Below are 72,089 nucleotides of genomic sequence, written 5' to 3'. Positions count from 1 at the left end.
CAAACCTCTTTGCTGCTGAGCTGGTGAAGTTGATTCTGGAGAGTCTTTAGACTGTTCTATAGTAATTCCGTTAGATTCAGAATAGAAGCATTGATAAATCTACTGATATATATTTCTCCTCGTAGTATGCATTTCTCATAAAATGTACTTCTTCTAAGGTGATAAATGACAATATTTTACCAACATTTGTGACTACTTCTGGTTATCATCCATTTTTTCTTGTATCCGCATACTTCTCTTGGATGGAAAATTATTGAAGGAGAAGTAGGGCCAGCTCTTTTGGCCCTAATTCCCCCGTGGGTCACAGGAGTGCACTTAGTTCTGCACTCCTGTGACCCTCATTCAGCTGATAGCAGGGTAAAGTCTGCTGTCGGCTGTCACCACTCAGTCAGTCCAGACTCTGGTGATATCTTGACTTTAATCTATGATCCATTCAGATTCCTGGACCCACAGCTGGCTGACTCAGCATGGTATATAAACAAGTAAAGCTGCGCTAAGTGATAAATGTGATAAACACATATAAAAAAGGGGGGATATCCCTAAAGGTATCCAAATAAAAATAAATATAAATGATACAAGGTGATATCAAATACTTATGTGCTCTTGCAATTAAATAAAGTGACATCCAATAGTATCAAAAACATGAATCACAGTGTCCAACAAATTATGTAAATAAAGTCCAAAGATGAGTGTAACAGTGCTCAAAAGCAAGCCTCCACCGTTCAAAAATGCTATCACCGTGCTGGAAGTGAATCACGCTAATGCGCTTACCAGAACGCCATATATTTAGGCATATAGAACTCGGAGGGTGAATCAACCAGCTCAACCAGGACCTTAACAGCTCCACTTAGACCGGCAAGGTGGTTCCGCTCAGATCAGCCAGATAGTAGACCCCGAAAATCCGGACAATCCACGGTCCAGCAATGGTCATAAAGGAATGATAACCACCATAGTGAAGTACGTATAGGTAAACAATTTATTAAAAGGTAGAAAACTCACATGTGTATGCTAAACAGCGCTTATCGGCAGGATCCAAAAGAAAAACACACAGCCGCCCGACTTCCAGGTATTGCGTGGTGACGTCAGCACGCCTTCCCTATGCATTTCGTCACAAATGACGTCTTCCTGGGGACCTCAGCATGGTGCTAAGAGCCTGAGCCAGCCACACCCACCCCCTCCACATCCCAATACTCCAGTGAGCGCTGGAGTGGCAGAGCAGAGAGCTGGTGACTGACAGCCATCAGTTCTCTGCTCACTAGAGAATGAGAAATGAGCGATCAGCAATCTATGATCACTCGGTTCTCCATATTTGAGGTGGCAGGGGACAGATGCAGCAATAAATAAATAAATATATATAGAGAAAATGTGGAGCTGCGCTAATAAAAAGGTAAAGATGATATGACTCCAAGGGAGAGTAGTTAGAAGGTGTGCCAATGTAAAAAAGTCTGAAGGTAGTGGCAATAAATGAAATACAAATCCTAATGTAAAAGACAATACAAAAACATAAAAATAGGTGCAATCAAAAGTATCCAATACACATGTGCATCATTGCAAAATCAGGTGGTAGGAGTGATATTAACCACTTTACCACTAGAGGATTTTGCTGTCTTACGTCTGGGCCACTTTTTGTGATTCGGCGCTGTGCGACTTTAACAGACAATTACGCGGTCGTGCGATGCTGTACCCAAACAAAATTGACGTCCTTTTTTTCCCACAAACAGAGCTTTCTTTTGGTGGTATTTGATCACCTGTGCAATTTTTACTTTTTGCGCTATAAACAAAAATAGCATTTATTTTGAAAAAATAACAATATTTTTAACATTTTTTTATATGAAATTCCCCCCAAAAAAATGTAAAAATCTAAATTTTTTTAAATTTTTGGCCAATTTGTTTTCTGCTACCTATGTTTGGTAAAAAAAATCACAATAAGCGTATTTTGATTGGTTTGCGCAAAAGTTATTGCGTTTACTAACTAAGGGAAAGATTTTTGTAATTTTTGGTGTTTTTTTTTAACGAGTAATGGCGGCGATCTGCGATTTTTTTTGGCGGGACTGTGACATTGCGGCGGACAGATCGGACCCTTGACTGACATTTTTTACACTTTTGGGGGTACCAGTGACATTACTGCAGTAATCAGTGCTATATATATGCACTGTTACTGTAAAAATGACACTGGCAGGGAAGGGGTTAATTTTATTGGAGAGGGAGGGGTTAATGTATGCCTGGTGCTTACTGACGTGTGTGGGGGGAGGTGAATGAGTGAGTCAGGGACAGATCGGATGTTCAGCTATGCTGAACACTGCGATCTGTCACTCCCTGTCACTTAGGAGATCCAAACTCCAAACTAGATTCCCCGACGATCGGGGAAGAGCCCTGGCCCGACTCCCGCTGTGACTGAAAACAGCGGGAGCGCGCCTCCGGCGGCGCGCGAGCGCCGCCTACAGGGGGAGGAGTCTAGCGACGTAGTACTACGTCGCTAGACGATAATGAGCCACGTTGCTGCAGTATCAGCAACGTGAGCAGACGTTATGTGGTTAAAATAAATACACACCGTAACGATGTGGGAATAAACAGTGATCCATCCAAAAAACCTTGGAATTGTGTGAAACCCTGGTGTGGGGATCCAACACAAAAACCATGTTTTGGTTGAAAAGATCCAAGAGGTGGAGTTGGGAGACAGACACAAAAGGGATGAGAAAGCCTGGGAGTGGGGAAACCACAAACCAGAAAGAAGAGAAGGGGAAGAAATACAGGAAGAGAAAATAAGAAGGAATGTGAAGTTCCAAAAAGGGAGGACTGAGGGAAAAGGAGAACAAGGGAGGATGGAAGAAAAGGGAGGAAAGGGAAAAGAAAAGGGAAAGGGAGAAAAGGAAAGGAAGGGGGAGAGGGATAGGGGGAGGGAAAAAGAAAAAAGAGGAAAGAATAAAAATGGAAAGAAAAAAATAAAAGAGAGAGGAAAATAGAAAGGAAAAACTGAGCAGAAAAAGAATGATTGAGGGCTGATGGGATTTTATCGGTACTATAATCAGCGATGGAAGACCACCATATATAAAAATGTAAATTATTATATTACATTAAAATTGATTACATACAAAATAGAAAAGAGAAAATATAGAATAAAAATTGTACAGAGCAGATTACCATCATAATTTTGTCAATTGCATACAGTTGTAAACATTTCAGGCAGTATTAATGTTTTACAAGCTCCGGTAACCCCAAACCAAGGTACCGGGCATTAACCCAACATGTTTCGCGGGTTTCAACACTCCCCTTCTTCAGGGGTATAGAATTGTATGGTATATTGATTTGCCTTGGAGTTCCTGCATAATAGAGATATGTTATGAGAACAATATAATCAGCAATACTATACAGAGGAGTTATTCGCATGCACATTCACATACTAGTCCAGGGCTCCCACCACCATGAAGCATGCAAGGATGGCCACCCAGTGAACGCCTCACCCACGGATGTGGAGGGGGTCAGTCAGGTAGCGTGAATTAGATAAAATAATTGTGCGTGACTTTGTCACAATACCTGTATGTGCTAATACCGGTATCTAATAGCTCATAGAATGCCTACGGAGTTGTTTGGCCAGACAATATGGCACTTCTCTCTGTGGGACATAAAAATATTATGTAATGCCGTAGCTTGGAAGGCTCTGTGTGTACAGGGGTTAATGGCTCTATTGGAATTTGAGCTTACCACACTTCGGTTAGATATATGCAAGTGTAACTACGTCTGAATATCACAAAGGGTTCTTTTTTGGCTCCATATTTGCATGCGTAGCAGCAAAAGGAGGATAAATGGATTTTCCAGATGAGGACTCCCTTCAGGAAGGTGAGAGGCACTTGGATATCTGTATAGCAAAAGGCAGGTTGTATATGAATTAAGAGAGGTTTGTATAGGTGTATGTCGATCTATCTTATTCAAAGAATGCTCCACAGCGCTTACCTCGTGTCTTGTCTGATGGCGTACACCCCGGCAACTGCAGGGGTATCGCCCACACGCCACCTTATGAACATCCCCTCAACCCGGCGTGCGTACGCACATCCGGGCGGAAGTGACGAAAGCACGTCGGGTCAGATCCCTAACGGCGCTTGCCATGCGCAGGCGCGTGCCGTGCTGCGTGGTACTCAGCTGCGATCACAGCTGTACGCAGCCACATGATCAGACATGGGCGGGAACATGGGCCCGTATGTCTGTCAGTCCAGAGACCACACATCCGTTGGGAGTGCCGAGTGATGCCGCCCCCTGCCGTCAGATCGTGGGTAGCAGAGGACAGTAAATGTGCATGAAAACAACTCCAATGCAGAGATCAAAAGTAATTGGGAAGCAAATCCCTATATGCAATTCACAGACATTTTACAATGTGCAAAGATACATCACAATGTATATATACAAATATAAGACACCAGTGTGGGAAAAACATTTATAATAAAGCATATATTCAAAAATACATTGCATGGTCCCGGGATTGTTTCCAATCACAACGGTGCCAGCAGTGGCTAATAGTAGGCATCACAATAGAATATGTGTGGTCTATCAAATCAAATATTTGGCAACATAATCTAAACTTTGGTTGCTTGTCTAGAGTAGCAGATGAATATTAGCAGATCTAGGGAAAAAGAAAGAAAAAAGGGAAAAAAAGCCAAACATATAATATTTACAAAGTATATATGATAAAGCTATTTGAAGTAATCCCTCGCTTAAATACAAATCAAAGCGAGGGAAACTCTCATGGTCCAAATCAGTCCCATATGCATACGGACTGCAACTGTAACAAACGACCATATGGATCCATCCAGGGAAGTCCCAGGGAAGTTCAGGGGAGTCTAGCGACGTAGTACTACGTCGCTAGACGATAATGAGCCACGTTGCTGCAGTATCAGCAACGTGAGCAGACGTTATGTGGTTAAAATAAATACACACCGTAACGATGTGGGAATAAACAGTGATCCATAATATAGTGAGCCAAATTAAGTAAAGTGAATCAAAACAATTCTTTCATTAAAATAAAAAAAAGTGAACAATGTGATGAATTCTGAACCAGTGGTAGTGAAACACCCGATGGTGTTTGGTGGGGGGGCGTGGCTTGTGGAATGACCATAGAGACCTGTGATCCTATATAGAAGAATCACAGGAGCTCTGTGATCATTCCAGGGAGAAAAATGGTCAGCTGTGTTTACAACAGCTGCCCGCCCTTTTCTCTCAGCGGGGGAACGATCGCGGGTGTCAGACGGCAATCGGAGCCGCCTGACCTGTGCATTGGCTTCCCCGCTGACGAGTTACAGTAATAGTGCATATTTTTAGCACTGATTACTCTAGTAATTTCACTGGTCCCCCCAAAAGTGTCAAAAATGTCAGTCAGGGGTCCGATCTGTTCACCGCAATGTCGCAGTCCCGCAAAAAATTGCAGATCACCGCCATTACTAGTAAGAAAAAAACAATAAAAATGACTTAAATCTTTCCCGTAGTTAGTAGACGCAATAACTTTTGCGCAAACCAATCAAAATACGCTTATTGTGATTTTTTTTACCAAAAATATGTAGCAGAAAACAAATTGGCCTAAAATGTTAAAAAAATTTGGATTTTTACATTTTTTTTTTTTTTTGGGAATGTTATATAGCAGAATAACAGAATGCGAAAAATATTGTTTTTTTTTTTGTTTTGTTTTTTTCAGAATTGTCGCTCTTTTTTTGTTTATAGCGCAAAAAATAAAAATCTCACAGGTGATCAAATACCACCAAAATAAAGCTCTATTTGTGGGGAACAAAGGACATCAGTTTAATTTAGGTACAGCATCGCACAACCGCGCAATTGTCCGTTAAAATAACGCAGTACCCAATCGCAAAATATGGCCTGGTCATAAAGGGGGGAAATCTTCTGGTCCAGAAGATTACTGTTACTTGTTGTCTGCTTTGCAATATTTTTTCTTTAAATATTTTCTTACAGTCATTTTTTTTAAATTCTTTTGAAATTATTGTTTAAATCATAAAAATATGAATGCTTTAAATGAGAAATTAAATAACCCTTGCTTCTGTGAAGGCTATCAATTGTTAAAAGTACCAAATAAGGTTTGGTATTGCTAATATGTGTGGTTGTGAGTTGCATTGATTATGTGTATTGAAGAAAAGCATGATTTTTAAATACATTTCCACTTAAAGATTTACATTTACTGTTACATTTCCCTGAAGTATTCATAGGGTTCATTTAGCATCTCACGTATGTTTTCCTTTACTGAGTGTAACTTGATCACACACTAATTAGGATATGATGCGAAGTGATAATTACAAGGCTGCTACTACTAGACAGTTTACTAGCTATTTTTGAATCTTGGTCTTTTGTGTTAAAGCAGGTGATGCCGTATTTTAAACACATTGTTAACAGGGTAGACTAGAGTGTAAACCTTTTTTAACAGAAGCAGATCACAATCTCTGGTTCATCTCACTGCATTGCACTCTTCAGGGAACCACTTAACCCTTTATAGTAAGAAAAGACTGAGACTGAATCTGAGACCTTCCTAATTAATGTTAGATGGTTGGATATCACTTTTTTTTTTTTACCTGATTGTCAAGCACCTTTTTTGTTATCATATAATGCCCTTAAAAATAATCAAAGTCATCCTACATTTGAACATACAAAACTTCCCACCCAAGTTCAGATCAGTGATCATTCATCTCCTATTGGCAGCTAAACTCACGATTAAAAGACTTTGGAAATCCACGGAATCCCCTTCTCTAAAGGCCCGTACACACGAGTCAAAATTCGGCCGGGAATTTTCATCCGACGACCGATCTGCTGATTTTCGGCTTGTTAGTATGGTGCTCTCGACAACCGACTCTGACTTTTCGGCCGAAAAAATTCTGGTGTGCATAAAATTTTTGTCCACCGTCAAAACACGTCCGATTTTCGTGCAGTCAGTACAGATTTCGACAGGGAAAAATCTTATGAGCAAGACTGGGCATGCTCAGAGATGAAAGAACACAAACAAAGCAAACCAACACATGACATCACTTCTGAAGTAGAATTCTGTCATGCGGGAAAATTCGTGTGCAGTCTAGAGCACATTCCAAACAACAAACACCACTCTGGACAAAAGACGGACGACCGGTCGGCGGAAATTCGTTGCGTGTGTACGAGGCTTTAGCGACATTATTCTTACTATGAACCAACAATGTGAAATGGAACACATATTAGCTCGTACTTCTTTTCACACTGCACCCCTCTTTAGAAAATTGGATGCTTGGCTTTCACACCCTAAATGCACAGCCAAAATCTGAAATTGCCTTTGGATACATCTTCTAGTGATTTTACTGGTGGATGGAATCTCCATTTCTATCTTTCCTCTCCCCATCCCCTTAATCTATTTCCCACCCCTCTCTACCCCCTCCCCTCCTCCTGTGTCACTTTCTTCCCCCCCCCCTACTATTTCAAGGGGTCTACACACCCCAGCAGTGACGGTTCAACATACTGACCCAGATTGCTTTGTTGCTTTATTTGAACTTCCAATTAAGATGCCCTACCCCAGGCACAGTTTGCTTGCCACCTACCTACAGTACATTTACTGCAAGTGGGTGGCACAGCCAGGCTTGATCACGTACATGTATTTCTTCTAGCTTCTTCTGGGTTTAGGGTGTGCATGCGTTTGCCCCCTGCTGACCCGTGTTGTTACTGGCTGCAGCTTGATTTTGTCAGCAGGTCCCAGGCAATGATTTTGGCCATGGACTTGCTGATCTGCATTAGTACAGTTTAGTGTCAGTTTACAGTATTATATCTGATCATTGTATTAGTGTCGCAAGTGATGTCAGTGTCAGTTAGTGTACCTTCCAGTGTGGGTCTGTGTACCTTCCAGTGTACCTTCCAGTGAGGGTCTGTTAGTGCCAGATTGCCCACCACACTAACACAGTCCCACTTTAAGTCACTGATCACCACCATTACAGTATAGTATCTATAGCTGTGTAAATTCCAGTATATATGCCATAGTTTGTAGATACTTTTAACTTTCATGCAAACCAATAAATATACTTTTATTGGAATTTTTTTGTTTTCAAAAGACATGTAGCGGAATAAGTTTTGGCCTAAATTTATGAAGTTTTTTTTTTTTTTTTTTTGTCTTTACTGCATATTTTTATAACAGAAAGTAGAAAATATATATATATATTTTTTTTTAATTCTCTGTCTTTGTCATTGATATAACAAAAAATAAAAAACCCAGTGCTGATCAAATAACACCAAAAGAAAGCTGTATTTGTGTGAAAAATTTGTTTTATATTTTATTTGCGTACAGTATGCATGACTGTGCATTTGCCAGTTAAAATAGAGCTGTGCTCATTCTCAATAGTAAAAAAAGCTCTGGTCATGAAGGGTCAAGTGGGTACGTGACCTGGACTTTTATTATCCTTGGTAATTTAGCCAAAATAGTTAATATAAAGTTTAAAAGTTTTAAAAAGTCAATCTAAACACAGTCACTAAAATTTCATATAAGCTTTATCATATGAATGTCATTTCAAAAGTTGTTTTCGGTCTCTTTAAACAAACAGCGTTCTTTAAAAGAATACATGGAGATAATTATACAAAGGCTTTTTTTTCCAGGCATTTCCTATTATGGATGACCACTGTATCACAAATACACTCCCATGTTGTCACCTTGTCACATACAGTATACCCCTGTTTAAAACTATGAGGATGATTGACTAAAAGTGTGAATATTTACTTCAATTATCTATTAAGGAGAAAAGAAAACCTTAATTACCTAATTTCACATGGTTGCACGTGATCTAGACAGGCAGTGACTGAAAAAGTTTGGAGGAGATCAGAAGTATGGAGATTAAAAAAGGTAAAAAAAAGTCAACAGTATGTTTATAAAAAAAGAAAATGCCAATCGTTTATAATAACAGTGACTTCGCAAATTAAATGTCATTCCACTTAGGACATAAATCTGTTAATAGACCGATTTCATCAATTCGTTTTTGACTGTTATTATTTTTACAAAAACAGTTTGATCATCTCCCTTGAAAATATTTTGTGGTCAAGATCTATGTCAGCTTATGTAACCAAAGAGCTTGTTAAATAACCAGAATGGAACAATATGCACAATGGTGAAAAGTTAGTCATATTTACATTCCTATCTTAAATTGAGCAGGGAAAGGCTTCGGCCCTGCCAAATCTTTCTACTGCCAAGCAAATATAAGTGGCCAAAAATAACTCCCTAATCTCACTAATCCATTGTATAAGTGTCCAGTGCAAAAAAGAAAGGTTATAAAAGAGCAAGGCCGGGTTAAACATTTGGGTCCAAGGCAAAGAGCTCATGTCTTGGCTCCTTATAATGGTTTCTTAATACTTGCTGAATTTTAAGGATGAGGACAAATGTTACAGCAAGGTAAAAGTTATAGTGGAAAGTGAGGTGAAAAATTACTATTTTTTCCAAATTTCCCTACATATAGCTGGGTGTTTGTAGTGTATACAGATTCATACAATCGTAAATTCTTCTACAGTAAATCTAGCTCAGGGTCCCTTCACTTCATTACACTTCACCACACATCAAACTTATGGCCCGTACACACAATCAGAAAAAATACCACTTTCTAAGCAATCGTACGATAATCTGATCATTATTACATAGCTTTCGAGAGCAGATCATGATAGTTAATTTGATATCATCCGATAGGACAAGCACAAAATTGCTTCCTGTACAATACCAGATTGTACGATCTTCACCTAATCACTGTCGAAAATACAATAAATATACACTAAAACACATTACATCGCTTTCGAATTTTTATTCTGTCGTACCAGAATTTTCATAACTTTAGTAAAGTCTTCATTTTTGATATGAGATCAGGATGCAGAAAAAAATGAATGATTGTTCGTCCGATAATCTCATCATGTGTACCAGGCATTAAAGTGGACCCTCACTTAAAAAATAATTTTGCAACTCCTTTACTATTAAAAATTGACTTTCCCTGATTTTTTTGTTTTTTTAATTTTTTTTTGTTTTCCCTCACCACAGTGAGAATGTTGTTTCAGTCTCCTGCAGCCTCCTTGAGTACCAATAAATACCCTGGGAGGTTTGTAAACAGAGTTGATGCCAGACCTCACACTTTTTCAGACCTTTTTCAGGTCTGGCACCATGTCTGTTCACATGCTATTCTATGAATGAGGGAAAGTAATGCGTTCTGGGATATGTGAGGTCAATATCACAGGAGGCATTACTTTTCTCCATTCATTGAACAGTATATAAGCAGACATGATGCCAGATGTCTGTCTACGCATCCATGAGATTTGGCGCCACATCATGAGCGGATTGGCTGCAGGAACCAGGAAGGGACAGCAAACTCTCCATGATGTAAAAAAGGAAGATGGTGGTATGGGGCAGGACCTGTAGCAGGACAGCAGTGCAGGAGAGAATGACAATGCTGGATTTATTAGGTCTGTTAGTATGGTATTACATCATAGGAAGAATGTAAGTTTAATTAGGAGGGCAAAATTCCACTTTATTTAAAACAGGCTCTTTCTTTTAAATAAGGTGTTTGTCTTTCTCAAACTTCTAAGGGTTTAGATGGAATCATGCTGAAGACGCTTACTTTCCAGGCTGTATTTTTATGTCCTAGGGCCCATTCTCGCTAAAACATGGTTCGGTAAACACATGTTCCATGCGAGTTTCCCACTGGATACTGTGTGTGTATGTATGTGTATTCCGGTTAGTCCCTTTGCCAGGAGCAATATTCTTGATGTTTCTGGCCCCGCCAAAAACAATTTTTGGCCTATCGGGTAGTATAGAATCTAGATGCCAGCATAGGGCCATTCATCAATATGGGCCAATGCTTCCTAATGATTGTCCTTATAAGACAGTACCTCCTGTTGAATTGAGCTATAAATAGAGGGCCCTCGTCCTAATTTTCCATTCCACTCGCAGTTGATAGCACTTGCTTATCCTTTCTAGAAAAGTTAGGCCAGTATTTGTTCAGAGCTAGCTGGATAGGATGTGGACTATATCCTTACGGAAGGATTTTTTGTTTCTGGATCTCACTCTGAATGTCAAAGTCCTCCATATTGGAGCAGTTTTGTCATAATCTACAAAACTGGCTGCAAGGTATGTTTTCTTTCCAACTAGGAAAGTGACAAATGAATTACTAGATATGGGCTTAAAATGGGTTCTAGATAGAATCTTATCAGCTCAATCATGATAAAGTTCTAGATCCAGAAACACCAAGGATTCTTTATCAACCACAGAGGTGAACCGAATACCAAATTAATTACTATTGCAAGTTATGAATGGATTGTGTGTTCCCCTCCTCGATGATAATTATACCTATAATTGAAAGTATATGAGTATTTGACAGTAAACTAATTAAAGTTTTTCTACCATGTCTGTCAGGGTCCAGATTATTAATAGATTTAATGTTCTACAAGTCATGAGTCAAGGCTTCCTAAGTCAGTGACCTATAGAGATAGAACTTCTAACGCCACCTCATGGTCTCTTAGCGGTTTCCTGCTGTCATGGATACTAAGCAATCAGCGTAGTAAGCAGGTCTTGTGTTAAGTTTATCATGATGGGGGGGGGGGGGGGTGAATCGCCAGAAGTTAAGGTTTTGTGTAAATGAATGTTGTTTTCCTGTGTTTGATATATGTCTAGTATAGTAATAACTTAATATGGACTCTTATCCTTGGGTCTCTTTCCGTTAGTGCATGTTTTTTTTCTGGTAACCTGCTAGGTTGAGGTAAATGGCACTCTAATGCACTGTACATATTGCAGCGGACAAATCTGACACTAAGGGGTTTATTTACTAAAGGAAAATCCAATGTGCACTACAAGTGCACTTGGAAGTGCACTCGCTGTACAGCTGAGGGGACATGCAAGGAAAATAAAAAACAGCATTTTTGATTGTACATGATTGGATGATAGAAATCAGCAGAGCTTCCCCTCATTTCAGATCTTCCCCTTAGATCTACATAACTGGACTTCCAAGTGCACTTTCTAGTGCACTCAGAAGTACAGCGGATTTGCCTTTAGTAAATCAACCCCATGGTGACACTTTTTGTGGACCAGTGACATTAATACAGTGATCAGTGCTCAATAATACGGCGCGTGTGTGCTGCTGAGACCGCAAGCACATAATCATGTAGATCAACGCAATTACGCCCTGCCGCAGTAAATCTGCGTGGGGCAGTCGGCAAGTGGTTAAAGTAAATGTAAACACTAACTAAATGACATTTAGTTTGCTAAAGCACTGGGTATCAGAATTACATTTTTTTAATAAAACACCTTTTTTCATCCTTTTTTGTATCTCGGTACTACTGAACTCCTGCAGCCTCTTTGCATGCCACTACATGTCTACATGCATGTAAATCAGATATGGCTGCATGACATTTCTTAGGCTAAGTTTCCTAATGGTGAAAACAGCAGGGCATACTTGCATAAATGTGTGTTACCTCTTAGTGACAGAGGGTAAAACAAATAGTAATGCCTGAACACAATTTTGCAACTTTGACATGTGTTAGTAAAACTGTACATATCATCACAACTTCTTAGTGTATCCAGGTACAATATACCTTGTTTTTTTTTTTGTTTTTTTTGCAGGACAAATTGGGCTTTCTTTTGGTGGTACTGTAAATGGTAATGGATATCTCCAGATTTTGTTTTATTATTATTATTATTATTATTATTATTATTATTATTATCATCAAGGTAAAATAAATTCTGCTTATGATCGCAGTGATACCACATATGTGTATGTTGATTGCTGTTTGTACCTGTAGTAGGACCCAGAAACAATGGTGCTTTTTTTTTTATTTTTCCTACCTAAAACACACTGACACTTATTAAAAAAATGTTTTTTTTTTAAACCTACCCAAAACACAACCCTGCCCTTTGACCATTACCTTGACCCTAACACTAACCCCAACACTGACCTAGAGCAAACCATGATCAAGCTATTTTTGTCTTTATTTATTTTTTTTCATTTTTTTTTTTTTTTTTACACACTTGTTTATTTACATCTTCATCTCTTGCAAGGAGGGAAAGATACAACGTATTTTAAAAAATGTTATTGGTCATTCACTTTAAAAACACTTTCAATATTGCAGATAAAAACAAGCCTGATAAAATAGCAGGGACGCCGGTTTGCGTTCCACCTACATTTCAAGACAGAGTCACGTAGATCCCACCCAACATCTAATGAACATATTAAAAAGACACTCCCATCAGAGATGACACTCTGCTAGTCACAACTGATGTGGAGTCCCTCTACACGAGTCTAGGACAGCAAGATGTTTTGCACACCTCTAAAAGAGCGCTTGACCTTGGGTCTGATTTAAAGTATGAACAAAAGGAGTTTCTGGTAGTGGCACTGGACTTAGCAATGTCTAATAATTATTTTTGGCATGAGGGTTTCTATTTCAATCAGATCAGGGGTGTTGCCATGGGGGAAAAATATGCACTGAGTGTAGCTAACCTCCTGATGAGCCAATGGGAAGAGCAAGCTATATTTAAAAGATACATACCAGAGATTGCTCTCTACAAATACTCAATGGATAACATTGTCATTATGTGGAACGGTTCTGTCGATAGTTTAACCACTTGCCGACCGCTCACATTGAGCGTACTGCGGCAAAGTGGTTTGTTATCGTCCAGCGACATAGGTCTATGTCACTGGACTCCTCCTTGTGGTCGGCGCGTGCGCACCGCCGGAGGCTCGCTCCCGCTGTATTCAGTCACAGTGGGAGTTGGGCCAGGGGAGGAGCGGCGGTGATCACCACTGCTCTTCTCCGATCGTCTGGGATCGAGTGTGGAGATCCGCCCGCTTGTGTAAACAAAGCGGGCGGATCTCCTAAGTGACAGGCAGGGACAGATTGCAGGATTTAGCATAGCTGAACCTGTGATCTGTGCCTGTGTCACACAGTCCCCTCCCCCCACACACGTCAGTAAGCACCAGGCATACATTAACCCCTTGATCACCAATAAGATATAACCCCTTCCCTGCCAGTGTCATTTTTACAGTAACAGTGCATATTTATAGCACTGATTACTGTAGTAATGTCACTGGTACCCCCAAAAGTGTCAAAAATGTCAGTCAAGGGTCCGATCTGTCCGCCGCAATGTCGCAGTCCCGCAAAAAAAATGCAGTTCGCCGCCAGATCGCCGCCATTACTAGTAAAGAGAAAAAAAAAACAATAAAAATGGCATAAATTTCCCGTAGTTAGTAGCTGCGATAACTTTTGCGCAAACCAAAATACGCTTATTGCGTTTTTTTTACCAAAAATATGTAGCAGAAAACAAATTGGCCTAAAATGTTAAAAAATTTTGATTTTTACATTTTGGGGGGGGGGGGGATTTCATATAAAAAAATTTGAAAAATATTGTTATATTTTCAAAATTGTAGCTCTTTTTTTGTTTATAGCGCAAAAAGTAAAAATTGCACAGGTGATCAAATACCACCAAAAGAAAGCTCTATTTGTGGGGAAAAAAAGAACATACATTTAATTTGGGTACAGCGTTGCACGACCGCGCAATTGTCCGTTAAAATAACACAGTGCCGAATCGCAAAATATGGTCTGCTCAGGAATGGGGTAAAATCTTCCGGTCTTAAAGCGGTTTTAAAATACGCTCATTGAGAATTTTTTTCTCAAAGACGTAGCTAAATACATTTTGGCCTAAATATATGACAAAAATTGAATATATTGGATATTTTTTAACTGTCAAAGTAGAAAAATATTGTTATTTTTTCAAAATTGTCGCTTTTTTTATTAATATCGCAAAAAATGAAAAGCGCAGAGGTGATCAAATACCACCAAAAGAAAGCTCGCTTTGTGGGAAAAAAAGGACGTAAATTTTGTTTGGGTACGGCGTTGCATGACCGCGCAATTGTCAGTTAAAATCGCACAGTGCCGAATCGCAAAAAGTGACCTGGACGTAAAGCAGGAAAATCCTCCAGTCCTAAAGTGGTTAATTATATTACTTACAGAGTTAAATAATAACAATTATGGATTCAGATTCACTGGGAGTTGGGATCTGCTTCAAATTAGTTTCCTGGATTTAGTACTCACTAAGAAAAATGGGCATATTGTCATGAAAAGATTTTTTAAGGAGACAGAAATAGCTATATTCCCACTGCTAGCTGTCGCCACCCTAAGTGGCTTGGGGGCATTGCCAAGGGTCAGCGGGTTAGACGCAATTGTGATAACATGGACGGTTATATCCAACAATCTAATGTATTGATAAATAAATTTAGAGAAAAAGGGTACCATGACAAAATGCTGCTACCAATCCAGGCAAGTGTTATAAATATGGACAGAAAAAATCTACTATAGGACAAACCAAAGCGTAAGGAGAGTAGAGAGAGTCTAGCCTACCTGACCAACTTCAATCTGAACTATAAAACCTTTGAAAATATAGACAAAAAACATTGTCTTTTGTTGTTGAGGGACAAGACGTTATCCAGTATCCCCCCTAAGCAACCAAAATGTGTTTATCGTAAAGCACCAAGCCTCAGAAATAAATTCTCACCTATAATTAGTGATCCACCACACAAGAAAATTACCTTTCTAAATAGTATGGGCTTTTATCACTGTAAAAGGTGTAAAGCATGTAGGACAACCAATATTGAGAAAAGTAGATACGTTTACATCCCATAGTACGGGATGAGAATATAGGATCAATAAATGTATTTCCTGTGATTCCACCCATGTGACCAATCTTATCACGTGCCCTTGCAGGTTGCAATACATGGGGCAAACAAAAAGAAAATTTGAGAGGAGGTAACATGAGATAGAGAATATCTAAAATGAGACAGAATGGATATTTGAATTGTGTACTATAAAAATCCAGCACGATTGAATGTGGATATTGACTTAAGTCGTTACATTTCAAATTATTGAATGTAAAGGTATTCCAAACAGTTCCAATCCTGTAGTTTTCCTGTTTCTTCTCTTTTTTCCTCTATATTTATTTAGCTGCATTTTATGGGGTAAGATGGCACTAGATGGGGTAAAACATTTTTGATAAATGTGATACCATATGTCACCTCTAGAGGGGGCTGCGTGCATATATCTAATACTCTTGATATTAGAGGGTTGTGAGCCAATTTAAGTTTTAATCAATTTTAGTTGTATATATTTTTCAGTAATATGGGCAGTAAAATATTGATATAAGATATATTGAATGATTGGTGTATACGGGAGTGCTTTTATTTAAATCAGTTGGGCACTCATTGTTGGGACCATTGAGATGAGCCCTATATATATACACATGCTATGTTTTTTATGTTTTTCCTTTTGTTATTTAGAAATGTTCACTCTCGAGAAATGTCTATGAAAACTCCTGAAGAAGCTATTTTGAAGATGGCGAAACATGTAGAGTTGATATTTTCGAGTGCATTTTCTTGATTTTATCATTTTATATTGATGTATTGTCTTGTCCTCACTTTCTATGTGTAATAAAATGTGTAATTTTTGAGAATTCAGATTTTTCTCCATCATTTAAGCACCATTAAAGTCCCACTTGTCCCCCTCCATTGTAGTTACTCAATTTATGGGATGTGGTGCCTCTCACTTCATCTCTAGCAATATCTCTTTAAAATTTCCTTTTATTTAATGTATTCAAGCATTGAAATGGATTGGATATCCTAGTACGGCGGTGATATATAAAGGAGGAAGGGACGTGTCTGGTCATGTGACCTCTGATGACGTCAGACATTGCTGACTAAACGCGTTGGGTGGGATCTACATGATTAGTCACTTCCGCCATCTTGGAACCCAGGTGGAACACAAACCGGTGTCCATGCTATTTTATCAGGCTCATTTTGATCTGCAATATTGTAAGTATTTTTAAAGTGTGAACCAATAAAATGTTTTAAAAGACAAAAAAAAAAGGGTATGATCTACGTGACTCGCCACTTCCGCCATCTTGGAACCCAGGTGGAAAGAAAACCGACGTCTCTGCTATTTTATTAGGTTGGCTTTGATTCCCCTTGATTGTATGTGGCATACAAATTTGGAGATACCTCCTGGCTGGATTGGGGTGCGATTGTGGAATTGTTTTCCTAATGAGAGGATGCATTCCCAGACAAAATCATGCATCTTAATTTCCTGTGTCTGATGAATAGGGAGTGTATCTGATGGTGGTGGAAGAAAGCACAGATTACCTTTATGTGTGGAACCACTTGAGAGGATTTATAACATGACCATTTGTCACTGTTTGAAGCACACGGTGATCGTGTATGGATAGTTTATACAAGCTTTTATAAGTTGATAAATTAATATTTTTTGATGGGGAATATATGTAAAAGGGAGCGCAGTTATTAAATTGCTATTTTTACAAGATGTCTGTATGACATTATTTTTGGGTTTCCATCGGTGGTATTAGTGAATCTCTATATATAGTGAGAACCTATTAGGAGGATATTTGTGAGAGATCTGGCCGCATCCATAGATTACCCTTAAAGGGACAAGCACATGTTACCTATTACCCATAGGTCCAAGCAGGAGGTGAGCTGCTAATGATGGTTGTGTAAGCCACATATGGTGTGTACAACATACGTGATCAAGCACTTTCAAGTGGACTATTCGTGGAGCACAACATGTAGAGTTTTCTTTTTATATTTTCCATATTTAATAATTGATTAAGCACTTTAAAGTGTATTAATCAGTGGAGCACACACATCATATGGACTTCTTTTTTTGTTATAATTTCTTATATTTACTGATTAAATATTAGAAGTATAACATGATTGTATTTGAGTTTTGATGTATTTTAGTTTCTTAAGTATTTACACAGTGTTACCAAGTGTAGCACTGGATTATTTTAGGTTCTAATATTTTAACATTCAGAGTGATTGGAACACTCAAAGATCCCAGCAGCAACACTCATTTATCATACTGTATTGTTTTCTCTGCATAGGTGTGCACAGGGAGTTTTTTTTTAAATGGTATTCTATCGTTTGTGTATTTGATCGATTGGATCACAATCAGATAAAAAAACTATGCAGATGTAGCTAACATTAGGAAAATAAATCAATGATAAACTCTTTTATAGCTGTAGGCAGGAGCTGGGCTATAGCAATATGGAGAAGGAGACATTGCCTTTAATTTTTCTCTCCTACTACTGACATACTGATGTTATGCTATACTATTCTCCTCTGGCCAGCAGGGGGGTGCCAAGGGCAAAAAAGCCCACATACTTCTATGCAGAGTGCTGGCAGTTTTAGTTTGAGACACCAACCATATAATAGGGCCAAGGGACACCTTGCACTACATATCCAATAAGCATTGGGGATATTATTTTATTAAAATGCCCAGGAACGTTTTTCCTCTTGGCACTGACAGAGTTAGAGAGAGAGCATCTCTGTCTGAATATTCACCTGCCATCAGGAGACCATACCAGTGGAGATCCAAACCTGAGACTGGGAGTGAGGACACCTAGGGGCAGCATAGCACCGCCCACATAACAGCACCTGCATGACTGCCACAGAAAGTCTGGAGCATCCACTCACCCTCTGCTTCCCACCGCTGATCACCACAGACATTCAGGGAGAGACTGAGGGGCCCTCCCCCTTCTACAGTGAGAAGTCACCACAGCATCTGGTGGACTGGTGACAGGGCTATTAGCCCATTGCTGATACTAATAGCTGAGACTGAGCCACTGAGAGAAGGACAGTATTCAATCCATACTGCACTTTATACCACACTAATTCAAAGCCTACACTGTACCTTACACTAACCCTTCACTGCATTATAACGAACCTTTACCGCATATGAACCAGATCTACCTTGCACCTGTGCTGAGACTATACCGTACCTATACTGCATGCAGGTTTACTGGGACTGTCGTTAAGTGCACCAACACGCTTAAAGGTGGGAAAGAGAGAGAAAAGATATACTTGTGCTCAAACCCCAATAGCTTGTACATGCATTTAAACTATCAGGTCCTAAAGAGTGTGACCTCATATTAACAGTACAAATTCTGGATGGATCCTGTGCACGCTGCTACACCCTTTCCAGCAAACAATGCAATGAAAAACAAGGATTTTTAGTTCACTCATATTGCAATACATGCTTAAGCTGGCCAGCTGCACCAAAGTAATCTCTCTTATGGCCAGTTCTACACTGCTCTGCCAATGCAAATGCTACGGTGGGCACCATGCCAACCTGGGGCATAAAAACACTCTTAAAGGGGCCCAACTTAAAAAGAGCATCTCAAAGAACTTCCCCTCCCATGATAAGTATTCTGCAAGTCCCCTTCATTCCCCTACCCTCTATCTCCTCTACCTTTCTCCTTTTCTTTGGACAAACACAGTCGGTCCAGGACTAGCATCGCCACCATCAATGGCCTCTGGCAGTATAGTTCCAGCCCTCTGTAGATTAAATTTTACAACTGCTCACTTCTGCACTTAATGTTCTAGCTACTATTTATGCTGATCTGGACACCAAATGTCATCTTATGCCTGGTTCTTACTGTTAATCACTTTGCATGCTAAATTGTGTTATTACCATTGTTACTCGATTTTATGCTTGCATAGTTACCAACCATATTTGGTAACAATATATTAGGTTTGCCTTTATTATTCGATTTGTTGCCTGTTCTTTTTGATGTAGTGCTACTACTGGGTACTAAGTATTACCTTCAGTGATTTCCTGTGATATTGTATGTTTGTACACTAAACCTGCTGTAAAAGAGGGAAAAGGTTGTTTTGGAAAAGGTCAAGGGAAAGAACAGAAGACCAATCCTAATCTGCGGCTCCTACGGGGCTGGCGCTACATAACCCTAACCTATTTCTCACACACCACCAGACTGCAATAGAAACTTTTGCACTTTTAAATCCACTTCTTCCACTGGTTATGTAAGTTTTTACTCCACAGCAGTTGACTGTCACTCATTTTCTATAAACAGCAGACTTCTCATGACTGCTAGCACATCGCCTGTTACACTAGAGCTGTGGCCTAAAGAAGCATTTGGCATGTTTGGAGAACATGCTGACAGCAGTTGCTTTTCATAAGCATTGGAAATTCCTGATCATTCTTCTATTGCTTTTTCCATTCACAGTCTCAGCAAGGGGTCTCTGGCAGACCATGAAATAAAGCTGCACGTGCTCTGATGGTTTCCAGAGTAAATCCCCCATCTGCACTTTGCCTAGCGCTCCGACTATGCTCGCTTTCCCCTCTGTGTCTCCTTGGACTTTGTTCTTTCTTTACACATGACGGGGAGGTTTAAGAAATAAAAGATATGCCTTTGTGACCCTGTCAAGTGCTTTAACTTTCTGTTCTCTATTGAGCCTGTAAACCATTAAACTCTAACGTACTGCTAACTCCTCCAGGAACACTGGAGTTAAACTGTTAGAAGGTAAATGCAAAATATAGTCAAAGACTGTGCGAGCAAACAAATTATCTAGAATCTTGGTCTATAGGCTGATCTCCCCACCCACTTCCTCCATAATAAGCTTCTGTCTCTGTGTTAAAACAAAAGCCCAGGTGTGCTGCGAGATTCAGATTAGCATCCCCTGACCTTTCTCCCCTCATTTTTCATAAGTGGCTAATAGGCCTTCTTGTCAACGTGTTTAGTTTGCATTCAAGCTGAGTGGATTTTCAATTAATAAGGCATCAAGGCGTCTATTGGGGAGGTCACAGGGCTGCATATTTGTCTAGGTGGGAGACATAATAATTGGCCTCTGTCACATTCTTGACACAGACAAGTGAAAAATCATTCTGCAAAAAGGCTCTTATTTACGCTAAAGTGAGAAATAGGAGGAAACGCTCCATTTTACACCAACTCAGTTTTTTTTTTTTTATTCACTCAGACAATTTTAGATGTCATAAGGAAGGATAGATTTGTATAGCTTATTGAAAAAGATTTAAATGACATTTATTCGTGAAATGCTATTTGCAGACTTGTTTAAAAATGCAGCACTTATTGTTTTCAGTATATCCCGTTTATGGCTTGAACAAATAGCTTAAAATGTAAAAAATAATAAAAAGCTGTGTAGCTTTTCAAAGTAGCACAGACAAAATAATTTCATTTAATGCTTCATACATTTTTACTGGGTTTGCAGAAGGGTTCGAGCCTATTAGGTTTTTATTGCTGTCTCTGTTCTCGCTAGGGAGCTTCCATCTCTTTTTCCTGTCCTGGAGCCACAACAACAAGTGGCAGTTGTCACCAAAGCCGGTATTCCCATGGAAAGATTACCTGGTTTGGTGACAACTGTAAAGTTTTAGATTTCTCATGAAGTTTGCCCCATGGACAACAGTCCCCAGGGCATCAAGTCAAATAGTGAATTAAAACCTGACAGAAGTTCTAACACTTTTTTTACCCTAAACTAAAAACAATTTTAGCTGGAGTTCCATTTTTAGTCCACAAAAATATTATTAGCTCTCTATGTTTGCCTAAAACTTAATAGCTGTTATTTGAAATTGGAATAATAAAAATAATAGGATTGCAGTAACTATGTTTGAATATACCAGCACGGGACAAAGGTTTAATGATTTCATTCAGCTTAATATAGCCAAGATAAAATATGACAGAGACATAGGACAAATCCTGTTTCTGCTCCTACAGCAATGTTATTAATAATAAACTGTGGAAGATTAAAGTTGGACACACACTATACAATTTTCTTTAGACGTTTTCCTTTAGATTTACCAAAATCATATAATATGAGGTCAAACCTAAACACTTTCAATTTGTATGCAATCAGGCAGGCCATTGCACTTCATAGTTGAGGGTAAATCTAAAGGAAATCTAACAATAAAAGTTGTATAGTGTGTAACCAGCTTAACCACTTGCCGACCAGTCACGTTGACTGTACTGCGGCAAAGTGGCTCGATTCCGTCCAGCGACGTAGACCTACGTCGCTGGACTCCTCCCCTTGTGGGCGGCGCTCGCGTGCCGCCGGAGGCTCGCTCCCGCTGTTTTCAGTCACAGCGGGAGTCGGGCCAGGGGAGGAGCAGCGGCGATCGCCGCTGCTCTTCCCCGATCGTTGGGGAATCGAGTTTGGAGATCCGCCCGCTTGTATAAACAAAGCGGGCGGATCTCCTAAGTGACAAACAGTGACAGATTGCAGGGTTCAGCATAGCTGAACATGCGATCTGTCCCTGTGTCACTCAGTCACCTCCCCCCACACATGTTAGTAAGCACCAGGCATACATTAACCCCTCCCTCTCCAATATTTTTAACCCCTTCCCTGCCAGTGTAATTTTTACAGTAACAGTGCATATTTATAGCACTGATTACTGTAGAAATGTCACTGGTACCCCCAAAAGTGTCAAAAATGTCAGTCAAGGGTCCGATCTGTCCGCTGCAATGTCGCAGTCCCACAAAAAAAAATCGCAGATCGCCGCCATTACTCGTTAAAAAAAACACACCAAAAATGACAGAAATCTTTCCCTTAGTTAGTAAACGCAATAACTTTTGCGCAAACCAATCAAAATACGCTTATTGTGATTTTTTTTTACCAAACATAGGTAGCAGAAAACAAATTGGCCAAAAATGTAAAAAAAAAAAATTGATTTTCACATTTTTGGGGGGGGGGGGGGGGAATTTCATATAAAAAAATGTGAAAAATATTGTTATTTTTTCAAAATGTACGCTCTTTTTTTGTTTATAGCGCAAAAAGTAAAAATCACACAGGTGATCAAATACCACCAAAAGAAAGCTCTGTTTGTGGGGAAAAAAGGACGTACATTTTGTTTGGGTATGGTGTCACACGACCGCGCAATTGTCAGTTAAAATCGCACAGTGCCGAATCGCAAAAAGTGGCCTGGACGTAAGACAGCAAAATCCTCCAGTGGTAAAGTGGTTAAGTCCTGGTTCACACATCCAATCTGATTGTATAACCTCCATATAATCTTCATTTAATTGACATTGCTTATCAATTCACAAAAATGCTAATTGTCCTGTAGTCATGCATATTCTGTAACTTCTGTACTTTGTGTTCCTGAGATTGAGCATTCATGCATGCACTACATGAAATCAGAAAACATTCTTTGTATATTTGCTCTGGATGATTCAAAAATTATTGAAGCCTTTAGATCAGCATGACAACCAAGCAGCTATAATTTTTTGAAGGGTAGGACAAAACTGAAATCCTCCATATTTTCCTCCGTAAGTATCTGTTATGGGCTGGCATGTGTTCCAGGCTTGCTGGGCACCGTCTGGTTGCTTGGGACATCCATGGTGAGTGTCAGTATGGATAGTGGTAAGAGATCAGTGAACATTAGCTGATCTCCCTTGTGATCAATGAACCTAGAAGAGCTCAGGTCTAAGCATTTCTGAGTACAGAGCTGTTAAACTCTGATGGCTCTGGCAGTTTCAACAGAGTGCATGGGTCTAATAGACCCTTGATGTCTCCTAAAAAAAAAGAGCAAAAAAAAAAAAAAAAAACCTCTTAATTGCATTATGCAATCAGATCATGAGCAAAACTGAAAACACTTATAAATAAAATAAAGTAAAAGAAAAAAAATATTCAAAGCCTTGTCCTCACAGAACACATGTACGAATGAAAGAGTACAAGTTGTGTGTGTGTATGAAAACGGTGGTTGCGCATCATTAGGTATCATTACACATGCTGGAGTTAGGGCAATAATTCTAGTGCTATTATTAGCACTAAACTCTATATTGATGACCTGTAGGGGCTGGCAAAGCATCTTGTATGGTTACTTTTGGGTGTTGTCATTTTTTGCTCTTTTATGTACATGCACAGTTTTTAGAATTACCATATTTGGTATCTATTTACTCAAAGCAACCCCATATTCTAGATCTTACCAAAAATTTGGATATAAATTGTGTTTGGGTGCACTAAAATTAGTTTTAGTGTTAATTAATTCAAATTAATTAATTCAAATTAATTTGAGTGTATTTTTACTAAAAATATAGATTTATTAATCCTTAGTAAAAATATCCAGAGAAATTGCAAATGGCACTGTTTTATTTAACAGGGTCTTTCCTTTCAGAAAATATGTCATGTTTTGGGGTTGTGGTGTGTTTTCATGTAAACAAATCTGCATTTTAATATGTGTGCGCAAAATGAAAAAAATTGTCTCCGACTGCGAAAGGAGTAAAGAAAATCCATAGTGATTTAGTACATAATTTCCCGTGTTATGTGTTCTTCACATGAGTCCAAAGTTTCAGTCAGACAAATCGTACCTCAAAACAAGCAGCTGTGATGTGAGTAAAAAAATAAAAAAATAAAAATAAAACAGCTATAAAATAAAACAACAGACTAAAATCTATAAAGTAAAATAAAAAACAAAAAAACAAAACTAAATTGGACCCAAAACCATAGTCCCTATTAAAGTGAGAAGAACATAGCTCCAACTTTACACTGAACCTTTCAGCTCTAATTCTGTTTTTTTTTTATAGGTCCAACACATTCTGGGATCAGTGTTTATGCTCCGGTAACTTTTAAAATCTAGCAGATTATAGATTTGTAACAAATTATACATGAAAATTATTAAATCTATATATTTTTTTTTCTTTCATAAAAACATTTTTCAAATTAGGTGTTAACATGAACAGAGAACACTTCAATGTTGGTAGTGTATATGCTATTAACACCTCTAACTTTTCTCTCTTTTTAATGGAGCAGATTGTATTATCAGAAAGTAAGGTAAGTGATAGTCCTTTCCTTTTCAGTGTTAAGATGTGTGGTATGTTTCATTGTAATTTTGTGAATTAAGGCCAACACAACAACACTTAAAAATGTAAGAGAAAATATAACCTGTGATTCTTCCTCATCAAGTGTAGTTAGAAATTAGAAAACAAATGTGGTCTTGTTGATTGGTGATAGACAGTGAGTGGGAGACACAATTTCCATATACTTTCAATGCTGTGATTTGATACACAATTCGATATATAGGTATTTACAGTAAGTAACAATTGTAAGCAGCAAAAAATCTTTAACATCAAATGCTTGCAGGAGATTATAAAGTCATCAAAGGGTTGAAGAAAGGGAACAGTTTTTACACTTTATATATAAATACACTGAATTGTAAAAAGAAAAAAAAAAAAACAAAGTCGAAACTAAGGTGGCCAATGACTGTCTGAAAGTAATCATCAGATCTTTAATCTTTGATAACCCATGGCCATGTTTCCAAGGAGGTGGGTAGTGTTGCTCCTTAGAATGTGGCAGCCTGAGGCCATGTGTTGGGGCTTCTATGGCTTTGAGGAAACCCAGGCCTAAATGTGTGTAGGCCATGGTACAATGGTTATTTCAAGTCAACTGAATTGGTCAGTATCCAAAATGAAGTGTGTTTGCTGTGCAAAGCCATGGCAGAACACCAATTGTAGATGGGCAGAAATGCAGTGATGTTATTCTGTGAACACATAGATTTCTGATTTCCTCCATGACCAGTAAAGCAGACTGTAGGGCTGGCTGAATATGTATCGAAATTCAGCCGGTTTAGCGGGGACCAGCCAAATTTCAATCCATGTATGGTCACTGTGGTTGAACAGAAGTTAATCTACGGACCAACTTCTGTTCAACCACCCTGTTGGAAAATGTCCAATCAATTTGTATATTCCTATAGCAAGGAAGTCTCCCTGCTGTCACAATACACAGCGGAGAGGATTCTGTTATCCACCTAAAATGTGTGGATGGGGGAATTAGGTCAATTTTTACTTTCAACTTGCTGGCTGAACAAAGAAAAACTGACTCATCTATGGCAAGTTAAGACTGTCACTTTTAACAGTTATATGTGTGGAAATATTTATTTGACTGTCATCTACAAGTTTATGTGCAAACAGTTTGTGGAACCATCAGATTTTCTAAACAGTATACCTTGTAGCTAAGACTATTGTCTGAAAGACACAGACAAAAGCAGAATATTCAGTCACTAGGCGAGGGGCTTGTAATGCTAGGCAACTGTTGGCAGATAATCAGGTTCTTTTCTCTAATACACCAAGGAAAGTCCAAGACTGGCTCAATTCTCACCAGTGATGAGTAATGGTTTTTTCATTTCTGTTATTTACTTTTTTATAAATAGTTATCTTCCCCAGAGGAGTATTACTGTTGACTAATGTCTATCAGGCCACAGGATCATACTAATAGGTTATTACATTACATATTGTTACTTGTGCCTGATATTATTAAGTGTCTACTAAAACCTTGGCATGTCTCCAACATTCTAAAAATGAGCTTATTCAGTTCAATAACTGGGACCTAAATTTTCATCTGGCTGTTCCAAAAAACTTTTCTGCTATTCCTGATTGCTCTACATTATTGCGCAGCTGAGGAGATGCAATTGATCTCCTTATGGGATCCAGTTCTCAGAAAACAAAACACTTATAGTATAAGTACAGCCAAACATATTTTTTTTAAGTTTTGGATTGAGTAGGAAGAATTAAAACCCCTGCCATGTTATTGTTTTGATCATGTGTACCATTGGAGAAATTGGACAGTTTTGGATTTTCACAATGGTCACCAATATGAAAAATAGGTGTGAATCTTTGAAATGGGGACAATGCATTGACACGGGTCATTGCATGCCTATGACTATATATGTTTGCAATTTTGTTATAAATATAGGACTTTATTTTCCATTTGGGAGTGAATGGGTTACTGAGTTTCAATAAAATTTTATGAAGGCTAATTCTTTAAAACTTCTAAGTTGCTCTTCGCAAACCTTTTTCCATTGTCCAAAAAACATATACACACCCAAAAAATGAGAAACGCAAAGAAAAAAAAAAACACACACAAACAATTTAAGGCCTTAAACCTAAAACCACCTTAGGCTACTATAATTTTGCCTTCCCTGTTAACTCCAATGAATTTTACCTATAAGTTTCAATATTGCCAAAAATGTATTAAAGCTGAACTGTAGTCTGCAGTACTCGAACACACACACACACACTGCAAGGGTTATATGCTTGTTTTACATAATAATTAAACATCAATACCTACCTTATTCCTTGTTTCCACAGGCTTCCTCCAGATTGAGGTCTCTTCAGTGTCATAATGTACATTGAAGGATCAGTGGCCCTGCATTGTACATTAATGACCCTCCCACATACTGGGAAAATCAGAGATGGGAGGAGAGCTGTCTGGGGAGCAAGGAATAAGATAATTATTGCTGATAATTTTTTTCCCTCTAGACAAAACCCAGCAATGAACCCCTCCTAGTGGTTGAGGGGCACTGTCATGTACATCTTTACAGCTGGCTAAAGTTTATCTTTACTTTTAATATATTCAGATTAGGGATCAACCGAATATCGGAAACCGATTATCGGCCCCTGAGGTTACCGATATTGCCGATATTTAGGGAAAGTGCATGTAACGGGGTGATGTCTGCAGCTAGAGGCCTCACCCCTGTACCGGTGTCCATAGCCGATGGTTGGCTGACTAGTAATGACAACCGATGCGGCTGACAAGCCACTGGGCTGTTATTACAAGGAGCCCCCCTCCCGCTGCTTTCCGCTGCTCGCCCGGGTCTCCCATCCCACTGGGAGACCCGGGCATCCTACCTCCACCGCCGCCGAAGAAAAGACTCGGGTCTCCATGTAAAAAACCCAGAAGTGATGTCATGACATCACTTCCGGGTACTCGGCGCCGAATTAAAAAAACTGACAGCATTCAAAACAGCCAAACTTTGCGTTTTGAATGCTTTTCGGTGCCGAGGAGGGGTTTGGGGTCTTTTAGCCCCCCAGATCCCTTCACAAGAGTACCTGTAGAAAAAAAAAAATAATTTTTTTTACATGTCCGAAAATATCGGCCGATACCGATATCCGATGACCAAAATATCAGTATCGGCATTAAAAAAACGATATCGGTCAATCACTAATTCAGATGACATCTTATCTTGATTTTGACTGTTTGCTTTGAACCCCCCTATGTTGTCATTCAGAACAGTGCATTATCATGATTATTGGTATTGGATAAGTGTTAAGCAGACCTTGACCTGTCTGAATAGGAAAATCAGTAGGGTGCAACCTTTGAAGTGCTTTTATATCTTAAACTGTAAAAAAAAAAAAAAAAAAAAAAAAGCTCTCTTTCTCACAATGATCCATTGTAAACCTTTAGGTTGGAATGTGGGACCATGATGATCCATAGCCGAATTACTAATGCAAAGGTTTACCTTACCAGATTATTTTTATCCTATCAGAAAACCATCACACAATACATAATACAAAATGAAAGTGTTAATTAACAAGTTGATGCTGTTGGTACAATTAAAGTGGAAAAAACCTAATTATATCTGTTCTTAAAAATGTTCCCTCCAACCTCTTCCTACCTATCTTTCCTAACTTGTACAAAAAAAGATCTGTATACATACCTACTTTTAATCTGCTTCGGTCTGGTCACATGATTCCACATGTATCCAGCTCCCCTGTGTCAGTGAGAGGTTGTTAACAATGGCTGGACCATGGAGCCTTTGGGTGACATCATGGCTAAACATTTCTATTGGCGAATAGATGTAAACGAATGATCATCTGCATCCATTCAGGTCCATTTTTTAAAAGGAGTCTCTATTTTTATAAATGGATAATATCCATTTTTGCATTTATTTTTCCTTCAGTTTTTGTTAGGAGCTGGCATCTGCCAGTGTCCTAGCAACCAATGACTCATTGAGAAAATTACAAGGAGAGAGCCACTCAGGTGTACACAATCCAGCAGTCAGAGGTTGGGTGCACGTCAGATCCGCAATCCCGGCAGCAATTTTCACATGTCTATGTCTGCTTTATGGATTTATGAATAAAACTGCCAATTCTTTTATGTCGGAGTCTTTTATCTCTCATGTAAAAAATTACTCATCATTGGTTGGTATAGAGCCGCAACTTGCTGGCGTCCTAACAACCATGACTTATTCCTGTTGACAGCATAGTGTTAAAAAAGATCCAACATTAAAAAAATGCAGCGCAGGTCCCCCCTTAAGGGGGTTGGGGGGTTGGGGGGGAAGGGGTCGTGCCCAAAAACAAACAAAAAATAGCTTAAGGACCCCCTTCAAAATCCATACCAGAACCTTATCCGAGCATGCAGCCTAGGCTAGGAAAGGGGGGGACTAGTATGTGTCTCCCCCCTGATCAATACCAGACCCCATGCCCTCAACATAGGAGAGGTACCCCTGCGGCAAAGCACCTTATCCCTATGTTGATGAGGACAAGGCCTCTTCCCCACAACTCTGGCCCTGTGGTTGTGGAGGTGTGGGGGGTGTGGGGATGCTAGGCATAAGGTTTGGTATAGATTTCGGGGGAGGGACCTCACAACATATTTTTGATGTGGGAACCCCCCCCCCCTTAAATTCTTTACCAGTCTTCGGGTCCCCAATGCTGTCCTGTTTACTGTGGGAAGCTGGCTGAGACTCCTTGTGGCTTCACAGCTGGCTTCCCATGATGTGCCCTGTGAATGGTACCGCATGCTTCTGGGACCTGTGGCATGTCCCAGAAGGCTGTGGGCAAAGAGAGGGGGTCCAAACCTAGGCCATTCAAGGGGAAGTAAGAGTGGGTACCTATCAAAACTAGGCACCTGCTCCTCCCAAAAAATTTTCACGTGTGAAATGTAGTAGAGAAGACAGGGAGGAAAACATAAAGCGGAACTTCCCCTTTAGAGTGAAGTTCTGCTTTAGGTTAGAAGATTGTCCTATTTTGCAAGAGTAGGACAAAAGGAAACAATATTTTATCAAAGTTTATATCCAAACATTTTCTTTAATCTTTTTTCCTGTAGTGAGAAACAGCTTTTATTATTTCCTGTGACATAATGTAAAGTCTTCTAAATTCTTGCATGTACATTTGATGGGAGGTGAGTTCCTACTGACATAGACATACCCCCAGAACTACATCTCCCAAGAGCCCTTTCTTTACACAGGTTCCAGGGAGTCAAAGCAGCATAGCTTTGCTGGGAAAGAAATCACTGTTTGCATGCAGAGTTGGGTTAGGTAAAGCCCTGTAAGTCTAGCAGGCAGGGCTGACAATTCTGGATTGGATTTCAGTACAGGAACAGTACAGTGTGTTTTAAGCCTAAATTACATTTGTAGATTTGAATGAGTTCAAATTTTAGTTTTTGTGCAGACATACTTATGGCAGAAAACTGTGCCATATACAGTGGTGATTGAAAGTTTGGGCACCCCAGGTAAAAATTTGTATTAATGTGCATAAAGAAGCCAAGGAAAGATGGAAACATCTCCAAAAGGCATCAAATTACAGATTAGACATTCTTATAATATGTCAACAAAAGTTAGATTTTATTTCCATCATTGACACTTTTAAAATTACAGAAAACAAAAAATGGTGTCTGCAAAAGTTTGGGCACCCTGCAGAATTTATAGCATGCACTGCCCCCTTTGCAAGCTGAGACCTTCCAGTGTCATGGATTGTTATCAATCATCATCTGGGAAGACCAGGTGATGTCAATCTCAAAGGTTTTAAATGCCCAGACTCATCTGACCTTGCCCCAACATTCAGCACCATGGGATCTTCTAAGCAGTTGTGTTGTCTAGAAATCTGAAATTGAAAAAAGTTGATGCTCACAAAGCTGGAGAAGGCTATAAGAAGATAGCAAAGCGTTTTCAGATGTCAATATCCTCTGTTCGGAATGTAATTAAGAAATGGCAGTCATCAGGAACAGTGGAAGTTAAAGCAAGATCTGGAAGACCAAGAAAAATATCAGACAGAACAGCTCGCAGGATTGTGAGAAAAACAATTCAAAACCCACGTTTGAATCCCATGATCCCTGGCAGACACTGGAGTTGTGGTACACTATTCCACTATAAAGAGATACTTGTACAAATATGATCTTCATGGAAGAGTCATCAGAAGAAAACCTCTTCTACGTCCTCACCACAAAAATCAGTGTTGGAACTCTGCAAATGAACATATAGACAAGCCTGATGCATTTTGGAAACAAGTTCTGTGGACCGATGAGGTTACAATTGAACTTTTTGGCCGGAATGAGCAAAGGTACGTTTGGAGAAGAAGGGGCACAGAATTTAATGAAAAGAACCTCTGTCCAACTGTTAAGCATGGGGGTGGATCAATCATGCATTGGGGATGTATTGCAGCCAGTGGCACAGGGAACATCTCACGAGTAGAAGGAAAAATGGATTCAATAAAATGTCAGCAAATTTTGGATGGTAACTTGATGCCATCTGTGAAAAAGCTGAAGTTAAAGAGAGGATGGCTTCTACAAATGGATAATGATCCTAAACACACCTCAAAATCCACGGGGGATTACATCAAGAGACATAAACTGAAGGTTTTGCCATGGCCTTCACAATCTCCTGACCTCAACATTAATGAAAATCTATGGATAGACCTTAAAAGAGCAGTGCGTGACAGATAGCCCAGAAATCTCAAAGAACCGGAAGACTTTTGTAAGGAAGAATGGGCAAAGATACCTCAAACAAGAATTGAAAGACTCTTGGCTGGCTACAAAAAGCGTTTACAAGCTGTGATACTTGCCAAAGGGGGCAGTGCAAGATATTAACTCTGCAGGGTGCCCAAACTTTTGCAGACACCATTTTTTTGTTTTCTGTTATTTTGAAAGTGTAAATGATGGAAATAAAATCTAACTTTTGTTGACATATTATAAGAATGTCTAATCTGTAATTTGATGCCTTTTGGAGATTTTTCCATCTTTCCTTGGCTTCTTTATGCACATTAAAACAAATTTTTACCTGGGGTGTCCAAACCTTCGATCACCACTGTACAGTATCCTGTAGCTCAACTGAAAAAGTAATATTTTTGAGCTCCCAGTACTCTTTATACATCCAATAGAACAGGAACTAGGTTGAGAGCCTGCCCGGATTATTTATGTCTTTACAGCATTATTCGAACATAAAGGTTAGTGAAGCATTGAGAGGGAGAGGGCTTTAGCACCCAATTGTCTAGGGGTTACACTTAAAGGCTTGCTTGAATTACTTGTGCTTATTTAGACAGCTGGGACAAAGGTTAATAAGAAGTAAGTACTATTTCACATGTAGTGCAAATTATTTTTTACATTTTGCCTTTTCATTTAGCAAATGACAAATATTTCTGCTTGATTTTTTTTATAGGTATTTGTATTTCTTCTATCCTGTCGTGGTTGATGTTCACTAAAGAGTCATTTTGCTCAGCTCCCATTTCTATAATAACGAAGATGATGATATTATTATTAATAATAATAATAATAAGAAGAATGTGTGCAAAAATGTATTTCATTGTTCTTTTTGAAACAGAGCAGTCTCTCTATTTTCTTTTTCTTTTAAAGCAACCTTACTGCTTACACACAGATGTAAGCACATTACTTAGTTTATAGTGCATGCTGTTTAAATTTTAACACATAATTTTATGTTTCACTTCATGCATTGAATTATGCTCTTTCCTTTATTTCAAGCCTATCATTTGTTTGAATGTGCTCAGAGTAGCATGCTGATTTGAAAGTGAATGATCAGCTATCCTTGGCATATAGAAACAGTATAAATATTTATTACAGGAATGCATTGCATGGTTCCTTTATTTACAATGTTTGTGTTTTAATTATTTTGTGGTGTTTTATCTGAAGCTTTTGCTCTTAATCTTTTGTTGAATCTGTCATCCGAATTCATGAAATGCTGTAGCACTTATTATCTCTAGATTTACAATATATTTCTACTTTCAGAATTTGAAAAAATCATTTGCTTTATTAATATTTTAAAGACCGATAAACTAAGTTTTGTTTCGTAGATAACAATGGCATTCAATTTATGTGGTTATAACATGAAAGTGATCTAAAGATAATGAAAATCATTAAGGTGGAAGATGTAATTACAAAGCATTTGCAGACTCTAAACTCTAAGGTGCCTTAAAAAAAAAAAAAATTAAAAAAAAATTATTTTTTTTTAAATTAAAATATATATACTATTATTTGCTATACAGTGGGTACGGAAAGTATTCAGACCCCCTTAAATTTTTCACTCTTTGTTATATTGCAGCCATTTGCTAAAATCATTTAGGTTCATTCTTCTTCCTCATGAATGTACACATAGCACCCCATACTGACAGAAAAACACAGAATTGTTGACATTGTTACAGATTTATTAAAAAAGAAAAACTGAAATATCACATGGTCCTAAGTATTCAGACCCTTTGCTGTGACACTCATATATTTAACTCAGGTGCTTTCCATTTCTTCTGATCATTCTTGAGATGGTTCTACACCTTCATTTGAGTCCAGCTGTGTTTGATTATACCGATTGGACTTGATTAGGTAAGCCACACACCTGTCTATATAAGACCTTCCAGATCACAATGCATGTCAGAGCAAATGAGAATCACGAGGTCAAAGGAACTGCCTGAAGAGCTCAGAGACAGAATTGTGGCAAGGCACAGATCTGGCCAAGGTTACAAAAAGATTTCTGCTGCACTTAAGGTTCCTAAGAGCACAGTGGCCTCCATAATCCTCAAATGGAAGACGTTTGGGACGACCAGAACTTTTCCTAGAGCTGGCCGTCTGGCCAAACTGAGCTATCGGGGGAGAAGAGCCTTGGTGAGAGAGGTAAAGAAGAACCCAAAGATCACTGTGGCTGAGCTCCAGAGATGCAGTCAGGAGATGGGAGAAAGTTGTAGAAAGTCAACCATCACTGCAGCCCTCCACCAGTCGGGGCTTTATGGCAGAGTGGCCCGACGGAAGCCTCTCCTCAGTGTAAGACACATGAAAGCCCGCATGGAGTTTGCTAAAAAAACACCTGAAGAACTCCAAGATGGTGAGAAATAAGATTCTCTGGTCTGATGAGACCAAAATAGAACTTTTTGGCCTTAATTCTAAGCGGTATGTGTGGAGAAAACCAGGCACTGCTCATCACCTGTCCAATACAGTCCCAACAGTGAAGCATGGTGGTGGCAGCATCATGCTGTGGGGGTGTTTTTCAGCTGCAGGGACAGGACGACTGGTTGCAATCGAGGGAAAGATGAATGCGGCCAAGTACAGGGATATCCTGGACAAAAACCTTCTCCAGAGTGCTCTGGACCTCAGACTGGGCCGAAGGTTTACCTTCCAACAAGACAATGACCCTAAGCACACAGCTAAAATAACGAAGGAGTGGCTTCACAACAACTCCGTGACTGTTCTTGAATGGCCCAGCCAGAGCCCTGACTTAAACCCAATTGAGCATCTCTGGAGAGACCTAAAAATTGCTGTCCACCAACGTTTACCATCCAACCTGACAGAACTGGAGAGGATCTGCAAGGAGGAATGGCAGAGGATCCCCAAATCCAGGTGTGAAAGACTTGTTGCATCTTTCCAAAAAAGACTCCTGGCTGTATTAGATCAAAAGGGGGCTTCTACTAAATACTGAGCAAAGGGTCTGAATACTTAGGACCATGTGATATTTCAGTTTTTCTTTTTTAATAAATCTGCAACAATGTCAACAATTCTGTGTTTTTCTGTCAGTATGGGGTGCTATGTGTACATTCATGAGGAAGAAGAATGAACTTAAATGATTTTAGCAAATGGCTGCAATATAACAAAGAGTGAAAAATTTAAGGGGGTCTGAATACTTTCCGTACCTACTGTATTTGTCGTCTTTAACCAAGTTTGGAAAGCAACACTGGGCATGAACAATCAATAAGAAGCCATGTGCACAAAAAAAAGTAACAGGATCAGTGAGCTTGTTCAGGGTTTTATAGATTGCGTAGCAACAATAGCAAATGTCGTATTATCATAAATCATTATTTTAAAGGTAACATCCATGGGTTTTGTATGTATGTTCTTTGTTTATTATACATTGTAGTCATAATTAAAAATATATATATCATTTTAGTCATTTAAATATTGTATATATTACATGTAATTATTCCATATTTTTATTTGGTGAATAAACTACAATACCATCAGTCCCCAGTCCAGTACAGTGCAGTACAACATGCAAAACGACGTTGGTGAACATACAGTAATCTAAACTGCCTTCTTGCAGTTACTTGAATCTTACACAATTGTAGCCCGTGTTCAAAAATTATAGATCTTTAAGCAACAGTGATTATATGTAATAAATGTACAATCAATCTTCAACAAATCAAAATTCAACCATCTATATCCAAGCTTATGTTACACCAATTCAAAACCAACAAAAAGGTCCATGTAAAGTCCCAATGTATTTATTAGAGATGGGCATGCCAGAAAATTTTGTTTTGTTTTGTTTTTGGAAACATTAGTTAATTGAAGAATTTGTTACGGATGCATTAGTTAATTAAACTGATTCATTTTCGGAGTTTGTTTCGTATCTTCGGCATTTGTTTTGTTTCATTCAGATTCATTGAGAAGGGCTGGTTGATAAGTAGTGGGTGGCCTTCATCTGCTCTCATTTCCTATTCAACACAAACTAAAACCTGAAGTTTAGAAAAAAATACCAGACTTGCAACAAACTGAAGCTACACTGAATGAAGGGTGTGTTCTCTTATGCACCATAAACCATAAGTATTTAAAATATAACTTTTATTCATACCTATAAAACATTGTCTGGACTGTATACATGTACAAAAAGGGAGGGTGGGTTTATTGGTTGGCCAATAGTGTACTGAAGATTGAGTTCACACAATAATAAAAAAAAATCAAGCCAAAAGATAAGATAGATAATAAGAAAAGAGAAGACAATTACTCTCTTCTATGGAGTCTTGAATTGTGCCTGTCTAGACAAGATGGTCTATAAAAATCTAGGTAGCCGCACACCACTGGTTATGCTTGCTCCTCTTACACATCAATCTACCTAATAAATGGCACTGAAAGCTGTAAGGCTCTATGCTAAACATGTAGAGTTTTTGTTTTTTGGGAGCACTATTATGATTTAGGGGAACAGCATGGTTTGTGGGGAGGGTGTTTCTTTAGGGTTGGCAAGCTTTACCAGTGCTAATAGAATTTCATTTTTTGATGAAGCAGGCTTGATCGGCTTTTCTAGCCTTCAGAAATAGACTAGGCAGGACAACATTTGTCAGTCTTATTTGTTAGCCAGCCATCCTACTTTGAAAGGAGTAGATATTAGGAAGGCTTGACGAGCAAGAGTAGCCAGACAATTTAAGTGTGTAGCTATCCAGATTCTGACGGGCCATATTCTCTGAGACAGACTTGACAAGAGAACTTATGAGAGAGAGAGATTTGCTATGAGGCAGGTTTGAACAGCTTTTCTAGCCTTTAAATTCAGACCAGGCAGGCAATATTTGCTGCTTCAAACGTCAGACAGTCACCAAGCTTTGTGAGCAGTGAAAATACAGATTCTAGCTTCAGTGGATAGCTTTGCCACACGAGAAGATATTTAGTATAGAAATTAACCAGAGAGATAGAGCCTTACAGCTTTCAGTGCCATTTATTAGGTAGACTTGATGAGTAAGAGGAGCAAGCATAACCAGTGATGTGCGGCTTCCTAGATTTTTATAGACCATCTTATCTAGACAGGCACAATTCGAGACTCCATAGAAATGGTCTTCTCTTTTCTCATTATCTATCTTCTCTTTTGGCTTGATTGTTTATTATTGTGTGCTCTCAATCATCAGTACACTATTTGCCAAGCAATAAACCCACCCTCCCTTTTAGTACATGTATACAGTCCAGACAATGTTTTATAGGTATCAATAAAAGTTATATTTTAAATACCTATGGTTTATGGTGCGTAAGGGAACGCACCCTACATTCAGTGTAGCTTCTCATTCCCCGTTGTCAACAGAATGTAAACAAAACAAGTGCCGGTTAAAAAAAATAAGTCACCTTATCCCCATGTTGATGAGAACAAGGGCCTCTTTCCAACAACCCTGGCAGTGTGGTTGTGGGGGTACAGGGGGCAAATTCATAATCTGGAAGCTCCCTTTGACAAAACAGCCCCTAAATCCCGGCCCCCCACATGTGAATGAGTATGGGAGTACATAGAATCCCTACCCATTTACCAAAAAATGTGTCAAAAGTAAAAAAAAAATAAAAAACAGACAGTTTTTGACAAAAAAGAAATGTTCCCTGAAGTAGATCCAATGTCAATTACGCTAAACACCGACCCACACAAAAAAAAAAACCCACTGCCCGCCAAACACGACTGCTACCTTGTCCCTTTACTCTCCGAATGACAGCCACCCTTGGCCACCCAGAGACATCACTGGGTGACCCTCCCCACAAGTTTACCTATCATTCAGCGAGCCCTGGTGACTTTACCGGGTGACTCCACCCCCATGTTTACCTGTCATTCGAGCAATGAGTGTGGGACATGGGAGCGATCATCATGTTCAGCGGGTGGCACTTTTTATTTTTTTGTGCGGGTCGACATTCAACATGAGTGACCTTGGATCTACTTAGGGGGGTCATATTTTGGGGGGGGGGGTTTTTAGTAAAGGACTGTGTTTTTTTTACTTTTGACTGAAAAACGTTTTTACTTGTTTTGGTGAAAGAGTATGTACCTCATACTCATTCACATGGGGGGTGGGGTTAGGATCTGGGGGTCCCTTGTTAAAGGGGGCTTCCAAATTCTGATAAGTAGCCCCCGCACCACCATAACCACTGGGCCAGGAATTTGGGAAAGAGACCCTTGTCCTCGTCAACATTGGGACAATTTGCTTTGGGAGGGAGCCTCCACTCCCCCAAAGCACACCCCATGTTGAGGGCATGTGGCCTGATATGGTTCAGAAGGGGGGTGCTCGCTTGTCAACCCCTTTCCTGGCCTGTTGGGCTTCCATGCTCAGATAAGGGTCTGTTATGGATTTTTAGGTGACCCCATGCAATTTTTTTTAAATTTTGATGTGGGGTTTCCCTTAAAATCCATAAAAGACCTAAGGGTCTGGTATGGATTTTGAGGGGGACCCCATGCTATTTTTTTAAAATGTTGACGTAGGGTTCCCCTAAAATTCATACTAGACCCAAAGGTCCTGGTATGGATTGTGGGGGAAACCCCATGTTGTTTTTAACCACCTCCCACCCGGGCCATTGTAAATATACGGCCGGGTGGGAGCTTCCTCCTTCTGATCGGACGTTCCGGAACATCCTTCAGAAGGAGAGAGATCGCGCCGCCGCGGGCACGCGCAGCGGCGCAATCTCGATGTGCCTGTGTCCCTCGGACACAGAGCAACAAGACTCGGCAGGAGGGCCCTGTGATTGGCCCTCCTGATCACATGACGGCTGTGTCCAATCACAGCCGTCATGCAATGTAAATAGAGCCGTTGTAACGGCTTGGATCTCTTCTCCTCCTGACAAAATCCTGTCAGTGAGGAGAAGGAGAAGATCGGTGCTGCAGCTGGGGTGATCAGTGAGTATTTCTAATTACTCACTGATCACAGGGGGGGTCTGTGCTGGTAATCAGAACATTGATTACCAGTGCAGCCCTGGGGGGAGGGGGTGCCACTAGAGCCACCAGGGATGCCCACCCATGACCACCAGGGATGCCCACCATGGCCACCAGGGATGGCAAACAGGGCTCAGAGAGCCTGCCAGTGGTGCCCCCCTATCAGTGCTGCCCACCAATGCCATCTATCAGTGCTGCCCACCAGTGCCCGTTATTGCCATCTATCAGTACCGCCCACCAGTGCCCATTATTGCCCTCCAGTGCTGCCTATCAGTGCCCATCAGTGCCTCCCATCAGTGCCTCCCATCAGTGCCGATCAGTGCCACCCATCAGTGCCATCTATTAGTGCCCATCAGTGCCCATCAGTGCCGCCTATCAGTGCCCATCAGTGCCGCCGATTAGTCCCCATCATTGCTGCCTATCAGTGCCCATCAGCGCTGCCTATCAGTGCCCACCAATGCTGCATATCAGTGCTATCTATCAGTGCCACATATCAGTGCCCATCAGTGCTGCATATCAGTGCTACCTATCAGTGCCCATCAGTGCTGCATATCAGTGCCACCCCATCAGTGCCACCCCATCAGTGTCTCCTCATCAGTGCCTGTCAGTGCAGCGTCATCAGTGCAGGAAAAAACATATCTATTTACAAAATTTTATAACCTAAACAAAAAAAACTTTTTTTTTTTTTAACTTTTCGGTCTTTTTTTATTTGTGCACCAAAAAAAAAAAACCTGGCGGTGATCAAATACCACCAAAAGAAAGCTCTATTTGTGGGGAAAAAATGACGCAAATTTGGTTTAGGTACAGTGTTGCATGACCGCGCAATTGTCATTCAAAATTCAACAGCGCTAAAAGCTGAAAATTGGTCTGGGAAGGAAGGGGGTTTAAGTGCCCAGTATTGAGGTGGTTAAAGAGAGAGAGAGAGGAAAATGAGAATTGTTTCAAAATATTTAGTGTGTATTTTTTTTATCTTATTGTAGTGATAATCCTGAGGAAGCGGGTGGTCCCGTGAAATGCATTGACCCATTTTCAATGGTCTCCTAGGACTCTATCATCTAAGTTCCTATACTATCCAGAATAAAATTGGCGTTAAATTCATGTTTAATGAATGGTTTTAGAGAAATTACATATTCCTAATCTGTATTAATAAAATTAAGAATTAAACATTTTAAATCATTGGTATATACTTTTTCTGTTTGTCAAAGCGTTGGAGGTATACCCAAGGGCTTTTTTTTCTCAGAGAATAGGTGTAGGAACTCCCTCTTTCTGGGTCAATTCTTGTCTCTGCTCCAACCCACCTCCAAGCCCTGTTTCTTGATATGACCCCCCCCCCCCCCAACCTCTCAGTGCCGCTCCCTCTAGAGAATACAGAGCCACGTATCATTTTGTGGTGCCAAATAATTTGTATGGAGTTCGGTAATGATATCAAGAAAAGCAGTAAAATAGATCCCCTGCAGCCACCAGAAATAGACCCTCCCCGGGAACCACAGATCTCCCAGCAGCCAGCATTGATAGACCCCTTCCTCAACAGCAGGTCCTATCCAGCAACAATTGACTCCCCAGCATCATAAGCCCCCCTCCAGCAAACCAGCAACAATTGACCTCCCCAGAAACAGTAAACAACCATGCAAAAATAGATCCTCCACCAACAATAGATCCTCCAGAAGCCAGTAGCAATAGACCCTCCAGCACACCCCAGCACCCCTTGCCATTAAATACAGTACCATTCATTACTGAAGGTGCCGGAACTTCATTCCCCCGCGTTCCTGCTGAAAAAAAGCCCTGGGTATACCTAAAGTGACATTTACTGGGTACATGTTTTGATCTTACATAAGAGAGGATAATGGTATTATGTATCTAACAACATTACTCCCTTAAGCCCCGTACACACGTGCCGATCGTCGGCCGAACGATCGGCCGTCTTTTGTCCAGGGCTGTCGTGTCTGTTGAAAACTGCAAAAGACTGCACACGAATTTTGTCGGCCAACAACAGCCGACTGCAGAAGTGATGTCATGTGATGGTTAACTTTCCCTGTGTTTTTTCTTTTCTGAGCATGCCCAGTCTTGCAAATCTGCTGATTGTCGGCCGAATTCTGTACTGACTGGCGAACAATCGGCCGTTCTGGTGTTTAATGCCTACACGACAGATTCTTTTCGGCCGAAAGTTCGCTGTTGGCTGCCGGAAGCATCATACTAACAAGCCTACAATCGGCTGATCGGTCGTCGGCCGAATATTTACGGCCGAAAATCGGTACGTGTGTACGGGGCATATGTCTGTTCAATCAGATGAAAATAGAAGAAAAAAAAAGCCTAAAAAAGGAAACCAATACAGCCATCACATCAAAGAACTGGTAAGCTGCAAGATAATAAATGTTTGCTTTTGGGTTTAATACTGCTGTAAGTGTCTTCTATGAATGTTTGCTGATTAAATAAGACAGGGGAGGCTATAGTTTAGAACCTATTTTAAATTTGGTATACCTTTTCTTGCTATCCTTCTTATAAAATTAAAATGAAATCAATGTTCTGTATGGTGCCATGCTAATTTATCAGTTTTTTATTTAGAATCCAGACCATAAGAAGTAACCACCTTCTGAAAGGGGGAAAATGGACCAATACATTGCAACGCTCCTAAGGTGACCCCTATTGTTCAATCCTCCTAACTTACGCCTGGGTACCATCTGTGCGAACATAAGGTTTCTGCTATACTTTTCTCCAATCACCTTCTAAGCCCTTCTGTTTTTAAGATACATCTCGCTTGCTTTGTGCATTAACATCTTAAACAAATCTTGGTTTCTGAGATTTCAATATGAAGGAGTGTCAGGATTAAAGCCATTTTTTCAAGTGCATTTAATTTTATCTGCATTCATTCCCTACTTCATTGCTACCTCTGCTGTGTGGAGCCACTAGTGTGACAGATGGCTAGGCATCTTTATTAGTGCATAGTAACCAGAATGAAAGGACAGCTAATGAGTCGGGTACTTTTCAATATAAGCAGAAAAGAGTGCACGTGTCATTTTTACACGTTTAAGTATTGGCAACTACCCGCCCTAATTTTATTTGCCATATGGTTACATTTGTTACGATTGTTAGGTCAGAATGAAAGCATTGTTAATTTTAATTTATTTTCATTTATTTGAAAATTACTCACCAAATATAGTTCAGCACATCTGGTCTTTTTTAGTCGCAAGTAAATATTCGTTTGGAAGAACACTTTTCTTGTCACATAACTAGTGCTTAAGTCAATCTATTACATAAGCTGTGATGTAGATCTAGTATATAACAGCACTTATAATGATGTTTGTTTTTTAGCAAAAATTCATATTTTATTTTTTTATTTATTTCAGGTACTTATATAGCGCCGACAATTTACGCAGCGCTTTACATATACATTGTACATTGTACATTGTACATTCACATCAGTCCCTGCCCTCAAGGAGCTTACAATCTATTTAAAGGGTCACTAAACCTTAGCAAAAAAAAATCCTTCCTAACAATCACCACAATATGTTTGTGTCTTTTGTTTGGGGCTGAAATCTTTACATATAAATACGTTGCTTGCAGTGGTGGTGGCAATAATCTGTGGGCTCATAGAGCTTCTGTAGCATTGCCCCCACACTGGGCATGCTCCTCTCAGCAGCTCAGCCCCGCCCCTCTCTCTCCTCATTGACTCACTGGCTGGTTCCCGCTACTGTCTCAGCCAATAAGGAGAAAAGTCCCCAAAGAAGTTGGGCTTTCATGCACATCGCTGGGTCATTTTGAATAGAGATAACTTGAAATTACTCAAGATTGTTATATCTCTGTTTACTCTACGTGATACCATTATTTGTCATATTATTGTACCAATTCTCTTTGTACCACTGTATCTTCTGTTTCCTTTCAATAAAAGTTTGTATACAAAAAGAAAAAACAAAAAAACAAAACAAAATGGGGCTCAGGAAAAGTATTAGGGGGGACTGCACAGAAAAGGTTTTTTACCTTCTTGCATAGAATGCGTTAAGCTAAAAAAAAAAACCTTGAGACTTTAGAATCACTTTAAACTTTGTTAGTTGAGGCATATTTACATAGCGACACTGGAATTTATTGAAGAGCCTGCAAGTCCTTACTGAATCCCTGCCTTCACCAAACAAAAATTGAAAATCCATTGGATAGATCTCTAATGAAGCACCACTGAGCTACAATGGCTCCAGAGATTTGATGCAGATGTTCATAGTTTATAAACTACCAAATAAATCTCAACCTTTAAAAACATTCAATACAATATAGAAAGGCAACCCTGATGATGTGATAGAGGAAAGTTCAGGTTTTTAAAATGGGACCTATTGGTAGGTACGCTAAATGCTTGTTTTTAAACTGTACTAAATGCTACAAATCTAAACTGAGTGATACAGAGAAATTCTAGTTTAAGCTAGCCCAGGGGTCACCCAACTATGGCCCTCCAGTTGTTCAGGAACTACAATTTCCATCATGCCTAGTCATGTCTGTGAATGTCAGAATTTTACAATGCCTCATGGGATGATTAGTTTGGCAACAGCTGGAGGGCCATAGTTTGGAGATCCCTGAGCTAGCCCAATGCCAGGTCCCTTATTATTATTATACAGGATTTATATAGCGCCAACAGTTTGCGCAGCGCTTTACAATGTGAGGGAAGACAATACAGTTACAATACAATTCAAAACAGGAGGAACTAGAGGGCCCTGCTCATTAGAGCTTACAATCTAGAAGGGAGGGTCAAGTGAAACAAAACATGTGTGTAATATATATATATATATATATATATATATATATATATATATATAGCATCAGCCACTCTAAATCCCTTACCAGAGGCAAGATTATAAGTGCGTCCTTAAATACTCCTTTCTCATGAGCTTCAATTGCTTCCAAATCCAAACAAAATGCATATACCCTCAAAAACATAAAATACAAATAAATAGGGTAATATCACTTTAAGATTTTTTTTTAAATGTGCAAAGTGCCAATCCACTCACATGATAGCACATGCTCAAGTGCGCAAAAAGTGAAATATTGTTTCCAGCCACCTGGTATAGATATTATCACACCATGCACCTTACCAGAGTGTTTCAAGTAAATACTGTTATTAATACTCTTTCCGATCCTCCATCCTCAAGGTTTAGGACTCACTCATGCAAGATAATACAACAGGGCCCATAGTGCAGCAATAAAAGCAAAGAATCCAAATTTGAATGTTCACAATCTACTTACAAACAATCACCGTAAAAAGCACCACAGTTAAAATGGCCGCCACAGCACTTCCTGTGCGTGATATGGTCACTTCCTGTGTCTGACGTCACTTCCTAAATGCTTGTTGTTAAACTAAACTATATGCAACAAATCTAGACTGAGTGATTACAGAGAAATTCTAGTTTTTCAAAGAACTATTTACAAATGTGCCAAAACATTGGATCAAGCATACACTGCATATACATTAAGCTATATCCAACTGTAAGATTAAATGCCCTCCAAAGACCTAAAGTCATGTGAACAAGTAGACAGGCAAACAGTAGTTCTTCATGCAAACAAAGGCCATATACTTCTACAAATGACACATAACTAACAGTGTATTTATTCTCATAATCTAAATAAAAAAGAATGCATTTTTTTTCACTTATTGAACATATATAACAAAACTACTTTAACCACTTCTGAATCAGAAGGTTTTACCCCCTTAATGACCAGGCCATTTACTTTACCGGACAATTGCGCGATCGTGCAACACTGTACTTAAATAAAATTGATGTCCTTTTTTTCCCCACAAATAGAGCTTTCTTTAAATAGAGGTATTTGATAATCTGTGTGATTTTTTATTTTTTGCGCTATAAACAAAAAAATATTTTTTACTTTCTGCTAAATAACATTCCCAATAAAAAAACATTAAAATCTAATTTTTTCATAATTTTAGGCCAATTTGTATTTTGCTAAAAAATCCCAAAAAGTGTATATTGATTAGTTTACGCAAAAGTTATCGCGTCTACTGTAGCAATATTTCCAGGCATTGGGTCTGATATGGGTCTGCCATGGTCACCGGTAACAGCAACAGCACATTTAAATTGATGAGATCTGAGTCAAAGTCAAAGAACAGTTCGGCATCTTTGGTTTGTTTTGTTTATTTTATATGGATATGGGAGAAGGGAATGAGTGGGATACTCCTCTGGCTCAACTAGGTACAAATTGGGACAACTTGAGAAAAATGCCTTTCAGCGCCGACTTGACGGCGGCAGGATGCCGACCAACGCTTGCTGCACTGTATTGAAACTTGACTTCTGACGCTCTGGTTAGCTCAAAAGTCTGACACTGCTCCCTTTACTCTTCAGGGTCAACACTGGCACCCCCTTTACTTTGCTCCGGCACTGGCTAGCTAGCTCCCAGATCCCTCAGATCCAGAGTGGTCCCCTCTCACTAGGCAGACCCCCAGGGGCAGTTTGCAGTACTCACGACTGGGAATGCTTTCCTGAAACTCGACTCCTCTCAGCTCCGCTGGTCCTCTGCACTGGATCCTCTCTGCAGCTCATCTCAGCCCTCCGTCCCCTCAGGCAAGCCGTCTGGGACACCCGATTCCTCTTGACAGGAGGAGAGACAGCCGTACCCTCCCTCCTGGGACTCTGCTTCCCGCCAAAGATGCTGCGTCATGTGCTCCCCTCAAACTTATACCCACTCCCAGAATGCTGTGCGGCAGAATCTGCCTTTCTGGGGTAGATATAAGCCTGGGTGAGACATTGGCCGGGTTTCCTCCACTGCCCAAAGAGAGCCCTCTCATTGAGCACTCCCCAGTCTCAAAAGCCAAACCTGGGAACCATGACAGCCCAGCTGAAAACCATGGCCCTGCTGATAAGCAGACAAGGCCCACTACACTTTGCCTAGCACCTACCTTGTAGGGTGCTACACTACAAACTAGGTGAAATATTTATATCATTTTTATTTATTTGTTTTTTACTAGTAATGGTGCAATTAGCAATTTTTATCGGAACTGCGACGTTGTGGAGGATGGATCAAACACCTAACTGACATTTTTGACACTTTTGGGGGGACCAGTGACATTACTACAGTAATCAGTGCTAAAAATATGCACTGTTACTGTAATAATGACACTTGCAGGGAAGAGGTTAACACCAGGGGCGATCAAAGGGTTAAATGTGTTCCTAGGGGGTGCTTTCTAACTGCGTGGGGGATGGACTTGCTGGATGAACACAGAGACTTGTGTTCCTAAATAGGAGGAACACAGGATCCCTATGTTTATCACTGACAGAACAGCGGTTTGCCGTGTTTAGATCAGCGTTCTGTTTAAACGGGGAGAGATCGCGGGTGCCTGGCAGACATCGCGTCCGCCAGTCCCGCTGTTTGGCTCCCCCTGTGGATAATCGCGTGTTCACATGCCGCCACTAGCTGTCTCACGAAGTGACGTACAGGTACGTCGTTTCGCTGAACAGAGCCGACCTGCCGTAGTATAAGTAAGGCAGCTGGTCGGCAAGTGGTTAATGACGTATTTAATGAGGCAAAAGACCAACAAATTAGAGAAGTTAATTGTAAGGCGATCCATTTTGATGGACTCCACTTGCTCAGTGGGAATCGCCCCATTGATCCCCGTTGAGCAGGCGGATGACAAGTCTGTCTCCACTCCCTGTGCAGAGATGGGCCTGTCAATGTCCTGCTCTCCTCTATGGGGAGATCGGATGAAAACAGGCAGCCTGTCCATTTTCACCCCCCATCTGATCTGGCCTGCTGGGCGGATGGGGAACGTCTGTTTTCAGCGGATCTTGTCGAATCAGATGCCAGGCAGGTGTCAGCAGACATCCGCCTCCCCCCATAGAGGTCAATGTGCGGCCCGATTCGTTCTGCCTGAAAAACAGACAGGCAGACCCGATCGGCCCAATTGTGTGAAAGGGGCCTAAGGCTTTATTAACACTTCAGAGTAATGTATAACCCTTTTCAATAATTTTAAGATAAATGAGTAACGTAAATAATAATTGCTATAAAGCCATTGTTTTATATATTATTTGTGATTATATGTCTACAGAAGGGAGGCCATATTTGCTCATTGCCTAGCTAGTAAAAATTTGAAGGTTATATCACACTATTTTAGAGAAGAACTAAATTCATTTTTTTTATTTTGAGAAAGTATGGGAGGGAACCCCAGTAAGGTTTATTTTTGAACAAGGAGAGAGACACACGAGCACCTTCTAAGTGCAGCAAGTAGGGAAACTTTAACAGAGCACAATAAATAGCTACTCACAAAGGTAGGTTAAAAACGGGCATATAGCGCTATGTGGATGGTCATCGACATCACAGTCCTGGGGGTCCTCAGTGGCGGTATTCGTGTGGTTCCAATGGTCAGGGGCTGCCTCTGTGGCTCCCATTGCTCCCCACCCTGTAGAACACAAAGTCCCGTCGTCAGGCTGGCCGTGATGTCACTTCTGGGTTGTGATGTCTAGATTCATTTGCGGAAACAAGGCTTGAAGAAGGAGCATATGCTCCGCAAACGTGTCGCCTGACATCTAGACATCACAACCCAGAAAAGATGTAACAGCCAGCCCGACAACGGGAATTTGTGTTCCACAGCATGGGGGCAAGAGGCAGCCCCTGACCATTGGAACCACGCGAATACCTCCACCGGGGACCCCAGGACTGCGATGTCGATGACCATCCACATATCGCTATATGCTCGTTTTTAGCCTACCTTTGTGAGTAGCTATTTATTGTGCTCTATTAAAGTTTCTCTACTTGCTGCACTTAGAAGGCGCTCGTGTCTCTCTCCGTGTTCTTCTCTAGAGTTGCTTCTCACTCTCACACCAGCTGCCACTACAGTGAGCATCGCCTATGTATGGACATCTTCCATGGACTCCTAAAACTTCTCCTGCTTAATACTCATGTTTTGGCATTTTAGAGACATGTTTGGGTCAACACAGTGAACACTCATTTGCGCCAATATTATTGTTTTGTAGGTTTATTTTTGCCGTCAGTGTCCCATTGGGCAGATTTCCCTTAACTTTCTGTCCTATGGCCAAAAAAAAGGAAAAAGTGAGGATGTCTCCAGAACTAGCCTTCCAATTGGAAAATATCCCCACTATTCCTATTCTGGGGACAACCCAAAATTTAGAATTTTCTTTTACTTTCACTTTTGTTGATAATAGTAAACAGGACGAATAGAGAGACTGAAACTCCCTAATGGGGGCACAGACTGCAATAAAAAAAAGAGTCGTAATCCCTCTCCACTATATCCAAAACTAAAAAAAAAAAAAAATCCCTGTAGGTAATATTTTAGGGTAAACACTAATAATAACTCAAAATTTGTGCTTACTGAAAATACACAATGCTTTCCCTTCCAGGTTCTAAACATTGGCTCAGAACAATCTTGTAAAGAAGGCACCAGGGAGCACTTGGCACCAGCAGGAAGGCACACTGAGAATCCTTTTTTCTGCTCCTGTGTACAAGGCTGGCTTTGTATGCAGTCGTCTGGAGAAGTGAGAATGGGTATTGTTATCTGGGGTGGAAATTGGCATTGATCAGTCCAGACTGGCTTCGAGCAGCGCTGCGCAATTTCCTTTAAAGGGGAAGTATAGTGTATTTTCACCTAATGTATATTATGAGTTATTATTGTTTACATCAAAGTCAATTTTAGATGTGCCTTCTACATAGTTCCTCTATATATTTTCTATATACCATAAGGCCTTATGCACACAACTGTATTGGTTTGGCCAGGAGCTTGCTGACAGCTTATGTGCATATAAGTTGAGATGCGTACATTTTGCGCCTGCACTGCCTTTGCTAATTACACATAAGAATTTACATCTCCCCCTGAATAAATCATTAATAACCTTGGCCTCCTCTGTGTCTGCACTGTCACTGCATAAATTACTATTTTAAGGGAAAATTCAATAGCATGTAATCAGCGGCAGTGGTGCAGATGCAGAATTTCTTTGCCCAAGGTTATTCTCTTCCTGCGCTATCATCACCGGCAATCCATGTTTACATTTACTAGGCAGTCGTGAAGGTGCAAAGGACCCATTTACATTATACACATGTACGCGTTTGTTAGCACAAACCTTTACATGCATACATCAAGAACTATGGTCAAAATCAGCCCATGAACACAGGTTTTGGTTTCTGTAGTTGAATGCTACAGGGCAGTGTAAATGAGCTCATAGCATACAATACTGGTACATTCAGATATGTATAAATAACAGTTCTAAATTAAGCCTATTGTATGCCTGTGTCTGTGCATGAGCCCATATTGTGAAAAGGAATTTTGTATTTTATTAATAAAGGAATCTATAGTCACAGTGTAGAATTTGATTTTATAATAGCAACATAGCACTACAAACAATAGTTATTTTGACAAACCAATACTTACTTGAAAAATCTCCCTTCATGTTGTGAGTTTTGCCCGTCTACTGACCATCTCTTTCTACAGCTTCCTTGATTCCCTGCCTGCTTTTTTTAGCTTTTCCTCTGCTGTTTAGTTTCCATTTCTAAGGACTACATATCCCATGGTACCTTGCTGCCTGCAAGCACTGATTCCTGTACTGACTCTGCCTTCAGAAATTCCTCCTCTCAGCACCTCTGTAGTTCGGAAGGCAGGCTCCCTGAAATGTGTGACACAGCATTGCCTACACACAGGGCATAGTGAATATCCGTCACAGACTTCAAGTCAGTAAGTTTACAAACTTCAAGAATAATAGTAGTAGGCTAAAAATGATTGAAATACAATGTGGAAATTAATATATGATTTTACATTTTCCCTTAGATACACTAGAAAAGCCCAACTCCAGGAATTGGAAAAAACTACCCTTGCAGCAGTACAACAAGAAAGAAACATTCCTAGGTCAACTTACCAGCCAGCCTGCAACAAACTGAATTTTCATGTCTAACAGTTCACGTTAAAAACAGGGGTTTAGTTTGCACACATTTGCAAGGCAAGGCACCCGAGTATTATCTGCAGTCCTATCCCTTTAAGTTTTGAGAGCCTCCATAGTTGGAACACATATATAACAATGGATAGAATAACGGCAGGTATGTCTGGTGGGAGCCTACTCCCCTAAAAGGCACAGGGGTGCACTGGACACCCAGCAAAAAGCACAATGGCAGCGAAGGTGTCCAGTGCGCCCCCTCGCCAATTAACCAACAGTACAAAGGAACCACAACTGTCCCGACCTATAACTGGCCTTAACATTAAGGAGCACATGAAAGGGTAACTCATGTCAAACAAAAAACAAAAGAAAAATTCTGGGATCAGCTTACCAGCCAGCATGCAACAAACTGAATTGTCCTGTCTAACAGTTCATGTTAAAAACAGGGGTTTAGTTTGCACACATTTGCAAATAATAATAATAAGCTGCAGAGGCCTCCACAAGGCACCCCAGTGTTATCTGCAGTCCTATCCCTATAAATGTTAAAAGCCTCCATAGTAGGAGCACATATATAATTGATAGATTGAGGGAAGGTATGCCTGGAGGGAGCCCACTCCTCCTTAAAGGCCCAGGGGCGCACTGGACGCCCAGAAATTTGCAAACGTGCAAACAAAACCCCTGTTTTTAACCTGAACTGTTAGACTGGACTATTTTGTTTCTTGCAGGCTGGTTGGTAAGTTGAATATGAGGGGAATATCGTAACAAAAGAATGAATAAATATAATACATCAGGCAGTGGGCTTGTACGGAGATAATAACGTAGAAGCATAGTAATATAGCAATAATTATTGTACATCAGTACATTGGAGCCCACTACCTACAAAAAGGTACAAAACTGGGGGGACGGTTAAAAAAGGGGGGAAAATGGGACTTTAAATGAAGTGTGAGGACATGCAGTTGGTAATAATTGTTTAAAGAACATTGGTAAAAAACAAAAACAGGTTTATTGTTACATATAAACTTGTATAGCATTGCATCAATTGCATAGTACATACATATAGTATTAGCAGATCATGGTACAGTACAGAGCAGAATATTGAAAACACATGATGTAATAGGCTTGTACATAGGTTCTTTGGCAGCTATGGGTACATATTGTAAAATCCAAATTGTAGTAAAATAGATGCATCGGTAAAAATCTCGACGCGTTTCGTGGACATAACCACTTTCTCAAGAGCAGGTGCATCATAAAATATATGCAGCATATCCATATTTTCTGAATACTTATATATATTTTTGTACTCACCTCTACAGATTACTTTGGTGACTGCTAATATGATACCGCCCCTCTGTTAATACCTTGGCTACACTTCCTCTCTATGAATGTCCTCTCGGTGTGCCCTATGTTGGTTGCTGGCTGGGCTCCCTCAGCTCCCGGTGTGGATATGCTGCCTTCTTGACCCAAGCTACATGATGTTCTCTTAGTCTTGCATACTGATTCTACTGCTGTATATGCATATATTTTATGATGCACCTGCTCTTGAGAAAGTGGTTATGTCCACGAAACGCGTCGAGATTTTTACCGATGCATCTATTTTACTACAATTTGGATTTTACAATATGTACCCATAGCTGCCAAAGAACCTATGTACAAGCCTATTACATCATGTGTTTTCAATATTCTGCTCTGTACTGTACCATGATCTGCTAATACTATATGTATGTACTATGCAATTGATGCAATGCTATACAAGTTTATATGTAACAATAAACCTGTTTTTGTTTTTTACCAATGTTCTTTAAACAATTATTACCAACTGCATGTCCTCACACTTCATTTAAAGTCCCATTTTCCCCCCTTTTTTAACCGTCCCCCCAGTTTTGTACCTTTTTGTAGGTAGTGGGCTCCAATGTACTGATGTACAATAATTACTGCTATATTACTATGCTTCTACGTTATTATCTCCGTACAAGCCCACTGCCTGATGTATTATATTTATTCATTCTTTTGTTACGATATTCCCCTCATATTCAACATGAATAGGGATGGAGGTATCTAACCCCCATTAGGTAGAGCCTCATTTAAAGTCCCACCTTCTGAACCTTGGTTCAATTCTCTTGGTTGGTAAGTTGAGCTGGGATTTTTTGTTTTTTTGTTTGGCATGTGCTCCTTGCTGACCAGTTAAAGGTTGGGGCTGTTGCAAATGTTTGTACCCATGCAGTGCGACGCCATGCACTGCAAGGATTGTGTACCTTATCCTCTGTTCTGGCAGACAAGTGTGCAAGAGGCAGGTGCAGGGGACTGATCATACCCCTGGAGGGACCCTGCTTGAGTGGAGGCAAATATATTTCTTTATTTCCACAGAAGAGAGCTGGTGTATGTCGGGCATGAGAGTGTCTCAGTCTCAATATGTATTTATACAAAGAAGAAGAATGCCCAAGGGACTTTGTGAGACACAAACTACAGGGTATAAAACATACAAAATGTATTGAACATTTAGACACTTTTGATACATACAATTAAAAATAGTTCTGATAAACCTAGGTACATACACATACGCATGGGTTTCCATAGTTACATAAATCAAGGTATAACTGACAGTCCAAGGTGTAAGTGTATATATGATAACTTTCTCTACGCGTTTCACGAGACAATGTTTGCTTTCTCAGGAGATACATATATAAACGTCTGAAATTAGAGACAAGCTTGTTACGAATCAAAGCAGAATGGAAGGGAAAGAGGGAAGAAAAGGGGGAGATAAAAGGAGAGGGGAAGGGGTAAAAAGAAGGAGGAGGGGGAAGCAGGCAAAGAAGGGAGAGGGAGAAGCTAAAACTTACAAATGTGTATAATAGTCCCAACAAACTTCCAAACCAGGGTAAACATTCAAATGGATTCTTGGTTCCCATAAGCCTCCCCATTGGAAATGAAGATAATGGAAAACAAAAGAAGATCCCCAAATGGTCTATATAGTTCTCCCTAGGGGCTGTGGAGAGGAGGGGGCCAGTCAGGCAGGCAAACGTTCAATACATTTTGTATATTTTATACCTTGTGGTTTGTGTCTCACAAAGTCCCTTGGGCATTCTTCTTCTTTGTATATTTCTTTATTTCTTCAGACTGAACAAGCATTTAACCCTTGCAGTACACAAGGGGATATTTTCTCCTATGCCCTGAGTTTGGCTTTAAACCACTTGCTGCTAGGTTTTAAAGTGAGTGCCCTTTCACATCTAAGTGCATGCAGTGACAGCATCTGCACCAATAAAGCGGTTGTACACGGCTGCACTTTTTTTTTCTTTTGCCTATCCTGCAAGGCAAAGGCATAATGTGCTAGTATGCATCGCATACTAGCACATTATGTTAAACTTACCTGAACATGAAGCGTTCCAGCAATGCAATGTCATCACTGGTCCATCTATTCCCTGGTATTCCTTGCAGGTTCATGGCTCCAGGCTCTGTGACTGGCCGGAGCCGCAATGATGTCACTCCCATGCACGCATGCGGGAGCTGCCAGGTACGGCACACTGCTCTGAGGAAACGGCACGGGCGGCTGTTCCTTCAGAGTGCATGTGCCAGTGATGTCAGTGGCTGCCAGAACAGTAAATGTCTCCTGAACGGTGCATGTTTAGGAGAAATTTACACTACCTATAGGTAAGCCTTAATATAGTCTTACCTATAGGTAAAACTTAAAAATAGAAGTGTAATTCCTCTTTAATGCAGACGTATACATATTTTTCTGCATTTTAACCACTTGCCGACCGCCAGCAGTACATATGCTGCGGCAGGTCAGCTCTGCCCCGCGAAACGACGTAACTGTACGTCGCTTCACAGGACTGTGAGTGGGGGCGGGCATTCACCCGTTCACCACAGGGGAAGCCAATCAATGGGTCTGGCTGCCGCAATTACCGCCAGGCACCCGCAATCGTCCCCCGTGGAAATAGAATGGCGGTCTGCCAATGTAAACACGGCAGACCGCTGTTCTGTCAGTAATGAACACAAGGATCCTGCGTTCCTCTTATTTAGAAACACAGGTCTTTGTGTTCATTCCGTAAATACACCCCCACCCCAACAGTTAGAAAGCACCCCCTAGGGACACATTTAACCCTTTGATCGCCCCTGGTGTTAACCCCTTCCTTGCCAGTGTCATTAGTGCAGTAACAGTGCATATTTTTAGCACTGATTATTGTAGTAATGTCACTGGTCCCCCCCCCCCAAAAGTGTTAAAAATGTCAGTTAGGTGTCCTATCTATCTGCCGCAATGTCGCAGTCCCGCTAAAAATCGCTGATCGCTGCCATTACTAATAAAGAAAACAAAGTAAAATGACATAAATCTTACCCCCAGTTTGTAGATGAAATAACTTTTGCGCAATCCAATCAATATACACTTATTAGGATTTTTTTGACGTTCTTTTCTTGTTTATAGCGCAAAAAATAAAAACTGCAGAGGTGATCAAATACCACCAAAAGAAAGCTCTATTTGTGGGGAAAAAAAGGACAATAGTTTTTTTGGGTAAAGCGTCGCGCACCTGTGCAATTTTCAGTTAAAGTAATGCAGTGCCGTATCCATTAAAGTGGAGTTCCAGCCTCAAAATGAAAATTTGACATCCGCTTGCTCTAAGTAACCTGAAAAAGAATTGGAAAATCACAATTTTTTTGCTTTACTTATCTTGTTTTTGAAGAAAATAAACGTACCTTCCTTCCACTTCCTCCCTCTTCGGCCGTGGCCCGCGCCGTGACTTCCTGCTTGCATTGACTCCTGGGAGCCGAAAGTCATCGCTCCCAGGAGTCAATGCGCCTGCACCAGCCCTGCTCGTCACTTCCGATGCAGGTGCGTGATTCCCTGCTAAACAGCTTCTGGGCAGGGCCGGTGCAGGGCATTCTGGGACTCCGACGTCACTGAAGAGGACGTTCTGGCTTCAGCTGCCCACACCTGAGATGGCAGCGCTGGACAAGACATTTTCAAGGTAAGTATTTCTTCTAAGGGCGTTTTCACACTAGCACTTATGGTGCGCACCCGGGTTCGATTGACGTCAGAATTCAGTTCTTTTTGATGTGAACACTGTCTTTGAACTCGGGTGCGCATCCGCGAACCGTGCCCGAGTCCACTTAAAAAGGGTGGTCTGGGGTACGGTTCATGTGAACTCCAGTACGGTTCGCTGCTGAGAACGCAATCGTACTAAAGCGAGCAATTCTATTCAGTTTGGCACCTTCCCGTTTACAGCGGTTGCCAAGCAACATGAGTATGCGCCAGCTGCAGCTTGATGACACAAGTGTACCACGGTTCGGATACAAAAATCAAATGTGAACACAGTCAATTGGGGGCAGGGGGAGGGGGGAGCAATCGAACTTGGGTTTGGACCAGGCAATCGCACCAAGTGTGAAAACACCCTAAAAGGTAAGTAAACCCGGGGACAGTCCAGAGGCTATTCTTTCTGAAATGCACTAGTCCTGACTGTCCCGGGGGTATTTTTATTGAAAATGTTTTTTTATGGCCGGAACTCCGCTTTAAGGGGAAAACCCTTCCGGTCCAGAAGTGCTTAAACAAGCAGTTTTTGTTCATGCTCTAGAAACATGTAGAATAGAAATGTTCTATTCTGCAGACCTATTAAACATACATACCTTTTTATGTGTCCATTATTCCTTTTAATGGCTCTGCCTAACATGTTTATTCATACACAAATACTAAGGCCCTGTTCACACCTGAGGGTTTTTCAGCTCATAAAACGATCATCTCTAAAGTCTCAAAAAGCCTCGCAAGCTAAATCCCATTCATTTCAATGGCCCCTGTTCACATATGAGCGATTTGTACATGAGCTTCTTTTTTGGCAGATTACAAGCATTTTAGTTAGATGTCAATGCCTACCTGCAAAAAAACGGCTGAAAAAAGACCAAAAAAAATGGCTGAAAACAATACACTCAGCATATCGAAGGTGTTTTTCAGGCATTTCTTGTAGGTGTTTGGAGGCAGGCATTGACATCTAACAAAAACACTGGTAATCTGCCAAAAAAGAAGCTCATGTCATTTTTTAAGGTTCAGGCATTTTGTTTCAGGTGACAAAACGCTCATCTGTGAACAGGGACCATTGAAATGAATGGGATTTTGCTTGTTGGGCTATTAGAGACTTCAGAGATGAGCGTTTTACGAGCTGAAAAATGCTCAGGTGTGAACAGGCATAGTTGCCAACATTTAAAAAAAATTCCAGGGACACTTTGCAGCACAGCTATCAATTACTTACCACACCCACTTCCCTTAAGCCCCACCCACTCCACATAATTAATCTCCACCTACTTATCAGCAGATTATAGGGTCTACTCAATAAAGAGAGAATTACAGGAAATTGAAAAGGGAATTTTAAACTTAGGGCCAAAATAGCAGAGTTGGAATAATTCTCCCATTCAGCCGCACTACTTCTGCCTAAAGTTTAAAATTCTCATCACAATTCCCTGCAATTCTAAAGTGTCAAATGTGCTCAGGTGTGACCATACAAAAAAGGAATATTTAAATATAAATAAAGTGCAAACTGTAAATAAGTACATTGCTGGGACAATGTAAATTACCCGGGACAGGCTCCTATTTGCCGGGACTGTCCCGGCAAAAATGGGACAGTTGGCAAATATTAACAGGGCCTAAATGTGCTTTTCAAAAAAAAAAAAAAGCACAAAGCTGTATCCAGTTTTACAGACCTGAAAATGCACTTTAACCACTTTACCCCCGCTCACTGTGCCTCTACTGTGGCACAGTGGCTCGTTCCCGTCCAGCGACGTAGACCTACGTCGCTGGACTCCTCCCCTTGTGCTGTAAACAAAGCAGGCGGATCTCCTAAGTGACAGACAGCGACAGATTGCAGGGTTCAGCATAGCTGAACATCCGATCTGTCCCTGTGTCACTCAGTCACCTCCCCCCACACACGTTAGTAAGCACCAGGCATACATTAACCCCTCCCTCTCCAATAAAATTAACCCCTTCCCTGCCAGTGTCATTTTTACAGAAACAGTGCATATTTATAGCACTGATTACTGTAGTAATGTCACTGGTACCCCCAAAAGTGTCAAAAATGTCAGTCAAGGGACCGATCTGTCCGCCGCAATGTTGCAGTCCCTCAAAAAAAAAAATCGCAGATCGCCGCCATTACTCGTTAAAAAAAAAACACCAAAAATGACAGAAATCTTTCCCTTAGTTAATAAACGCAATAACTTTTGCGCAAACCAATCAAAATACGCTTATTGTGATTTTTTTTACCAAACATAGGTAGCAGAAAAAAAATTGGCCAAAATTTTAAAAAAAATTAGATTTTTACATTTTTTTTGGGGGGGGGGTGAATTTCATATAAAAAAATGTGAAAAATATTGTTATTTTTTCAAAATGTACGCTCTTTTTTTGTTTATAGCGCAAAAAGTAAAAATCGCACAGGTGATCAAATACCTCCAAAAGAAAGCTCTGTTTGTGGGAAAAAAAGGACGTAAATTTTGTTTGGGTACGGCGTAGCACAACCGCGCAATTGTCAGTTAAAGTCGCACAGTGCCGAATCGCAAAAAGTGGCCTGGACGTAAGACAGCAAAATCCTCCGGTGGTAAAGTGGTTAAAAAAGACTAAATAAAAAGTGTACTGGTTTCTCTTCCCCGTTCATTGTATAGATAAATCTGTTCATAGTTAAATAAGAATGCTATGAAGCAGTAAGTCTGTGTACATTTAATCACAAGGAAAATACTAAAAATGGCATCAAACACGTACAGCCTCAAATTGTCCAAGCATTGTACAGCTGTGTGCCCATGGCCAAATAATGGATGTCATCATGGTCGGAGAATTGTTACCTCACTGATTTTTGGAGCAATGGCACAAGTAACAATGGAGTTTTTCTGTATTTTTATGGGCTGAGGCAGTGACATGTGAAACAACTGCATCCGCTTCAAAGGCATAACCCACCAACCCAGCAAGAGGCTGAAAATAGAATTCTTTTAAAGGACACGAGTTCACTTGGTTAATTTACAGTGTTTCCAACATTCATTGACAGCATTATGAGGCAAAGTGCCTGCAGCCAGCACTGCATATTTCAAATCCCTGCTTCATTATCTGTCTTTCCTGTCTGGCTGCTTTAATCATTGAATAATAACTTTCAGGCATCAGCCCCTGGAGCTGTTCTTGTGATCCTCTGCTGACACCCAGCTCTAACATACAGGAATAGCAAGGAATGTCTCCAAAACAAAATGCAGGCCATATTTAACACGCCGCTCCACCCACTGTCTTGTATAACCTTACTGGTAACAAAGACAAAACTATTGCTTTCATTTAATACTTATGTGACTCTCACATTGATCTCTTTCTGGCAGTTTACATTCGCTTAGTAAAAAGCAACTGCAATAAAGAAAATGCTGCATTGAGAAAAATGCGCAGGCCTGTATTTTCTGCAAAATGTGAGTTGTCCTATCTGTCGTGCTTTACAATGGTTCCAATGAACTGAAACATAAATGAAGATCAGGAAAGCTCACTGACTTAGTGCCGATTCACACATGTGCGATGCGGGAACCCTGTGAATCCACTGCGCACTCGACTCGCAGGTAATTCACACTGTCATATGCGAATCACTGGGCTTGTCAATACAAAGTTAACGACACCCCCAGATCAGTTTGTATATCGCAGTGCGAACTGTCAATTCGGACATGAATCGGATCACATGGGTGTGAACACCTATGCGATCTGAGTCTGGTGCGGACCAAAAAAAAGGGTCCTGTGCGACTTTGGTCCAAATGCAATGCAAATTGTTCTCAGAAAAGTAATATAGGGGATATCTTCCAATGGGGACACTGGGGGTCCCCAAGGAATTCCCTTAATTTGCAGGGATTTCCTCTCACTTCCTGTTTGGCTATGCAACAGGAAGTGAAGGTTAATCTCCGCAATGGGACACAATGGGGCGCAATGGGGCGATAATTGATCTTACAGGGATTATAACCCCACATTGCTCTATCCAAAATGAAAAAATTAAAGCGTTACTAAACTTAGGGCCCTGCATTCACTATATCTGGTTTCCCATAGTACACAGAACATGGAAATGCAATAGTTTTAGTAAATATAAACTGCTAAATATCTTTTCTCATCAGCAATATATAGCAGTCTTGGGACTTCTATCAGGCTAGGTTCACTCTGGTGTGTTTTGCACCGCATTGCGGTGCAGATCACATGCAATGTCTGTGCGGTGCAAATTCGCATCGCATTCGCACCAAAATGGGGCAGGATCATTTTTTTTTTTGTCTGCACTGGAATCGGATCACATAGGTGTTCTAACCCATGCGATCCGATTCCATCCAATTCCACAGTTCGCATTGCTTTTTGCGAACCGATTTGGGAGTGTCATTAACTTTATATTGACACCCGCAGAGGGCAGTGTGAACTGCCTGCGATTCTGATGCAGTGCGGGAACCCGCACAGGAATAGCTGTGGTTCCTGAACCACATCAGTGTGAACCCAGCCTGTATGGCTGAAATCTTATCGCATTCACACCAAAATGATGCAGCACCCTTTTTCTACCCGCACCTAAATCGCATTGCATGGGTTTCACACCTATACGCTACGATTCTGGCAATCGCACTGTGGTTTGAGATCTGTTTCGGGGTATCGTTAAGATAACATTGACACTGCCGAAGATTGCAAGGATGCTGTGCAATTGCCATGTGATGCGGGAAACACACAGGATTTACTGCATTTTCCGCATAGCATAAGTGTGAACTTAGCCTGAGTGTCTGGTTAAAGCTTGTAGGAAGAGTTTTCATCCTACTCTGACTGTCCTATGAGGCTGCAAGACCCCCGACCCTCTGTCTGGACAGTGCTGACTGGCCCTGTGCTGATCACATGCACCCGCCGAAAAAAAAAAAAAAAAAAAAAACTCTAGCAATAAACACCAAACTGAACATGTGCAGAGTTACTCCAAAGACTCTATGCTATCAGCAGATGGATTGGGGATGCTGGAAGAGGCTGAGGATCAGATCAGACAAGATCAAACAGCCTTTCTACACAATGTGGAAGATTATCCCCTTAGGTATCACAGTGAGTTTAACAAGAATGCATTTACTGCATTTACAGACTGATTTTACTGCTGTGGGTTTAGTAACACTTTAAAGGAGAAGTATGGCCAAAGATATTTTGGCTGTAATTCTCCTTTGGATCACAAGAGTAGTCTTCATTCTGCATTCCTGTGACCTGTTTTCAGCTGACAGCAGGCTAAAGCTTGCTGGCCGCTGACGTCACCAGGGGCTGACTGGCAACTTTTGGCCCAGGGGGCAAGTACAAACCTGAGGCCCATGGTGCTTCGTATCACTCTCCCTCTTCCTGGCCTCCAGGCTCTATTCCAGGCTGAAGCTCCCCTCAGGTACTCTACTCACTGGCCTAATCCAGGTTCCTGATCTGGCCACCAGGGTGGAGCTGGGACAGCTCGGTCGGGCTGGCCAGAGGAGGAGAGTCTCCAGTGGGGCATGGAACCGGACTCAGCTCAGACACAGTTTAAACCATCCATGTTAGGGGGGGGAGGCCTGTGCTGTGTCCTTGTCTTCATCCCACACTCAGTAGGTCAGCGGTGGGGACTTTTTACTTCTCTTCACCAGGAATCCTTAAGGCATGTCTGTGGCAGAAGCAGTGCAGCCTTTTTACGGGGCATCAGAGCAGCCCGGGGGGCAATTGGCCGCCTGCCCCCTGGCCCAGTCCTCCCCTGGACATCACTCAGCCGGTCCAAACTTTGGAAAGCTCTTAATTTTACAATTAGGATTCATCCAGATACCTAACCCAGCAGCTGGCTCAGCCTCTTAATGAGCTGCTGGGATACTGAGAGAGCCACTTATGCCCCCTCCACAGCCTGATGCTCCAGTAAGCGCTAGAGGGGCAGAGAGTGTGACTGACTGACAGCTCTCTGCAGACTAAAGCTTGAGAGCTGAGCGATCAGTGGTCTTTATTGCTCTGTTCTTAGTCTTAGAGGGAGTGAGGGACAGATGCTGCATGGATCAATGCTGCATTTAACTAGGTGAGTATGGATGTTTTGTGTTTTTAAATTCCCACACTTCTCTTTTAAAGTGGAATATTACTCTGGTAATTCACTTGGGGGTAATGGCTTCCCCCCTCTCCGCAATTATAATAGCCATTTTTTTGTTGGGATTGCGATTTCTCTTTTTTTCTCTTCCCCCACAACCATTCTAGCCATTTAAGGCAGCTCCAGCAGCTCCCTCGGATAACCTCATCACATATACCAGGTCCCCCATTCCCAGAGCGGGTAGGGGTAGCTGAAAGCATCATCAAGTCCAGGCTGTCTGAACCCAAAATAGGCAGAGGGATAAAGAGGACCAAATGGAGGCCCGGGACACCAGCTATCACACCTGAACAGTGGATCGCTGCAGGACAACCCTGGATGCACTGAGAAAATAGGTATGTACAGTATGTAAGAGAACCCAGCATGCCAGGTAAGGGGGGATGTGCTGGTTGGCCAGGGGGAAGAGTAAAGTTTCCTTTTAAACCATCTTAATACCAGCATATTACACCCCCTTCCTTTCCAGGCCATTTTTGAGTTTAGAGTGGTGTGATAGTTTGACTAATAATAGATTGGTCAAGCAGTACAGTTGCCAAAGGATTTTAAATTTTCTGGAGACAGATAGAGATTTATTTTGGTGGTATTATTTATTTATTTTAATTATACACTATATAAAGGAAAAAAAAGACTAAAGACTTAAAATTAAAAAAATTCCCTTCCTTTTAGTTATAAAATATATTAAAAAATTTCAGGGTAGCACAAATGCCCCTGAATTTACCCCTCTTGGGAAACTGAACACCACAAGGTAAACTTATTTTTTGTCATGATTTTTTGGAAATGAAGATACTGTATAGGCTGTTATTGTGGTGGTTAAAGTAGCATTAAACCCAAAAACTAAAATGTAATATATTGCAGCTTACTAGTAGTGTTGAGCGAACACGGACTGTATTATTCGTGTTCGTACCGAATAATTGGATTTTTGTTACCCGAACACGAACACGGACACTTTACTGTATATTCGGGTAAAAATCCGTGTTCGGTCGTTTTATTTCCGGGTTTTGCATGCTTTGGCGCTCTTTTCATGGCGGGCTTTCAACAGCCAATCAACAATCGTTTAACTGGTGTGCCTTAAGCCATCCCAGCCATGCCTGCAAATGTCTCAGTAGCTGTGATTGGCCGTCTGAAGCATGTGACCAAGTCTTTATAAGTTCGAGGCAGCCGCAGCGGCGTCATTATGCTGCTTAGATCAGGGACAGAGCACACATCAACGTGCTGGCTGCTGATTAGGGAAAGATAGGCAGGAAAAAACCATTTGTGTCCGGATAGAATTGAGGGACAGGTCGGAGTGTTTAGGCAGGGCGAGTTGTAGGCATTTTAGGGATAGAGTCTGCTGAATTATAGGGTCAGTGTCTTCTGCAAACTACAATCGATATTGCTGTGTGGGGGGTGGGGTCTGCACTCAATCCTGATCTACGATCTCTTCTCAATCCTGTTAGGGAGAGGCTGCTGCTGAATTTTAGGGTCAGAGTGTTCTACAAACTACAATCGATATTGCTGTGTGGGGTGGGGTCTGCACTTAGTTCTCCTGATCTACGATCTCTTCTCAATCCTGTTAGGGACAGAGTCTGCTGAATTTTAGGGAAACTGTGTTCTACAAACTACAATCGATATTGCTGTGTGGTGTGGGATAGGAGATAGGCAGGTGTCAGTGATCCACATCCATTTTTCTGTGTGTGGGCTGCAGTGAACACAATCTTTTTGGGGTGCAGTGAACACAATCCTTTTGGAGTGCAGTGAACAAAATCTTTGTGGGGTGCAGTGAACAAAACCTTTGTGGGGGTACAGTGAACACAATCTTTGTGGGGTGCAGTGAAGACAATCCTTGTGGGGTGCAGTGAAGTCAATCCTTGTGGGGTGCAGTGAACAAAATCTTTGGGGGGTACAGTGAACACAATCTTTGTGGGGTGCAGAGAAGACAATCCTTGTGGGGTGCAGTGAACAAAATCTTTGGGGGGGTACAGTGAACACAATCTTTGTGGGGTGCAGTGAACAAAACCTTTGTGGGGTGCAGTGAACACAATCTTTGTGGGGTGCAGTGAAGACAATCCTTGTGGGGTGCAGTGAAGACAATCCTTGTGGGGTGCAGTGAAGACAATCCTTGTGGGGTACAGTGAACACAATCTTTGTGGGGTGCAGTGAACAAAATCTTTGTGGGGTACAGTGAACACAATCTTTGTGGGGTGCAGTGAAGACAATCCTTGTGGGGTGCAGTGAAGACAATCCTTGTGGGGTGCAGTGAACAAAACCTTTGTGGGGTACAGTGAACACAATCTTTGTGGGGTACAGTGAACACAATCTTTGTGGGGTGCAGTGAACAAAACCTTTGTGGGGTACAGTGAACAAAACCTTTGTGGGGTACAGTGAACACAATCTTTGTGGGGTGCAGTGAACAAAACCTTTATGGGGTACAGTGAAGACAATCTTTGTGGGGTGCAGTGAAGACAATCCTTTTGGAGTGCAGTGAACAAAATCTTTGTGGGGTACAGTGAACACAATCTTTGTGGGGTGCAGTGAACAAAATCTTTGTGGGGTACAGTGAACACAATCTTTGTGGGGTGCAGTGAAGACAATCCTTGTGGGGTGCAGTGAAGACAATCCTTGTGGGGTGCAGTGAACAAAATCTTTGGGGGGTACAGTGAACACAATCTTTGTGGGGTGCAGTGAACAAAACCTTTGTGGGGTACAGTGAACACAATCTTTGTGGGGTGCAGTGAACAAAACCTTTGTGGGGTACAGTGAACAAAACCTTTGTGGGGTGCAGTGAACAAAACCTTTGTGGGGTGCAGTGAACACAACCTTTGTGGGGTACAGTGAACACAATCTTTGTGGGGTGCAGTGAACAAAACCTTTGTGGGGTACAGTGAACACAATCTTTGTGGGGTGCAGTGAACAAAACCTTTGTGGGGTACAGTGAACAAAACCTTTGTGGGGTGCAGTGAACAAAACCTTTGTGGGGTGCAGTGAACACAACCTTTGTGGGGTACAGTGAACACAATCTTTGTGGGGTGCAGTGAACAAAACCTTTGTGGGGTACAGTGAACACAATCTTTGTGGGGTACAGTGAACACAATCTTTGTGGGGTGCAGTGAACAAAACCTTTGTGGGGTACAGTGAACACAATCTTTGTGGGGTGCAGTGAACAAAACCTTTGTGGGGTACAGTGAACACAATCTTTGTGGGGTGCAGTGAAGACAATCCTTTTGGAGTGCAGTGAACAAAATCTTTGTGGGGTACAGTGAACACAATCTTTGTGGGTTGCAGTGAACAAAATCTTTGTGGGGTACAGTGAACACAATCTTTGTGGGGTGCAGTGAAGACAATCCTTGTGGGGTGCAGTGAAGACAATCCTTGTGGGGTGCAGTGAAGACAATCCTTGTGGGGTGCAGTGAACTAAATCTTTGGGGGGTACAGTGAACACAATCTTTGTGGGGTGCAGTGAACAAAACCTTTGTGGGGTACAGTGAACACAATCTTTGTGGGGTGCAGTGAACAAAACCTTTGTGGGGTACAGTGAACAAAACCTTTGTGGGGTACAGTGAACAAAACCTTTGTGGGGTGCAGTGAACACAACCTTTGTGGGGTACAGTGAACACAATCTTTGTGGGGTGCAGTGAACAAAATCTTTGTGGGGTACAGTGAACACAATCTTTGTGGGGTACAGTGAACACAATCTTTGTGGGGTGCAGTGAACAAAACCTTTGTGGGGTACAGTGAACACAATCTTTGTGGGGTGCAGTGAAGACAATCCTTTTGGAGTGCAGTGAACACAATCTTTGTGGGGTACAGTGAACACAATCTTTGTGGGGTGCAGTGAACAAAACCTTTGTGGGGTACAGTGAACACAATCTTTGTGGGGTGCAGTGAACAAAACCTTTGTGGGGTACAGTGAACACAATCTTTGTGGGGTGCAGTGAAGACAATCCTTTTGGAGTGCAGTGAACACAATCTTTGTGGGGTGCAGTGAACAAAACCTTTGTGGGGTACAGTGAACACAATCTTTGTGGGGTACAGTGAACACAATCTTTGTGGGGTACAGTGAACACAATCTCATACTTCTGAAGCTTTGAGGGTGCTGCCTGTTCTATACTCCTCCTCCTCCTCCTCATCCATCCTTTTAGGTGTACAAACAATAGTAATTGGGGCCTAGTGTGCTTCTGTACGTGTGAAAAACATACACTTTTTTTTGATCATATTTCCTATTCCGCTATTCTATAAAAACCTTTGGGGCTCAATTAAATTGCGGAATAGTCTGTGTCGGTACGTGTGAGATCCACCTTTCCAAGTTTTTGGGGTTCATCTCATACTTCTGAAGCTTTGAGGGTGCTGCCTGTTCTATACTCCTCCTCCTCCTCCTCCTCATCCATCCTTTTAGGTGTACAAACAATAGTAATTGGGGCCTAGTGTGCTTCTGTACGTGTGAAAAACATACACTTTTTTTTGATCATATTTCCTATTCCGCTATTCTATAAAAACCTTTGGGGCTCAATTAAATTGCGGAATAGTCTGTGTCGGTACGTGTGAGATCCACCTTTCCAAGTTTTTGGGGTTCATCTCATACTTCTGAAGCTTTGAGGGTGCTGCCTGTTCTATACTCCTCCTCCTCCTCCTCATCCATCCTTTTAGGTGTACAAACAATAGTAATTGGGGCCTAGTGTGCTTCTGTACGTGTGAAAAACATACACTTTTTTTTGATCATATTTCCTATTCCGCTATTCAATAAAAACCTTTGGGGCTCAATTAAATTGCGGAATAGTCTGTGTCGGTACGTGTGAGATCCACCTTTCCAAGTTTTTGGGGTTCATCTCATACTTCTGAAGCTTTGAGGGTGCTGCCTGTTCTATACTCCTCCTCCTCCTCCTCCTCCTCATCCATCCTTTTAGGTGTACAAACAATAGTAATTGGGGCCTAGTGTGCTTCTGTACGTGTGAAAAACATACACTTTTTTTTGATCATATTTCCTATTCCGCTATTCAATAAAAACCTTTGGGGCTCAATTAAATTGCGGAATAGTCTGTGTCGGTACGTGTGAGATCCACCTTTCCAAGTTTTTGGGGTTCATCTCATACTTCTGAAGCTTTGAGGGTGCTGCCTGTTCTATACTTCTCCTCCTCCTCTTCCTCATCCATCCTTTTAGGTGTACAAACAATAGTAATTGGGGCCTAGTGTGCTTCTGTACGTGTGAAAAACATACACTTTTTTTTGATCATATTTCCTATTCCGCTATTCTATAAAAACCTTTGGGGCTCAATTAAATTGCGGAATAGTCTGTGTCGGTACGTGTGAGATCCACCTTTCCAAGTTTTTGGGGTTCATCTCATACTTCTGAAGCTTTGAGGGTGCTGCCTGTTCTATACTCCTCCTCCTCCTCATCCATCCTTATAGGTGTACAAACAATAGTAATTGGGGTCTAGTGTGCTTCTGTACGTGTGAAAAACATACACTTTTTTTTTATCATATTTCCTATTCCGCTATTCAATAAAAACCTTTGGGGCTCAATTAAATTGCGGAATAGTCTGTGTCGGTACGTGTGAGATCCACCTTTCCAAGTTTTTGGGGTTCATCTCATACTTCTGAAGCTTTGAGGGTGCTGCCTGTTCTATACTCCTCCTCCTCCTCCTCCTCATCCATCCTTTTAGGTGTACAAACAATAGTAATTGGGGCCTAGTGTGCTTCTGTACGTGTGAAAAACATACACTTTTTTTTGATCATATTTCCTATTCCGCTATTCAATAAAAACCTTTGGGGCTCAATTAAATTGCGGAATAGTCTGTGTCGGTACGTGTGAGATCCACCTTTCCAAGTTTTTGGGGTTCATCTCATACTTCTGAAGCTTTGAGGGTGCTGCCTGTTCTATACTCCTCCTCCTCCTCTTTCTCATCCATCCTTTTAGGTGTACAAACAATAGTAATTGGGGCCTAGTGTGCTTCTGTACGTGTGAAAAACATACACTTTTTTTTGATCATATTTCCTATTCCGCTATTCTATAAAAACCTTTGGGGCTCAATTAAATTGCGGAATAGTCTGTGTCGGTACGTGTGAGATCCACCTTTCCAAGTTTTTGGGGTTCATCTCATACTTCTGAAGCTTTGAGGGTGCTGCCTGTTCTATACTCCTCCTCCTCCTCCTCCTCATCCATCCTTTTAGGTGTACAAACAATAGTAATTGGGGCCTAGTGTGCTTCTGTACGTGTGAAAAACATACACTTTTTTTTGATCATATTTCCTATTCCGCTATTCAATAAAAACCTTTGGGGCTCAATTAAATTGCGGAATAGTCTGTGTCGGTACGTGTGAGATCCACCTTTCCAAGTTTTTGGGGTTCATCTCATACTTCTGAAGCTTTGAGGGTGCTGCCTGTTCTATACTCCTCCTCCTCCTCCTCCTCATCCATCCTTTTAGGTGTACAAACAATAGTAATTGGGGCCTAGTGTGCTTCTGTACGTGTGAAAAACATACACTTTTTTTTGATCATATTTCCTATTCCGCTATTCAATAAAAACCTTTGGGGCTCAATTAAATTGCGGAATAGTCTGTGTCGGTACGTGTGAGATCCACCTTTCCAAGTTTTTGGGGTTCATCTCATACTTCTGAAGCTTTGAGGGTGCTGCCTGTTCTATACTCCTCCTCCTCCTCCTCCTCATCCATCCTTTTAGGTGTACAAACAATAGTAATTGGGGCCTAGTGTTCTTCTGTACGTGTGAAAAACATACACTTTTTTTGATCATATTTCCTATTCCGCTATTCTATAAAAACCTTTGGGGCTCAATTAAATTGCGGAATAGTCTGTGTCGGTACGTGTGAGATCCACCTTTCCAAGTTTTTGGGGTTCATCTCATACTTCTGAAGCTTTGAGGGTGCTGCCTGTTCTATACTCCTCCTCCTCCTCCTCATCCATCCTTTTAGGTGTACAAACAATAGTAATTGGGGCCTAGTGTGCTTCTGTACGTGTGAAAAACATACACTTTTTTTTGATCATATTTCCTATTCCGCTATTCAATAAAAACCTTTGGGGCTCAATTAAATTGCGGAATAGTCTGTGTCGGTACGTGTGAGAGCCACCTTTCCAAGTTTTTGGGGTTCATCTCATACTTCTGAAGCTTTGAGGGTGCTGCCTGTTCTATACTCCTCCTCCTCCTCCTCCTCATCCATCCTTTTAGGTGTACAAACAATAGTAATTGGGGCCTAGTGTGCTTCTGTACGTGTGAAAAACATACACTTTTTTTTTATCATATTTCCTATTCCGCTATTCTATAAAAACCTTTGGGGCTCAATTAAATTGCGGAATAGTCTGTGTCGGTACGTGTGAGATCCACCTTTCCAAGTTTTTGGGGTTCATCTCATACTTCTGAAGCTTTGAGGGTGCTGCCTGTTCTATACTCCTCCTCCTCCTCCTCCTCATCCATCCTTTTAGGTGTACAAACAATAGTAATTGGGGCCTAGTGTGCTTCTGTACGTGTGAAAAACATACACTTTTTTTTGATCATATTTCCTATTCCGCTATTCAATAAAAACCTTTGGGGCTCAATTAAATTGCGGAATAGTCTGTGTCGGTATGTGTGAGATCCACCTTTCCAAGTTTTTGGGGTTCATCTCATACTTCTGAAGCTTTGAGGGTGCTGCCTGTTCTATACTCCTCCTCCTCCTCATCCATCCTTTTAGGTGTACAAACAATAGTAATTGGGGCCTAGTGTGCTTCTGTACGTGTGAAAAACATACACTTTTTTTTGATCATATTTCCTATTCCGCTATTCAATAAAAACCTTTGGGGCTCAATTAAATTGCGGAATAGTCTGTGTCGGTACGTGTGAGATCCACCTTTCCAAGTTTTTGGGGTTCATCTCATACTTCTGAAGCTTTGAGGGTGCTGCCTGTTCTATACTCCTCCTCCTCCTCTTCCTCATCCATCCTTTTAGGTGTACAAACAATAGTAATTGGGGCCTAGTGTGCTTCTGCACGTGTGAAAAACATACACTTTTTTTTGATCATATTTCCTATTCCGCTATTCAATAAAAACCTTTGGGGCTCAATTAAATTGCGGAATAGTCTGTGTCGGTACGTGTGAGATCCACCTTTCCAAGTTTTTGGGGTTCATCTCATACTTCTGAAGATTTGAGGGTGCTGCCTGTTCCATACTCCTCTTCCTCATCCTCCCTTTAGGGTAGGAAAAAATTTAATCGGGCCTAGTCTGTGTTTGTACGTGTGAGATACACAGTTTTTTATCCTATTCCGCTATTCAATACACACCCTTTTGGTGTAAAAAACATTAAATTGCGGCATAGTTTGCATATTTGACTGTGAGATACACCCGTGCGATACTGTTGTTCTTTTGTTCCGCTATTCAATAAAGACCTTTCTAGGGCAAGATCTTAAATTTCAGAAATATGAGGAGAGCGTCAAATAGGGGCCGTGGCCTGGGTCGTGGTGGTGCTGCTGCTAGAGCTCCTGTTGCAAGGAGAGGACGTGGTCGATCTGTGCCAGCTACACGCACAAGTGAAACACCTTCCTCAAGTGTGAGTAGGCGACAGAACCTGCATCAGTATTTGGTAGGGCATCATACGCCCCTAGAAGTGATGAGGCCAGAACAAGTGGAGGCGATAGTAGATTGGTTTGCTGCTGACAGTGCCTCCAGTTCCTTCACTTTGTCTCCCACCCAGTCTACTGCAGAAAGGTCACAGTTGGCACCTGCAGCCGATGTCCAACCGTCTTTCACCTCACCCCCTTGCAAATCAGGCAAGCAGTCTGAGCCCCAAGCCATACAGCAGTCTCTTCTTCTTTTTGATGACTCTGTCAGCAGGGTTTCCCAGGGCCATCCACCGAGCCCTGCCCCAGAAGTGGAAGAGATTGAGTGCAGCGATGCCCAACCACTTATTTCTCAAGATGAGTACATGCAAGGATCATCGCAGCACGTCTCCGATGATGACGAAACGCAGGTGCCAACTGCTGCGGCGTTCAGCATTGTGGAGACCGACAAGGAGGGCAGGGGTGAAGACTGGGTGGAAGATGATGTGGAGGACGATGAGGTCCTCGACCCCACATGGAATGAACGTCATGCAGGTGACCTGAGTAGTTTGGAGGAAGAGGCGGTGGTCGCACAGAGCCACCAGCACAGCAGAAGAGGGAGCAGGGTGCAGAAGCGGAGCGGCCGTGCCCTAGACACTACGCCCGCTACTGCCCAACGCAGCAAGGGAACGAGCGCACCAAAGTCAGCTCAAAGGAGTTCTCTAGCGTGGAAGTTCTTTAGAAAATGTGCTGATGACAGGACACGAGTGGTTTGCACCCTGTGCAATCAGAGCTTGAAGCGAGGCATAAACCTTCTCAACCTGAGCACAACCTGCATGATCAGGCATCTAAGTGCAAAGCACGAGCTGCAGTGGAGTACACACCTTCAAAACCAAGAAACGTCTCTGGCTCATCCTGCTTCCTCTTCTGCTGCAGTCTCGGCCGCTCCAGCCACATCTGTAGTGATACCGGCACCTGCCACCCCGCAAACAGACGATCTGTCAGCAACACCACCACCTGGGTCACCAACAACCATCTCCACAATGTCCCGTGGAAGCGTTCAGATTTCCATCTCCCAAACACTTGAGAGGAAGAGGAAGTACCCCCTACCCACCCGCGATCCCTGGCCCTGAATGCCAGCATTTCAAAATTATTGGCCTTTGAAATGCTGTCATTCCGTCTGGTGGAGACGCACAGTTTTAAAAACCTTATGTCGGTGGCTGTCCCACAGTACGTCGTGCCCAGCCGCCACTACTTTTCCAGGCAAGCCATCCCTTCCCTACACAACCAAGTGGGGGAAAAAATCAGGTGTGCACTGCGCAACGCCATCTGTGCCAAGGTCCACCTAACTACCGATACGTGGACCAGTAAGCACGGTCAGGGGCGTTATATCTCCCTAACGGCACACTGGGTAAATGCAGTGGCGGATGGGCCTGAGGCGGATAGCAATTTGGCGCATGTCCTTCCACCACCGAGGATTGCAGGGCGCTTCAGTTTGCCTCCTGTTCCTAACTCCTCCTACTCCGCTTCCTCATCCTCTACCGCCTCCTCATCCGGACAGCGTAACACCTTCACCACCAACTTCAGCACGGCCAGGGGTAAACGACAGCAGGCAGTTTTACAACTTGCCTGTTTGGGGGACAAACCACACACCGCGCAGGAGTTGTGGAGGAGCATGGAACAGCAAACAAATGAGTGGTTGCTGCCAGCGAGCCTCAAGCCCGGCCTGGTGGTGTGCGATAACGGGAGAAATCTCATAGCAGCTCTGGGCCTAGCCGGTTTGACGCACATCCCTTGCCTGGCGCATGTGCTGAATTTGGTGGTGCAGAGGTTCCTTAAAAACTACCCCGATATGTCAGAGCTGCTGCAGAAAGTGCGGGCCGTTTGTGCGCACTTTCGGCGTTCTCACCCTGCTGCTGCTCGCCTGGCAGCGCTGCAGCGTAACTTCGGCCTTCCCGCTCACCGCCTCATATGTGACGTGCCCACAAGGTGGAACTCCACCTTGCACATGCTGGAAAGACTGTGCGAGCAGCAGCAGGCCATAGTGGAGTCTCAGCTGCAGCACGCACGCGTGAGTCGCTCTGCGGAACAGCACCACTTCACCACCAATAACTGGGCCTCCATGCGAGACCTGTGTGCCTTGTTGCGCTGTTTTGAGTACTCCACCAACATGGCCAGTGGCAATGACGCCGTTCTCAGCTTAACTATCCCACTTCTATGCCTCCTTGAAAAAACAATTCGGGCGATGATGGAAGAGGATGTGGCACAGGATGAGGAGGAGGAGGAGGAGGATGAAGAGGTAACATTTCAAAGGCTTTCAGGGCAGTCATTTGCAAGGGGCTCCGAGGGTGGGTTCCTGCACACACAAACGCCAGGGACACAATTGTCCAGCAGGGGCACAGTTCTGGAGGATGAGGAGGATGAGGAGGAGGAGGAGCTGGAGGAGGAGATGGAACCATGTTCACAGCAGGGTGGCACCCAGGCCAGCTCATGGCCATCACTGGTGCGTGGCTGGGGGGATACAGAGGACATGGACGATACACCTCCCACAGAGGACAGCCTTTCGTCGCCTCTGGGCAGCCTGGCACACATGAGCGATTACATGCTGCAGTGTCTCCACAACGACCGCCGAGTTGCCCACATTCTAACTTGTGCTGATTACTGGGTGGCCACGCTGCTGGATCCTCGTTACAAGGACAACATACCGTCCTTAATTCACTCACTGGAGCGCGATCGCAAGATGCGCGAGTACAAGCGCACGCTGGTAGACGCGATGCTGCTGGCATTCCCATCTGACAGCGGGGCCACAGTGGAAGCACAAGGCAGAGGAGGAGGAGGAGGAGGTCGCCAACTCAACCAGGGCACCGCCAGCACCTCAGAAGGCAGGGTTAGCATGGCCGAAATGTGGAAAAGCTTTGTCAGCACGCCACAACAAACAACAGCACCAGCAGCTCAGATGGAACGTCTTAGCAGGAGGCAGCATTTTACCAACATGGTGGAGCAGTATGTGTGCACACGCCTACATGTAGTGAATGAGGGGTCTGCCCCCTTCAACTTCTGGGTCTCCAAATTGGGCACATGGCCTGAGCTTGCCCTTTACGCCTTGGAGGTGCTGGCGTGCCCTGCAGCCAGTGTATTATCTGAACGGGTATTTAGCACGGCTGGGGGTGTTATAACAGACAAGCGCAGCCGCCTGTCCAGAGACAATGTGGACAAGCTCACGTTCATTAAAATGAACCAGGCATGGATCCCACGGGACTTTTCCGTACCTTGTGCAGAATAGCAATGGATACCGACCTTACCCAGCCATTGTTCCATTTTTGCTCTTTCTCACTCTTTTGGGGTGTACCCTCATTTAAAATTTGTGAAAAGAAGCAGTGTTGGCTACCTCGTCCTCCTCCTCAGGGCCAGATTAACGTAGGGGCTATTGGAGCTGCAGCTCCATGCAGGCCCCTACCTTTTATATAGGCCCCGGGTTGGCCATATTC

This window comes from Pelophylax lessonae (assembly GCF_965119305.1).
Source record: "Pelophylax lessonae genome assembly, chromosome: 5".
Taxonomy (NCBI): Eukaryota; Metazoa; Chordata; class Amphibia; order Anura; family Ranidae; genus Pelophylax; species Pelophylax lessonae.
This window is presented reverse-complemented; position numbering follows the sequence as displayed.